This window comes from Gavia stellata, chromosome 13, assembly GCF_030936135.1.
Source record: "Gavia stellata isolate bGavSte3 chromosome 13, bGavSte3.hap2, whole genome shotgun sequence".
Lineage (NCBI taxonomy): Eukaryota > Metazoa > Chordata > Aves > Gaviiformes > Gaviidae > Gavia > Gavia stellata.
Window position 1 is genome coordinate 1,347,602 of NC_082606.1, and position 70,596 is coordinate 1,418,197.

At 55.6% G+C, this 70,596-nt stretch overlaps 1 protein-coding gene across 1 annotated transcript; it reads right to left on the reverse strand.

The window, feature by feature from the left end:
* Positions 1 to 2,738: 2,738 nt before the first annotated feature.
* Positions 2,739 to 60,689, reverse strand: ZNF609 (zinc finger protein 609). Its single transcript, XM_059823789.1, has 9 exons — positions 59,931 to 60,689; positions 19,253 to 19,478; positions 8,324 to 8,411; positions 5,579 to 7,931; positions 4,886 to 5,252; positions 4,533 to 4,708; positions 3,720 to 3,936; positions 3,442 to 3,520; positions 2,739 to 3,250 (listed from the first exon to the last, which is right to left on the reverse strand). Exons 1-8 carry the CDS (start codon positions 60,675 to 60,677, stop codon positions 3,447 to 3,449), a joined length of 4,248 nt encoding a protein of 1,415 aa, XP_059679772.1. The 5' UTR covers positions 60,678 to 60,689; the 3' UTR covers positions 2,739 to 3,250; positions 3,442 to 3,446.
* Positions 60,690 to 70,596: the final 9,907 nt, after the last annotated feature.

Genomic DNA, 70,596 nt, shown 5'->3' on the forward strand with positions numbered 1-70,596 from the left:
TTACCAGTAAATTTTACCAGTAAGGAGTAAAGTGCAAGGTTCTTGTCATGGGAGCTTGGAGTGAGGATGATCTCCTGAGCTTGTTAATAACCGGCAGTTAGGAGGCTGTGCCACTGCATGTGCTTCTCTTGACAACTACCAAATGCTCTCCGGCGCTGGCTCAAGCAAGTGTGGTCAAATGTAGAGGTCTCAGATCCCTGAGTGTCTTCAGAAATACCCTCTCGAAAATCTAAAAGGTGCTTCTGATTTCCCTGGGTGCTGCCTCCTGCGCAGGTCACCTCTACTGTAAAGCTGGAGAAGCCAAGCTCTGCCCCGTGGCACACCAGTCCCCCAACTGCCTTCCCCCAATGGGGGCTCCCTGGGGCGATGGAGTTGGGTTTGCCTGGTGTGGGGCAGGACCCTGGCAGGCCGTGGGGCAGCGTTGGTGGTGCGCAGGGGTTCAAGCCTGGGGGGTTCTGACCAAAATTGTCACAGCTGAGCTTGGCTGCAGCATCCCTGGGTGGAGCTGTGTGTGCTGGTGGCAGAGCGGAGGGGTTGGACCCAGGGGCGCAGGGCCCGCGAGCAAGCAGAGGGGTGCTGGGGGGCAGGACCTGCTGCCCCGCAGGGCCACCCCACCACAGCCTCAGTGGCTGCGGACCGATGAGCTTGGCAGCCGGAGCAGCACATCTGCTTAAGCCCTCTTGGATGCCCCCAGAGATGGGGACCCCCCCTCTCCCCCCTAAAAATCACTGGCCACAGCTTTTGGGGACAAAGGACCAGAATTTGGGGGAGCAGGAAGAAAAAGCCACCCTCACAGGTTTGTGATTGTCTCTTAAAAAGATTTATTCTCTCTCCTTGCCCAAATGTACAAAGGCAAGAAGAGTACAGTTTGTATATATATATATTTATATATATATATATAAAAAAAACAAGGAACTTGGTAATAATGTACACTTTACAGAAGGGCAGAATCAGGAAGACTGAAATGAAACCCAACACAGCAACGCCAATGGAAACAAGAGCTATAAACACCAACAGTTTGACGCCCTGGCCAGCCGTCCACGGGGCCCGGTGGGCATGGAATGGGGCTGGAGGGGGACCCGGTGGGCAGGGGCCCCCACGAGCAGGGAAGCGGCACCGCTGCGGGGGGCCGGGGTGCCAGCCCCACGGGCAAGAACTGACCAGGAAAACCCAGAAAAACGTCAAACCTCAAACCTATTCTGCATAAACCGTTGTTTCATTTAACACCTAAAGGGAGACTCAACTGGGACCCAACTGGGAAGGTGGGGAGCAGCCCCCCCCGGCCCCCTTCAAATGCCAGCAAAGCCTGTGGCACCCCCCCCATCACCTCCCTGCCCAGCCCAGACACCCTCCTCTGCACCCCTGGAGCCGCTGGTGGGCCCTGCCGTGCTGGGAGCCAGGCTCTGCTGGACTGGCCGAGGCTGGAGGTAGGAGCAGCCGGTGGGATGCTCCTCCACAGGTGGGATGTGGGGCTCCCCCCATCACCCCAATCCCGCCAGTCCCCAGCCCGGCAGCTGCATGTGGCTCCGTAACGGGTGCAGGGTGGGTTGAGTCGCTGCGCAGCATCGCCTACCCTGTCCCCGAGGAGCATGCCGGGCCACGCGGCCCCGTCTCCTTGTAAAGACAACGAAGAGTGGAAGAAAAAAAAAGGAGTTGAACAAGGAGAGCAGGCTGGGGCCACTGCGCTGCCGGCACCTGAACCAGGGCCGAGCCCAGCGAGCGCCTCCTTTCCAACTGGGTAAAGTGGGATGGAGGGAAACGGTGGGGGGAAGAAAACAAAACCCAAAACAACAGCTTTCAAACAATTGCTTTTTACAGTATGTACAGAGCCCAGCGGGCAGAGCATCCCGGTACAGCGGCCCCTCGGAGCCGGGTGCGACACGGACACACACACACACACAACCGAGACTGACAGCCCCCCCACCCCACCGCTCCCCCAGCCGGGCAGCGGGGAGAGAGCCGGGGTGGCCTGGCTGCTGCGGGGCCGAGGTAGAGCATCGGCCCGGGGCGAGCTGCTCCGGGGCTGGGGGAGCAGAGGACCAGAAAGCCCCTGTCCTCAGGTGCTGGGGAGCAGCCGGGAGCGGGGACCAGCTTCCTCCAGGGCCTGGTGCCCCGAACCCCATCACGGGGCCGGAGGGGGAACCGGCACAGCCCCAAGTGCCTCTGGCAGAGCCCGAGTGTGCTTGTTCCTCGCTGGGCTCTGCCCACGGCCTGGGGAAGCTGATTTAAAAGCAGAAGGCAGATGTGAAGGGGAGCCGCAGCGCTTGCCCCCGCTGCCCGGAGTGAGATGTGTTGCCCCAGGATTTGGGGAGCACTTCCCGGGGTAGGGGGGCAAAGGAAAGGCCGGGGGTTTACAGAGTCACAGCTCAGAAACCAACTCGAAAGCTGTGGGAATGAGCTTCAGGAAGGCCTGGACCGTGCAAGGCACTGGGGAGGAACCCTGGCAGCAGGCTGGGTGATGGGCACAGCCCCAGCTCTGTGCCCAGCTGCCCCCCAGCCACCTGGGGTGCAGGGGGGGAGCAGCCCCTGGCTCCCCCAACCCACCGCTCTGGCAGCTCCCGCCCACACAGGCAGAGAGCAGTGGGTGCCGTAGGGTATGGGAGCAGCCATGGGGGCTGGGAGAGGGGGCACACGCCACCCCCCCACTCCCCACGCAACATGTCCCCGTGTCCCCACAGCTGCCTCTGGTCAGGCTGACACACACCCCCCCCACCCCCTCCTCCCCTGCAGCTCGAACCGGCCTCCCCGACACCCGCATGAGCCAGCCCTTCCTTTCCTGAGACTGACTCCACGGCGGGCTCGGCCCCACACTTCGAGCCCCAGTGAGGAGCAGGCAGGAGGCAGCGCCCCTGCCTGCCCCCAGTCCCGTGGCGCTCAGCCCCATCGGGAAGCAGCAGCTCGCAGAGACACGGCGGGGGTCCCAAATCCATCGAGAAACCTCAGTGCTTCCGTTTCCTCTTCATATGCACCAGGCAGGCGAGTCACCTCCATCCCGACCGCTGGTGCCCAGTAGAATAAATACTCCGCAGGTACCAGCTCGCCCGCTCACCAAAGGGAGGGTGTAGAGGGGGGAGTCAGTGTGTGTCCGATGGGGCGGGGGGGAGAAGACAGAATCTGCCACGGATCACGGCAGTAACGTCAAGCAGAACAATTAACACCATTCAACTGATGTCTAAAGGAGTCTCCAGCGCTTCCCCATGTGAGCCAGTCACATGTCTCGTACAGCCCAGGCGTCCCGGCGCGTCACGTCCTGCCACGACCCAAGGTCAAGTCAGCTCCCGCCACCGGCAGCCCCGTGAGCCCAGGGGCGATGGGCAAACCCCAAACCCTCTGCCCTCAAGGGAACCCCCCCAGCACCTGTCCCGGCCACCTCCGCCCCAGCCCGGTTGCCTGCGGGTGAAGCAGGGTGGCCGTGCCGGCGCTGCGGGAAGAGAGCCTTACCGTTCTCACCTCCGGGGAGGTGGGTATAGGGAGGGAGCGGACCCTTGCTGGCTGGCGACGATGGCTGTGGAGGAGAGACCTGCAGAGGAGAAGTGGTGTCAGGAGCCAGCAGCCCAGGATGGGCACCAAGCCATGCCGGGGGAGCTGGAAAGCACCGGAGTTGGTCAAAGCAAAGCTCGGCACAAGGGCCGCCTAAAGGTGGTTATGGCTCCTTCTCAGCTCCCCCGGATCTGTGCCCGCTGCCCCGGCTGGGTGCCAAGGTGAGGTTCGGCTCTCACCTGTTGCATAGGGCAGGTTGTACTGTGCCGGCAGCAGCGAGTACCCGAGGTGGTGGTGGTGGTGATGCGTTGAGAGCAGGCGCTGAGATGGGGAGGTCCGGGGCCGGTCGGTGCTTCTCTCTCCCCCGCCGGTTCCTCCGACGCTGCTACAGCTCCCGCCGCCTCCCACAACCCCGCAGCCGCTGCGGTCCCGCTCCTGAGATGTCTTCTCACTTATCTGGAGAGGAGAACGCAGACGCACACTGAGGGATGCTACCCGCTACCCCGGGGCGCAGGGCAGCATCGCACCCACACACCTGGCACTCCAGGCTGCCCCATCAGGACAATATCCCCCCTGCCTTTGCCTAAAGGCTGGCTCCCCACGACACTGCTAGGAGATGATGGGGTGGCTGGTGACGGAAGTGGTGGGGAGGATGCAGGTTCCATTTGAGGGCAGCTCTTTCCTCACTGTCAAAGCTCCATCTCCCAGCTCAGCCCAGGAGGAAACCATGACCCTACACTGTCATGGGATGGAGACAGCCCCTACATCCCACCCAGCAGGTCCAGGGCTGAGGACAAGTGTCACCCGGTCACTGCAGGTCCTGGAAGAGCCCCGGTGCTTCTCTGGGCCCAGCCCTGCCCACAGGTTTGGCTCATCCACCCCAAAGGGGTTGTGTTGTGGGATTACTCCACGGCCCCAGGTCTCCTACAGCAGCAGGAACAGCAAAAAAACCCACGGCAGGCAGAGACGCTCCAGGCTGGTTATAGGATCCAGGGACCGTCCCGAAGCTTGTGCACGGAGCTGGGCAAAGCCAGCGCCTTCCTGACCCTCACCGTGGGTGATTTGCTCTTGTAGTGGCTGGCGTGCTGCTGCAGGATGTCCAGGGCCTTGGACTCTGAGCTGGATTTACAACTCACGCTGGGGCTGGCTCGGGACTTGTCGCTGTCGTCACTGCCGGATGCCTTGCTCCCGTACGGGGAGAAGGAATAGCTGGAGGGTAGGTATGATCCTGGCAGGGAGGGGAGAAAAAGCAGTCAGGGCATGAGGAGTCTTCGGGCAGCACAGCAGGAGCACGTGGCTCTGCACGTGTGCCTCCAGGGGTGAGAGGATGTCCCACAGCCATCCACCACTCCGGAGCAGGGATAGCCTGGGAAGGGACGTCCCCGAGAAGACCTCAGCTCCCTACCTGGGTAATTTTGCATCATAACGGTGGGCATGGCCCGGTAGCTGGGGTGGTTGGGGTCGTACGACTGACTGTAGGAGTAGCCGTGCATGTAGGGGATGTAGGACTGATGCTGCGTGAGGGGTGAAGACACGGGGACGTGGACGCTGGGTCTGGGGTCCTTCCCCACCATGCGAGCTTCCTCAGTGGGGGTCAGTTTGCACTCGGAGCTGGTGCTCTCCTTCCCATCCTCCTTGGATGCGGCTTCTTTGCTTCGATTTCTTTCTTCCTTCAACTTTCGGTCCCTCTCCTCTTTCCACCGCTCGTCCTCTGTCTTGATATCCGAGTACTTCGCCGGGTACACGTACGTCCACATCCGGGGCTCGGCTTCCTGCAAGAAACAGCCAACCATCACAGCAGCTGCCTCCCCCCCAGCACTGCCTATCCCAAAACCGAGCTGGATTTGCAGGAGACCAGCGAACCCCACTCCCCTTCCCTGGGCTCTCCTTGGCCCATCCGTGGCCTCCCAGCCCCATCCTTTTGCTAGCCCCAAGGGAACCTCATGGAGTCCCATCACGAGCAGAGGACAACGCATGTTCTCTGAGGTGATGGCCCCAGCAAACCCCTGCAGTGAAGCCACGGCGAGGGACCTCCTCCAGGAGAAAGCCCACCGCTGGACTGGCGGGCAGGACCGAGCGAGCAGCGGGCAGACATTACCTGTCTGTACCAGAGCACAGGGTCCACCTCCGCTTGCCGGCCACACTCGGAGCCAGCCTTCGTCTCGGTGGTCTCCTTCCCGAGGTGGCTGGCCTCGCTCAGTTTCACCTTGAGCCCCTCAGCGACCTGACTGCCGGACAGCTTGGACGAGTCCTCCAGCTTGGGGATGATGACGGATTTGGCCATGTCGGGACCACCCTGCTCCTTGGCCTTGCTCAACCCCGACTTGACAAGGTCTGTGAGGCTCGGGGCCTTGGTGAGCGTCGGGGGCATGGGCGGCTTTTGCTTCCACTCCTCTTTGAGCGCTGCTTCCCTCTCCTTCAAGCCCAGCTCCGCTTTCTTCTCCAGCCCTCGCTGCTGCTGCTGCTCCAGGCTCTGCCGCTGCTTCTGCTGCTCCTCGTACTGCTGGCGGTAGGCAGGGTTGGTGCTCAGCAGGTGAGCGTGGTAGCCCTGCTCGTTGTAGCCGTAGGGGGGCACGTAGGCATACTGGTTGTAGTAGAGGGACTGCATGTACATGTTGGGACGCTGCTGGATGACCGAAGGCTGCTGGCTGGAACCACCGAGCTCTGTCTTCTTTTCTTCGCAGCCTTCACTCTTCACCTTCACCTCCAGGTTCTCCTGCTCCTCGTCCTTCTTCAGCTTCAAGGCTTGCGTCTCAGCCACAGCCTGGCCGCTGGGGTTCAAGGGCCCCGGGCTTGCCTGGGGGTAGCCAGGAGAATAGTAGGTTTCAAAGCCTTGGTAATAGGGAGACTCTTTGTTCTGCGGTTGCGGGGGGAAAAGAGCTTTTTTGGCGCCTTCCTTGACCAGCTGCTCCGGATCTTTCGCCTTCACACTCTCCAGCTTGCCCTCCCCATCCTCCCCAGCATCAGAGATGTCCGAGTAGGCTGGGCTGTTGGTTTTCACTGAGCTCGCCTCTGCCCCGTTCTGGGTGACGACATGCAGCGGGGTCATGGGTTGGGCTGGATTGGTGTTCTCCAGCCTGCTGGCACCACCAATGGAGGGGCTCGGGGCATTGTCGGTGAAGCTGTAGATTTTATCCGCCTCGGCCTTGATGCTGGCGAGCCGGCTCTGGTGGGGGTCAGACGAGCCATTCAGCAGCCCCTCGCCTTTCGTGCCCAGGTCACTGGATTCCCCCCGGAAAGGGCTCTTCCCCTCCTCCGCTCTGCAGGCTTTGCCGGGAGTCAGAGGGTTTTCTACCTCCTTGGGCTCCTTCTTCTTCTTGTCCTTCTTCTTCTTCTCCTTGGAAGGGGTGAGGGCAGGGTTGACCGTGAAGGGCTCTCCCATCACCGTAGGCTTGGGCTGGATGGGTTTGAGCTGAGGACTGTTGGGCATAGTCTGGACCACAGTGGTGGCGAGGCCCGTGGAGGAACCGGGGCTGGCTGTGGTGAGGGTGGCTGTCTGGAAGGTGTAAATCGGCTGGGGGGGGATGGCTGGCGCAATGGGTCTAGCGGACTTCAAGCTTTTGGAGGGGATCTTCTCCGGCTTAGCACCAGATGCCTTCTTTGACTTGTCCTTATCAACACATCGCTTCTCCAGAGAGTCAAAGCCGTCATTACTTGTCTCATCGGCCACCGAGGGACCATCCTCAGAGCCGTCATTGGACAGGGCACCCGGGTCGGTGTCTCCTTCCCCACCCAGTTTCTTCTTGCAGGGGACCTTGGCGCTGAACTTGCTGGACGGGGAGGGACTGTGGGGCTCCATCAAGCGCACCTTGGGGGTGGCCGAGCGAGCCGGCGAGAGCGAGCCCTTCTGAGAGACAGCGGCACCATTGCAGCTTCCAATGTCTGCGTGCAGGGAGGGCTCCTCGCCATACTCGCTGTCCACATCCGCCTCCAGCTTGCTGTCATCGTCCGTGTGTGCGTGGGCCTGGTGGTACTTCAGCCCGTTGATGTGCTTGTACTTCTTGTTACAGTTTGGGTGGGGACAGTCGATGAGGATGGGAGAAGGGCAGTTTCGGTCGAGGACAGCCGGCTCCACCTTGACCGTGGCAGGTGGCACAGCCGCCGAGCCCATCGAGTTCGTGCGGATGCGTTTGCTGCCCTTAGAGTCCTCCGAGCTGGAGTTCAGCTCCATGTCGGAGAGGGGTTTGCTCTTCCGCTTGGTGACGGAGGAGGGACTGGCCTTCACGTCCTCCGCCGTGCCGCCGGGCGGCGTGCGGTGGTCCGAGGAGTTCTGGCTTCCCCGGCGCCCTTTGCTGTTGGCTCCCGCCCGGGTCTTGCTACTGTTGCTGGTCCCTTTGCTGTCCGAGGCGGCAGCAGTCTCGTTGACAGGCGTGTTGCTGTTGGGGCGCATGCGTTTGCCCCTGCCCCGGCCGTTGCGCATCTCCAGGTCGCTGGTGGGAGAGTCACAGAACCTGCCAGGAGGAGGACAAGGAGGTTTTAGTGGAGAGATGGCTGTGCTGGGCTACGCCGTCCCCACTACACGGTGGGAACCCCCTTCCCCCCCTTGCTATCAATCCTGCAGCCTCCTCTCTCCCGCTGACCAGTAAAGAGGAACCGGAGAGGTCCATTGGCAAATGCTCAACCATCTCCAGTCTCCAGGACAAGGAAGCCTGCGACCGCAGGGGCAAAGAGCCACGGGAGCAATTCGGTTGGGCAAGGAGGAGATGCCAACACCCATGGGCAGCCCCATGGGCACAGGGCAGAGCGTACTGGGTGCCACGGGGGCCGCACGTGGCTGGGTTTGCCCTCTGCCCCTGGGCGAAGGGGGCTGAGACAGCACTGCTGGACCCCACCAGCTGCTTACCGGGGAGGTGCCCAGTCGTGCTGCGTGCAGTCGAGCAGTGTCCCCACGTACGTCTTGTTCCTCCACGTGACGTTGACCACCAGCATACCTGTAAGGCAAGGGGAGAGGGTCAGACAGAGCCAGGCGTGACCCCACAGTGTTGCGCCTTTCCTTGGGCCTCGGGGCAAAGGGGGATCTACCCCTCAAAAGAGACAAGAGGAAGAGCTCAGCTCTAGGGCCAGAGGAAGGCGGACAAGGGGTCTTGGGCTCTCAGGAGAGGTGAGACCCCAGGCTCTGGGCTGGAGGGGCACCAAGGCAGGAGCTGGAGTCCCCCGGCTCATCCCCTGCCTCGGCACGGCTCTGGCCAGCATCAGCTCAACCTCTCCTCCTTGAGCCGCTCAACGCTCTTCCCTATTTTCATGGCGATGCTAAAACCAGTGGCCCCCAAAGGGCTGCAGAATTTGGCGGGGCCTGAAGATCCACGTTGCCTCCATGTGTGCTCAGGTAGGGTAGAGAAGGCGATCTCTGGGGAGCGAGGGCCGGGAACCGCGGGGGAGATGCAGACAGCCCCCAGCAAGGCTGTGGACCCCAGTGCGGACCTGCAGACCCACCAGCAGGGCTATGACCCCCCATGCATGGCCGTGAACCCCACGGCCCTCCGAAAAAGGCTGTTATTGCCACTAGATGGCAAGCTGAGCCCAGCATCCCCGCGCAGGCGACCACCCCTGGCAGGAAAACACAACCTTGGGGGAACAACCCTCGTCACCCCACTTCGCTTTGCTCCCGCACCCCCCAGGACACCCATCAACCGCATATCTCTGCCTGGAGAACCATCCATGGGGCCACATCACCTCCCATCATGGAGCAAAGGCATCAGGCATTCGGAAAACCTGGTGGTTTCAGCTTTTTCACGCCAATTCAAGAAGAGAAGCACCCTGGCTCACACCCGTGCCAAGGACACCGACACTGGGCATCTCTTCTTGGAGGTGGTGGGGTCTTCCACACTATCACTCAGCTTTGTGGATATTTCTTCCCGGCCATGGACCACTCTAATTACTGCAGAACTAATTTGACCAGGAGCGGAGTCCGTTGTGTTGAGCACATTTATCTGAGCAAGGTAAAACTCGGGAGATAGGAAACTCGTTTGCAAGGCTTGATGAGCATGGTGAGATATACAGCCGCGCAGCCCCGGGAGATGGATGGAGCCAAGGGAGCCCAGAGCAGCTGTGCCTGAAGCACATTTATAAATCTCAGCCCATATCCCCCATTGTGCCGTGCCAGCAGCCAGCTGCAGGCCTCGGCAGGGATAATATACAGAGCTGAGGTCCGACACGTGGGTCTCCTTCGGAAAGAGAAATGAAAGGCAGGTCTTCTCTTTCTCCTTCTCCCCCTGGAAAATGTTGGGTGCTCCAGTGGGAGAAGGTCGTGGGAAGACACGGTGCCGGCACATGGCCAAGACCTACAGCCGGCTCATCCCGGTGAGCAGGAGAGACTGGGTCCTCCCTTCGGAGGAAGGTGCTGGGGACCTGCCTTAAGATGGATGTGGCCGGGATGCGATGCCAAAGACAAGGCAGGGTAGAAATGTGGGCGAAACCAACTGCCGGGAGCCTGCAGCCCCATGCAGGGTGAGAGGGGGATGCTGATCCCAGGTATCCCAAGGAGGGTGTGCAGAGAGTGGTCTTCACCCCCCATGCCTCCTTTTTTAGGCAGGCAGGAACCTGTTCCCCCTTTCCTTAAAACCCAGGGAAGCTGCCAGCTGTGCCCCGGGCCCCAGCCCCAACCCACCATCCCCAGGACACATCCGTGGAGCCGCCGCGGAATGCTCCTGGGAGCTGCAGAAGGACCAAGCGGCAGGTGAGGGACCAGCGGCCCCAAACCAGACCCCATTCTGGGGACCAGCTCTTCCCTCACAGCCACAGAGCTTGGAGGAGCAGCTCCCCCTGCCCTCCCCACCACGCAGCCAGTGCGGGTTCAATCCCTCTTTGAAGCCGGCAAAGACCACGTGTGCCACTGGAAGTCAATTGCACGACAAGCCACCAGAGTCTCCTGCGTATCCTGGGGCTGGCGTGCAATATTAGAAAGGACGTGCTGGCATTTTTTTCCCCCCCCCGCTGCCACGATCACAGGAGAGAGATGAAAGACGAAGGGACGAAGCGAGCCAGCACACAGCCGTCCCTCCCTTCCCTCCCTGTTGGAGCATCAACCCTCCAACACACACCAGCCTATATTTAACCCACTGCAACCAATCATACCAAATCCCCTCCTAATCCTCCAACAATAACCCAGGACAATTTAAACCCTGGGGATAGATCCTAAGCAGCTTTTTTCACCCGCCGTGTCCCCCTCCCGCAGCAGGATGATGAGCAGGCACAGGCAGGGCAAGGGCGAGCAGCGAGGAGGCAATGCCTTCATGTCCCCAAGGCTTGAGATGCTCATGCACAAAGAGAGCCGGCAGTGATGCTCTTGCAGAGGAGGAATCCCACTCGGATAACTCCAGCCCCACCTGGTTTCACGGGAAGGTGACACCTTGGATGCTCTTAAGCAATAGATAACACCCAAATCTGCGTGCAAAGCACCCAGCATGCCAGCCGCCAAGTGTTCACGTAACCGCAGAGTCACACCCCTGGCCGGAAAAATTCATGGTGGGTTGACGGTGCCGGGTTGCTGTCTAGGAAGATGGCCTACGAGATTATCCATTTTTACAGGATTAAGAGATGAAGGGAGCTGGGGGATGCAAAAAAGCACCACCTGGTCCTTGTATGGTCCCCGCATAGGTGCTCTGGAGCAGCAGAGCTCAGGCTCGGTGGGTGCAGCCAGCTGGTGGGGACATACGATGGACAAGGACAATGCTGCATGAAGTCCTCCATCCCAACGCAGCCCTTAGAACAGACTAAGCCTTTCTGATGGATAGTCTCTACTGGGGTGCAGCTCTTCCATGTTAAAACGTAGGTGGTGGTGTCTGCTTGCAGATGGGGGCCATGGGCACCAGGAGCCATCGCAGCAGGGGGAAACGTGCCCCAGGTCCCCCCAGGTGCCCTTAAGGTGCTTTGGGGGACCTGGAGCACATTTCCCCCCTTCGCAAAGACGAAGCCCCCAAGCCCAACGAAGAACGTCTCTAAACCCTGCTGAGAAACCGGCGTGCCAGCATCCGCAGCGAACAGGGACACTCTCAGACCCATGCATGGCCAGTTCATCGCATCGCTAAACATCACCCAACCTCGACACTACTGAGCTGTCTCCAGCAAGGCCAGGTCCTCAAGCATCGTGGGGACTGCCAGAGTGCTCGGAGGAGCGTCCCCAGCCTTGGGGGGAGCAAGGAGATGTTGCCTCTGTAGTGGGAAAGCACAGTCGCTGAGAGCTCTGCTTGCTTTCTGCTGATTTTGGGATGCAGGGGACCTCTGCAAGGCAATGGGATGACAGCCAGTGGCATTTCCCACCCAGAGGAGAGGTAGTTTGCCTGTAGGTCTGTGAACCAGCTCAGATCCAGGGTCAATGTAGCCCTACATCCTATCTGCACCCATGAGCAGGGATCCAGCTTGCACTGATCCTGCTCCAGGGCACCACCCAACCTCCAGCACCTGGAGACGTTCAAGGTCCTTTTTCCATGAATTTCTCCTCCAGCTGCATCACCTTTGGGATGCTCTGGCTTTAGGATGCCCCTTCTTCAATTCATTTCCCCTGCAGCTGCATCACTTTTGGGATGCTCCAGCTTTGCCGTAAGCCCTGCTCGCGTGCAAGGAGCCTGGCCTGACCCGTGGTGCCCAGGCTTTGGGACACAGCACCCAAAGCTGTTGCACAGCGGTCATAAACCATCTCCGGCTGCTGCTGCCAGGAGAGCAGAGGACACCACAGGGCAGGGGATGGCCAGCACAAGGACCACCTCAGCCAGCGAGGAGAGAGATCACTCAGCAATTACCATCACAGGCAAAACAGACTTGACTGGGGAATTTAATTTAATTTATTGCCAATTAAATCAGAGTAGGATAATGAGAAAAAAACCCAAATCTTAAAAACACCTTCCCCCAACTCCTCCCTTCTTCTCAGGCTCAACTTCACTCCTGAATTCTCCACCTCCTCCCCACAAGCAGCACAGGGGGACGGGGAATGGGGGTTGCGGTCAGTTCATCACACATTGTTTCTGCCGCTCCTTCCTCCTCCCACTCTTCCCCTGCTCCAGCATGGGATCCGTTCCATGGGAGACATTCTCCATGAATTTCTCCAACGTGGGTCCTTCCCACAGGCTGCAGTTCTTCACGAACTGCTCCAGCGGTTCCTTTCCACTCCTTTCCACGGGGTGCAGTCCTTCAGGAACAGACTGCTCCAGCGCGGGTCCCTCACAGGGTCCCAAGTCCTGCCAGCAAACCTGCTCCAGCGTGGGCTCCTCTCTCCACAGGTCCACATGTCCTGCCAGGAGCCTGCTCCAGCATGGGCTTCCCACAGGATCGCAGCCTCCTTCGGGCATCCACCTGCTCCGGCGTGGGGTCCTCCCTGGGCTGCAGGTGGATATCTGCTCCACCGTGGATCTCCATGGGTTGGAGAGGGACAGTCTGCCTCACCATGGTCTTCACCACGGGCTGCAGTTGGATATCTGCTCCACCGTGGATCTCCATGGGTTGGAGAGGGACAGCCTGCCTCACCATGGTCTTCACCACGGGCTGCAGGGGAATCTCTGCTCCGGCGCCTGGAGCACCTCCTCCTCCTCCTCCTCCTTCTTCTTCATTGACCTTGGTGTCTGCAGAGCTGTTTCTCTCACGTATTCTCACTCCTCTCTTCTCCGGCCGCCGTCGCGCAGTTGTTTTTCCTTTTTCTTAAATGTTACCACAGAGGTGCTACCACGGTCGCTGATGGGCTCAGCTTGGCCAGCGGCGGGTCCGTCTTGGAGCCAGCTCTGTCTGGCACTGGGAAACTTCTGGCATCTTCTCACAGAAGCCACCCCTGCAGCCCCCTCCTACCAAAACCTTGCCAGGCAAACCCAATACAGTCTCCCAGGCAGGGTCAGAGGGAGATAGGATCTTTCCATTGAACCACGCAGGGATGGATGTCGGGATGGTGGATTACTCTCAGCGGCCGTCTAACACCCTGCTTTCCAAGGGACAGCAGGGCTGCAAGAGGGGCATCGGGTGCTGGAGCATAGAAAAAGCAACAGGAAAACCTTCAGCTTGGGTCATACCAAGGGACAAGGAGCCAGCAAGGGTGTGTTTGTGGGTCCCTGGTGACCAAAGTGACTGTGGGAAGTCGTACCACTTGTCACTGATGCCATGGGATGGGCATTTAGTTCACCAGGACCTACTGAACACACAGGACACCCACTGCCACGCTCCTGCCCAAACCCCGCAACGAGTGTCCACCTTTGGTATTAGTGATGATGTGACTACGAGCGAGGTCCTGACATCGTCCTGCAAGAGGACAGCCCGTCCCACTGCGACCCACACTGGCCAGCAACTGCGTGGGACTGGGGGCCGCAGCTCCCTCTCCATGGCCTGAAGCCCATCCAGAAGATGCCTCCAGGATTTTGGGGTCCTTGGTGCCTCTCAAGGCTTGGCAGGGCAGGCAGAGCACGGCCACGGCACCAAGCCCCCAGAGCCACCTGCGAGCAGCCCAGACCTCCATCCCCACGTTCCGGGAGAAGGCAGGCAGAGGAATCAAAACCAATTTAGCTCCCAGGAAAGCGTGGCAGAGCAGCTTGCAGCTCGAGAGCCTCCTCGTAAACAAGCCCTTTAATCCAGTGCTCGGCAGCTAAAGCAGGAGCCCCAGCTGCTATTACCTGGGGCAGCTACAGACGTGCCTTAGGGAGACGGACGTGAGCAATAGTCCTGTCTGGAGCAGAATATCGCTCACCTGTTGATAAAACAGCCTGCGTACAAAGCTGACAGATGCTTCGGGAGCGATAAGCGGTGCATTAGCTCTCCTCCAGCTCCCCGCACTGTCAAGCCAGCAGATATTAGACACGAAGCGGTGGCGCCGGGGGAGCACCAGGGAATGATGCATAATAAAGCTCCACTTCTCTACGCCGACACGCAAGCAGCCACCACGCTCGGGGGGGGTTGCAGCCTCCCCATCCGTTGGTGAAATGGGAGAAGGGTGCAAGGCAGCAGCCCGAAACACCAGCAACCCTCACGGCGCTGGAGTCAAGATGCCCCGTCACCGAGCGGCGCTGGATGATGCTCCCACCCGGAGTGAGCTGCTGGATTACTGATCTGAAGATGAGAGCAGTCACGGCCGCGCTGTCACAGCTGTAGGAGGCTTCGGAGGAGCACGCTGGGCCTGCGCATCGGCTCAGCAACCTTGGGAGGGGATTTACAACCGCTCGTTACTTTGGGAAATGCTGTTAAAGCGAACGAGAAATCCGTATTCCCGCTCCTCACCCTGGCTGCATCAGCCTTAAAAGCTCACCTCCTGTTTCTGGGTTCAAGTACACATGGCTAAGATGACTGGAATGTGTACGTAGGGGATGGTGTAGTCCCCTCTGAAGCCTCAAAGCCCACCCATAAGCGGCGCAATCCTGGCACATCCCCCTTTTAAAACATCCTCAGAGGCAAAGAGCAACTGGAGTCGCAATTGAAGGCTGCGGGTAAATTCAAGGCAGCACGTTCAACCTGCAAAGCCATCAAATTTGGGGTCAGGTTATGGTAAAACCTTCCAGTCTTTGCCCTCACCCTCCAAGCCTTCCCCATCCTTTCCCAACCTACTGCATCGCTCTCCTGCTCCGAGCGAGGATGCATCCACGTTGGCATCTGCAGACCTCAAGGACGCGCACACTCCATCATACCCTCGTGAGATGTTTGCAAAAGCGAAGCTCGGCCACGGGCGACCTGCCGCCGCCGTCCCAGCACGGAGCTGGAGGAAGGGATGCAGATGGAGTTTGCTGCCATTTTCTTGGCAGCTTGTTTTGGCTGCGAATGGCACCAGCGTGGCACCGAGACCCAGTCCGCTCGCTGCAAGTGGAGACGAGGAGGTGACACGCTCTGAGGCTGGTGACACCAGCTCCGCCGAAGGGGAAGGAGGAGGCCCAGCGGCTAATGAGGCAGCAAACGGAGTGATGCTTTCCCATATAATTACATCACTTAATAGTTCCTGCAGATCAAAATCACACCTAACAGAATTAGGGGAACTGCCGAGACAGCTGCTCCCACCAAAGGTGTTTCAGTAAAATACGTTCCTTGCACAAGACGGGCTCGTCACTGGCGCAGCCATGGGAGAGCGTGTACAACCGGTGCCCGCCGCCAGCAAGACCAAATCTCATCCCGACACCAACCTGGAGCGGTGGTGGAACAGACAGACCACGAGCCTGGCATCAGATGTTTGGTGGTGGGAGCTCGCCAGGACGCCTTTGGCAGGTTTTCTAGCTGGGGGAGAGTACGAAGCTGGTGTTCAAGGCAGGAGGGATGTCACGGGGCTCCTCGGAGCTTCACGCTCCCATCTCAGATGGGTGAGCTCCAGCCTCTCCTTCTGAGGTTGCTCCAGCGTTGCCGGGCTTTGGCTTTAGGAGCCTTTCTCCATGATTTCACAGCCCCAAGGACAACCCAAAAGCTGTTCTCTACAAAAAGGGAGCTCTGGTTGAAGAGCCACGTTGCTTTCCTCTACCCAACCCTGTGGGAAGGGAAGTTTTGCAACCGCCCAAGCCCAGATACGCTTTTTCCGGCATGTAGAGAGTAATGTGGATCCCCTCGGCTTGGGGGCACGCACTGTTAATGCGCAGTCGGGAGAAGAGCAGCTTGCAAAGAAGACCACATCAGAGCAATGGCCATGGGAGTCTAGGGGGCACGTCTGACACAAATCCAATTTTCAAGGAGGCGTCGCACCACCGAGAAGAGATGCCCATCTCCTGAGAGGCTCGGTGGGAACCGCTCACAACACTGCCCAATGGCAGGGGGCTCGCCGAGACCCAGAAGTGCCCACAGCATCCTGCTCAGGGAACTGGGACATAAATGGGAACAACCGTAATTCTGCACCTCCCCGTGCCAACTGCTCCAGGGAATTCGGGGACATCAGCCCTGGGGAGAAAGCAGCTGCTGCAGTTGAGCCAGGAAACTCCTCTCCACCATTGGAGAGGATACCCGATACAAGTCAAGCACTGCAAGAAAGAGTTTTCTGAACCAACTGCTTCACCAAATCTCTTTCAATTAAGCCCTTCCGCTCACTCCTCCTGTTCTCATTAACCTCGTGGGAGCAGGCAGCATCTGCACACCGGGGTCCATCAACCCCGCAGGGGTGAGGATCCATCCCGCTGCTCCTGCTGCTCTGGGGTCTTTCTGAGCGGTCCAGCGAGGCTGCAGCATCACGAGAAGCAGGGAGAGAGATGGATCCCTCTTGGTGAAGGTACTGGGATCTGTCTGGAGATCTTGGGGATGGTCTCCAGCCACACAGGCGTGCTCACTCGTGCTGAAAGCACCTCATTTGGATTTGCAGACATGCCCTTGGTGTAGCTTTGTCCCCTGTATCCTTCAGGTGAGGGGAGATGCTCGTTGCATCCCTATACATTTCACAAGCTCCGGCTTTGGACAGCCAGGTCCAGTATCTCCTCCAACATCACCCTTGACCCCCCCCATTAACGACGGGAAGGCAGGAGAGAGATGCCAGGTGGGAAATAGGGACGGTTTCACCCTGATCTTTCACTCGAGGACGAGAGATGCCACTACAACAGGAGTCAATGCACACAGCAGACCAGAAGTGGCCAAAGGCAACAGAGGGATTTGTCTTCTGCAGGGCTGGCCGTAAAAGTCATCGCTCCTGACGGTGGCAATCAAGCAGCAGCCGGCAGAGAAGGATCTTTGCACGAGTTCATCGAATTACTGTAGACTAAAAATAGCCAGGCTGCGGGAAATCGCAGGGTGCCTCCGAGGCACGCTCCAAAACGGTGGCTGCGGAAGCGAGGGGTAATGTGGATGGACAGGCAGACGGGCCACAAGAGCTTCACGGTGGGGTGAGGAGCAGGAGAAAAGGGAGGAGAACCAGAAACTGCTCCCACGTCACTGCCTCTCAACCAGGATTTGGGAGGAGGATGGTTTTTTGCCCTCTGCCTCAGGGATGCTCTGTTTGTTCCTCCTGGCACGGCCACTTGGGCTCCACTGCCCACCATGAGCCTGTTCTCCTGATTTCCAGCCAAGAAATAAAACAAACCAACCCTACACGGTCTTTGCTTTCATCGGCTTCACCGTGGGGGTCTCCAGCAGTCCTGGGATTTTCAGTGAACTTTGCAGCTCCGGGGCTTTTGGCTTAAGGGAAATCCCACCAGAATGGCATGCTGGTGGGGATGGTGAGGCGGTGGGGAGCACCCCCTAAAGTGGGGGGTGATGATGCTCCTCTGCACTGCTGGGTGTCCCAACGCTCAGCCCAGCTGTGCCTCAGTTTCCCTAGCTGAAGGTATTATACCTTGTAAAGCAATCGGGCAGACACCAAGCACGCAGCGCCAGAGCACAGGTAGCTCAGCAGACGACCTTGTGCATGTTTTCTCCGAGAAAATCTCCCATCAGAGCCCCCAGCCCTGGGGCGTGCAGAGCAGGGCCCCTGAACGCTCCTGCTCTGTGTTTCGTTGTCCCCACCAGCAAACTTAGCTCAAAGAATAGGCTCCTTGGGTCCAATTTTACAACGTGTGGCTCCCTCCTGCCTCGGAGCAGCAGAAAAAACACACTTAGAGCTCCTGGCTGCCTCAATCCAGATGAGCTTGTCCATAGTGAATGGGTGGTGAAGTAAAGAGGGCAGAAAAGCATGAGATAACTGGAGGTCCCCATCCCAAGCAATCATGTCCCAGTCTCCCCCAGCACAGTCCACGCACTCCTCTCTTCCCAAACAGCTCATGTCACGACGCTTTTCCCAGCAGGAACAATTTCGGTGCTCACCAGCTCCACATTGGGGGCCATAGCAGCACTTGGTCCTGTGCCAACCGCAGTTTTGAAACCAGTTTCCCAGTAGGGAGAGAGGAAAGGCAAACTGGGCCCACCTCCATCTTCCCAAAGCAAAGGGAACGCCCCTAGTAGCAGCTCATGGGAACGCGGGTTTCAGTTCAGCTTCCATCGGAGATAACGAAGACAGTCGCGGCGAAGAGCGGCCAGGGGATTAAGGCCAACAGCTTCGTTCCCCGCACGCAACAGTGATGGAAGAGCAGGAGCAGACATCGAAGAGGAGCTCTTGGTTACCCAGCCAAGGTGAACCATCAGTTGGCCTCCACCACCGCTGCTCTTTCTCACCTTTGAGCTTCTGGGCTTTGTTTCGGTTTCCAGAACCCAGCTGAAGCCAGATACAAATATGAGGAGCTCACCCCGAGCCTCCCGAAGCAGAAACCTCCAGCATCCCAACAAGGCTGGAGGGAAGGCCAGGTTCCAGCGCTCTCCGTGGTCCACTGAGCCACCTATTCATCCCCGCGTTATTTGGCAGAGCCCCAACAGCAACAAAAACCCATCAAAGGACCTGGGAAAGCAAACCAAGCTGTGCGCAGATGAGACGAGCTCCGGCAGAAAAAAAAGGTTCGATTAGCTTGGCAAGAGAGACGAGAGTCTGATCTCCCGCCGAGTCGATTTTGAAAGCTCCGCTGGGGTTTTTTAATCCAGCAGGAGATTTCTGCCGCCTCCCAGGGTTTGAGCGTTTTTGTGACAGACCTGCGGGTTGCCAAGCAGAAATGAAGTCAACCCCATTTAGTCCCCGTGCTTGCTGGCACGGCTTTTCCTCTGGCACCTCCCAAACAAGTTAGCTCTTGCAGAAAGGCAGAGAAATGGCAGCTTAGATTTTCGCCCGCTGCCTGGGCAAGGGGATACCGCAACGCACTGGGCTGATGCAAGTTTCGGCCTGTTACTCCCTTTGCTGGACAGATTAAGGGCTCCTCTGTGTCCTGACCACCCAGATGGTGGAGGGAAAGCCCAGGACATGCCAACAGCAACACAGCAGGGAAGTGGAAAGGAAGGAATCGTCGTAATAACATTGCAGGAGAGGAAAAAGCTCTCCGGTGACACTTACCGTCCTCTGTCTCCTGCCAGACGATGCCCTCCAGGTTCACGCTGGTCCCGGGCTCGCAGGGCCCCAGGCACTCAGGCTCGGTGGCCAGGGCCACGTCACAGGTGTTCACTCCCACCGAGCGGGTGCGTACCATGATCTGCTCACAAGGCGACGAGATGTCGTTGTTGACGACAGGGACAAGGAGGTGCAAGGGCAACACCGCAGGCGTAGAGACCGGAGACTCCATCTGTGGGGAAGGAGAAACATTCCGGTCACCGTTGGGAATACAGGAAGGAAAGCAAGTATCAACAAGCATCTACATTCCTGGAGAACCTCAAGAACCTTCTCAATGCCTGTGCCAGCAGGCGGTTCAAGTCCCACGCCCCGTCAGAGGACAAGGATCTCGTAGGTCTCTCCCACCCTGGCGTGCCCATACCCATGTAACCCTGAAGGGCCGGGACTTTGTAGTCATGCAGATCACACCCAGAAGTCCCTCCGCAGGAGATATCTGCTCTCCTGCTTGAAAGAGCTTGTGCCAAGTTCCTTCCCCAACGGCTTTTGCCGGTGTAATCATCCTCGGTCAGGATGCCTTTTGGCTATTGCTCAGATGTTAACGTAGTCAATGACTTTGGACCTGATGGCTCATTAGAAGAAAAAGAATTACAGGCTTCTGCTCAACTGGCAGGACAGGACAAACAAGTAGCAGTCTCCCTCCAGCACCCATGAAAACCAACATCCTCCTCCTCCCAAATCTACCTTGTGACCACCTGAAGACGCAGGCGTTCAGATCACAACCCTCTTCTCTGCTCAAGCATCCGCTTCACAGCCTGATCCGGGCGACGGCCGAGCCAACTGAGCACCAGCCATCGCACTCTCCTTACGCACGGAAACCACATCTCACGGCCAGAGCCAGTCTTGGAAAGCCAACAAGCCAACACGCCAAGCGAAACCACAGCCAAGTTACCCTGCCACTGACAAGCCAAGGTCCTCGGCCGCTCTGCCACGCTAGCAGATTAAAGCATGTTAGAAGAAGGATGGCTGACGGGCTGATTTTGCTGCTGGCCAAGGGAAGCGTAGGGTGGAGACCTTCCTGTCCTTCAGGGTTCATCAGCCAAGCCAGCCATAGTCAGTCATCCCCTCGGCTCACGAGGATTTGCAGCAGTTTTGGGGCTAGCTGCTCATCCTCTGCTCAGACCTCCTCCTTTACGGTTTACGATCTTGATAAGAGCAACCTCAAAACAGAAGCAGACTGCGGAAACCGATCAAATCATCGGCGAGCACTGACCTGGGTATTGGTTTCAAGCAGGGGAAGATCCCTCTAAGAGCATCCAGCACTACACCGAGAGGTGTCCTCCTAGGCCTCTGCTGAGGAGAGATGATTATAACCCTGGAAAGGCCAAGCTTGCCGGTCACCAGGAGTGGACACGGACACCAGCCCACTACCACTTCCAACCTCACTGCTGGCTCTCCTTGGCCAATGCTGCTGACAGCCACCAAACGGTCCAACTCCCGGCCTGAGCTGGCGTCCTGGTCTTGACCAGCATTCAAAATTATCTGTTTGCTCTCTTGCTCACGCACTTCCATCCTTTAAGCAAGATAAATAACCCCAGAAGAAGCTTGCATGTCCAACGTCGCCTGCCCCACGCAGCATGGTGCCCACAACCGCAGCGAGTGGCTGGAGCATCCCATCTCCCTGTCAACTCGTGACCCCGGGACGCCTTGCCGCATCCTCAGCGATACAAACACCATTCGCAAGCGGAAAAGGTGCAAGAGGCAAATCTCTAGGCAGAGGAGCAGAGAGGAGCAGATTGCATCCACCCAGCGGCTTCCGTCTGCTCCCACTGGGGTGGCTGCTGGCAGGGGACACAAACATGACCCCCGCAGAGAACTCCGAGATCTTCTGGCTCTTGCCAGGGCAAGTGGATTTGCTCTTCCAGCAGAAGAACACAAAGCACCTTCTGCCCACGTGCCCGCAGCCCTCTCCTCACCTTCCTGCATCCGTTCTCTCTCCGGATGGCTCGTCAAAGCGCATCGCCTCCACTGAGTGTTAAAGATGGCCTGGAGGTGGCTGGTCCAGCAGTGGCTGGACCACAAGGTCCCCTCTGTCAGCAGCACAGCTCGTGCTCCACAGCTCTTTTCCCCATGCACTGCCTCTGACCTCCCACCGGCAGGATCAACTCTCCCCCAGGAGCCCATTCCCAGCTCTCCATCGTCAACCACCTCCGAGGCTGCCCCATGGCCGGTGCCCCAGCTGCATCCCGTGGGATTTGAGAAGGGTGGTTTTGGTATGAAGAACCCCCCGAGCCTGCCGGAGAGGAGGGTTGTGCTCCCACAGGCAAATCACCCCCCAAAAATACAGCGACTCCATCCTGCGCATCTCAGCGGATCCAGAAAGATGCTCAAAAGAAGCGCGAGGCTCCTTTGAAGGGGCTCAAGAAAGCAAACCACTCACGAACGCCACGTTTTGCAAACCCAAAGCAAGTCCCCAACAATGAAATAGCCGGAGAGGAACCAGGCAGGGCTGCCTGACCTGGGTGAGCAGCAGCAAAAGCCCAGGCGATGATGGGGAGCACTCACCCCCATCGGCCCGGGAGCAGTGGCCGTGTGTGCATGCCGAGGACCTGCGGGCTTTGAAACCGTTCAGCTTCCTTCCACTTTGCGACAGAAACCACAGCGCAGCACAGGAGTGTTTAATTACAGTTCCAGCTCTGCTAATTATCGCCCGGTCACATTCGTAATCTGCATTACGCCATGGTGCATAATAAGCAGCTCGCTGAGATCTCTCTAATAAGCGAGGCGGCTTGATGGGATTTCATATTTCAACCCTGCACTGGAACAAACAGAGCCTCGTTTAGCAACTGTGGGGAAATGAGGTGGCTCTCCCGCTCCCTCGCCCAAAGCTCAAGAGGGAAATAAAAAGGCCCAGGGTGGCTCTCCAAGGGCGAGGGCAGGAACGGAGCCGCCTCGCTGGGACACGTCTGAAAAAAGCCGAAAGCCATGCCGGAGGAAGCGGCAGATGGATCAATCCCTGAATTCAGCTCCCCCCCCTACCCCGGCATGTGTCTTATCTCCCGGTGCCACAGCTTTTCATCCCCCTGCTTTATCGAGCAAGGTCAGGAGATTCACCCGCTGGTGGCTGCAGGATGGCTGGAGGGAGCCAGGGCAGCCCCGGGTACCGCGGGGCGGCTCTGCCGGCCGCTCTCGCTGTCGGCAGGCACCCAGCTCCCCTCCGCTGGGCCAGAAGCCAAGGGAGATGCTGGCGTTGGGGCCGCTGGGCAGCACTCATACCCTCGAGCAACGGCTTTCACATTTCCAGCTAGCAAGGCTTAGCTAGCGGAGATCTCCGGCTCCCCAAAGTAAGCCCTGCACCCTCCTGGCTTCCAGCTCCAACGCATGCCACCCCCTGAGCAAATCACTTAACACTTCTGGGCCCTAAATCCCCTTTGCAGAGGAAAATTTATTTCTTTTTCCTTGCTGGGTAGGCTCTACGATTAAATGCCGGCGAGCGCAAACGCAGCCGCTATGTGCTCGCTGCTGGAGGGAGCTTGTATGCCTCCCCCTCTGCAAGAGTTACGTGGGGTGAAGCTTCCCTGTACCGGCGCTGGCCGTCCGTGTCTGCCCGCCGCTGCCTCCCCTAATGAAAGCCCTTTGTGTTTCTCGCAGAGGCTTTCCCATCACGAGGAACGTGCTTTCACCACCGCCAAGGACAGAAGTGGAACGGAGCCAAGCCCAGGCGGCGGCCAGCGCAAGCGCTGCTCGATAGGGAAAAAGCAAATCCATCGAGAGCGATGCTGACGACGCCACACGATGCTGGTCCTGGGGAAAGGGCTCCGGCTGGGTAATTAAAACCTACCCCTCGTCATAGCCCTCGCTCGAAGGTGGGACGGGGCCCCACGTGAAGGGAAGCGCGGCAGTGGATGCCGACATGGGGAGATGCACACAAAGCAGCTCCTGCCATCTTAGAGTTGTGCCAGTGCGGCTTCGTTAACATCAGTCACCATTAAGAGGACTTCACAGCAGCAATTAGCTAACAGGAGAAAGAGAAGAGGGCACAACAAAAATAAAAACACCGTACTAATTTTGATGCCAACCCTAAACCACCCAGACCACCCACTCATATTTATGAGTATTTTGGTTTGCTCCCAATAATCGAAGTCAACCAGGCAAGAAAAGTGCATTTTTGAGCAAGAAAAGCCAACAGGGATGCCAAAAACCCAGAAGAGCAACCAGCAGAGATATTTGTGGTGCATCTACAAGGACAGAGAGGGTGCAAACAACCACGTGGTGTAGGGCACCCACAGAGCTGCACCCTTTTTGTCAGCAAGGACTTTGCAGTGGTCAGCGCAAGACCACTGATGCATCTGAGACAGTGCTAGGCTTCCAGCGTATCCCCCCCGTTAACAAGCTACGCAGCACGGTGGCCCATTTTTCTCATCCAGAAGGGTCCTTCAACTCCTGCAAACACAGATGGACAACAAAAGCCAAGGGGGAGCCTCATTACTGGTCACAAACTCTTAGCTGCCGTGTGCCAGGAGACACAACATGGACCAAAACTGCTCCATCACAGGAGCATTGCTCGAGGCTGCAGCCAACGCTTCCCACGTCACTGCATGGCTCAGCCCAACGTTTGGGAGCTTTAATGTTGCCACTCTTGTCCTGCTCGGTCACCACATTCCCAACAGCTTTGCTTTTTCAGAGTAAGACCTGGGAACATGAGCTTCCAGCTCCTTGAAGAGAGAGAACCAGGGAGCAGATCCATCCAGTTGATGAGCATCTTTGGTGGGTGTCTCCAAACCTCAAAACCACTGCACTCGAGGTGCCTCTCCCCCCACCGCCGGTGACCTCAGCAAGAGCAACCGAAGTCTTCTCCAATCTGACCCCCAAAGCTGCGTATGCAGAGCCTGAAGACAAATCCTTTGTTGGCACCAGTGCCCACCACGCCTACAATTCAATCTTGAATCTACTTGCAAGCATTGCTCAATAAACTCCAAACAGACTCGCCCAGAGCTCCCGGTCATGTCCCCCAGTGACAACATCCCAGCACACTGGAGGCAGACAACCCCAGGCAGCTTGGAGGAGGCTCCAGAAAACCCCCTCCCCGAATAGCACAGGCAACAATGAACCCTGACTGTTCGCTGGCTGGATTTGTCTGGACCCCGACAAGACAGCAGCCAACAACAGCTGCCAACGAAACCCCGCGTGCAGGGAAATAACGGTGGCGCAAGCGCCAGGTCCAAGGATGGAGCCAGAAGCGCGGTCCAGAGCATCGATCCCAACGCTGCTGCCCGTTGCTCTTCCCCCTTGCTGCTAGCTGGAGGTTGAGGTTGCTGAAATCAAGATGCAAAAAAAAAATAAAATTCTGTTTCAGAAGAACGTTTCCCTTCCCTGGAAAAACACCAGCTTAAATAAATGAAGCCAGTTATTTCTACGGTCCGCGGGAACGTGCTCAGGAAGGACACTGGGTTTCTTAGTCAGCAAATCCAAGCTCGCAGAGGGTCAGGGCAGTTGGTCCCAGAAAAAAGGAGGATCAACATTTCTGACAGCCCCCTCTAGCAAGAAGCACTAAATGACACAACGAGGAAGGATTAATGGTTCCACATGCCGCAGAGCGGAGCGGGTTCAGTCAGCATCACACTCCCTGAATTCACTCAGCAGAGAGGACAAGAGAGCGTGGGACCTCGTGGCCAGTGCCACCACCAGAAGAGCCAGGCAATTTGGACGAGAACTAAGGATTTTTAAGGAGCAGCAGTCCCAATTTCCCTCCTTAGCTGATGCAGCTTGTCCTTGGGAGCCGGCAGGTAAAGCCAGCCCCAGGCTGCACGGCAGGCTAGGAGGGAGACAGCGACCACACACCCAGATGGTCTGGACTGGCTCTGCCACCCAGGACTCTCACTGTCCTCCCGAAACCAAACTGGGAGAGGTCAATTCCCCCCCACTCTGCTTGGCGGCTTGTCCCCAGTGCTCCTCACCGTCTGCTCTCACCCCCCCAGACACCTGCTTGAGATTCACGGCATCTCCCAGCCACGAGGCCGTTGACGGCACGGTGTGATGGGAAGGCTCTGCCTGCAAAAGGCTGCCTGCACATCCTCTCCCGGCCATGCCAAGCACCCACATCCCAGCTCTGAGGTCCAGCTCTCCCCTGCACAGAGGGGCTTTGCCTCCATCCATGCAAACCCCGTCCCTGGTCAGCAAGTTCCTGCAGAGCAGCAGGAGGAGATGGTGGCCAAACGGCCAACGCAATGCGGCACGCCGGCTGGGCTCGGCAGGTGCTTTTCAAGCCCTGACTCATCTTTATCTGGGCATTTTGGAGAGGACCCAGCTGGGGAAGTCTGCCTCAGCCACATGTAAGCATGCCACAAAAACCAAAGCCTGGATGAGGACTTCTGCACTAATCATGGCCTCGCCACCAACACCGCTGAAAACAGACTCAGTTGCGGTAATGGGTATACCAGGGCGCAACAGCCCATCCGGTAACGCTGGAGGTACAACCTCCCACCAAACCAGCGATGAAGGACTGATCCAAATGCTGCTCCTGGGTGATCCAGACAGTTGTATGCATATCAACCCCAGCCACGCTGCTGAAGAAATTCAAATATTACCCAGCACGACCTCCAACGAGCCACTTTCTCTCCCCAGGTCGCCGCTCTCTGGTGGAGAGGGAAAAAAAAATCTCTGCTTGAACACAACGAGTCTTATCTCAGCGCTTGCAGCATTTCGAGATCAAGAGGAGGCAGACGCCGCAGAGGCACAGTCTTGCATATTACTGCGTCTTCAATAAAGGCAGGAATAGTATCCAAGACAGACGTGCTGGCACCAAGTCACCTGCTCCAACCACTGACAAGACTATCAGATCTGCTCTAGGTAGTGGGGGAAAAAAAAGTTGTCTCCAGTAGGAGAGACATAGCAAAGAGCAGCGATGAAAGGGGACAGTTGACGTGAGCGCTAGACATAGGAAAGGAGAAATCCAAGCTGGGACCTCCATGCATTGGTCCCACCAGCTGACTGAGGACGTGTTGTTGGGGTCTTGGTTCACCTACCACCAACAACCGATATCCCGCAGAGCGGCTACACCAGGCTCACCTCCTTTGTTAAATTAAAATGCAAAGTGGCTCGGTTGGTGGTGAAAAGGGGAAAGATCCCATACGGGAAAGCACTAGAGATGCATCTAGATCAAAGGAAGGCAGAAATCACTGGGAACATGGAGCCTGACCACCAACGGCTTCAAGTATCCTTTGCGTTGACCAACCCAGTCTTTGGCCCCTTCTTCAGCACTGCTGCTGCTGTGCAGAGGCTGCTCCTAGTCACCAGAGTCATCCTCACCTCCGGCAGCACTGTCTGAGCAGGAAAGGTCTGACAACAGCAAGTGGCTTCCCACTGGGAACCCAGGTCTCACATTAAGCACCCCTGTCCCGTGCCCACCTTCCTATCAATATGGCCAACATCGCTCATGTGTGGTTTACTTCTTACATTGCTGCTCTGCCTCCAGCATCCCCTGCACTGCCGACACCAGCCATGTGTCCTTCGAGCCAGGATGCAAAGTGGAAGAACCACCATGGGGAAAAAATCTTGCTTTTATTAATTTTCTTTCCCCCAAACCCAACAAAATAAGCAGACAACTCTACCCAAGCAGAAAAAGGATCCTTCCCCCGCCATGGGAGACACAGCAGGCCGCTTTCCTGGGGACCTTCTCAACCACCGGTGCAGCCCAGCTATTCAGTGCCTCCCTTCAGAGACATACACGTCATCACCTTTTTGCTTTCTGGGCTGGAGGCCATCATCTGTTCCATGGGAACTGGCTTCCCAGCAAGGTCCCAGCCCTGTACTCAACCTTCTTGTGGAAGACAGGTCTTCAAGTCCCTGAAACTCCCCCAGCTCACGACGTCCATCTACACCAGGCTCCGCCAGCTGCCGTTCCCCAGACGCTCTCAACCAACCACACCCACGTTCATTATCTGCTGTGTTCCCACTAAAAAATGTTCACCTAGGAAGACTAGAAGCAAGAGGACCAAAGCCACGATGACAGTGAGGCAGACACATTTTCTTCCTTGGACCACGTGAAATTCATGCCCAAATCCAAGCAGCGCTCAAATGGCCACCATTAATACTAGCACTCTTTGACCAGCACATTAGAGCAGGCAAAGGAGCAACATAAAGGTTTCACGAGCGCCTTGGTGCATCAGTCTCTTGGAAGGAGGATATAAATCCGGGAGGGCCTTTCACAAACCACTTGCCGCAGCGTGATGCAGCTCCAGCCGCTGTTAAAAGCCCGCTGATAACCACTGGCTACATAAAACCCGGCCAAAGGATACAGAGGTTGCAAACAGCCAAGCTAGAGACAACCCTAAAACCCAAATCTGCAAAGCAAGCAAGGGAAATCACATGAAAAAGCAGCATCTTCATGGTAAGATGCTTTAACCCTGCCAACTCCTTGGCAGGCAACGAGACCTATGGGATCTGGCTCGTGCTACAGAGCACCCTGGCCGGGATCCTGAGCACCAGGGCCACAGGTTCATCCAGGAATGACCCACCACCCAAGCAGCTCTAGGGACAAAGAGCTTGGCATCGCCATTTAGGCAGACCAAGAAGTCAGCCAGTAAGTGTGGGTAATCCTATAACTCCCAGGAGGCTATAAAGAAAGCAGTTAATCTCATGTTTTTAAGGAGAAGGATATTATGCTTCACCTGAAGTTCCTACTGCAAGCATCGCCATGCCAGGTACACACCAGCACAAGCCCTAGACAGCAGGCTCCCACCACGGTTAGAGGTCCCCACGCAAACACCCCGGGCCAGGTCCTTCTCAGAGGATACCGGACTCCTCCAGCACCTTCGAAGAGGTCAGAAAAAACACGCTACTCCCGATTCGCTGTGCACTATAAAAGAGACTGAAAACAGGCCCTCTGCAGATGATGAGAACCCAAATGTTACCAATAAACCTTGACCAGGATTAGCAACCAAGGACCACAAGCCAAGGCAGACACTTGGTAGGTCAGGGCTGAGCTGGCACAGCAGCTCAGCTGTCGGTTAGGAAACGGCACAGCTCCACCTGCCTCATTCGCCCTTTTCTTCATTTTTTTTCCCCCAGTTTTTCTCCGCTTCGGTCTTGCAAGTCTAAACCTTCAACACCCGGATGCTGTGACTACTGGGCCCCCAGCAATTTGCGTCAGGGCACGGCCACGCAAGCACGCACACCGGTGTGCAAAGTTGGAGCATTAATAAATAAATCATCTAATTAATGATGCCCATCCAGGCACAATGTCTTGCGCAAAGTTCTTATCTTTGGAGAACTGCAGTATTCACAAGTCAACAAGAGGAGCCACAGCTCAGGATTTACTAACAATTTCAGTAAAAACTGAACTCTAGTAAATTTAGAGGAGAGGAGATGGATCCAAGACTTGCAGCAAAAATGAGCCAGGCTCTGACCTGCCTCATCTAGAATGAGTTTCTCCGCTTGCTGGGTACATGGTCTAGTGACCACTTTTCCCCCCATAAATCCCGGTATCCAGAGCAACTGCATTGCTAGCACCCAGTCGCAGGTGAGAAGGGATGAAACCCAGCCCACAAGCCACTGCAACCACTCTGCTGTTACTGCCAAGCCAAAGGACCCACGACGGACAACGCAACCACGTGCACAGATGCATTTTTATTACACCGCTAAGAAACCAACTTTTACGTCTGGTGAAGCACAAGAGATGATGTGAAAAAAGACCCCCGTGTTTTCAGAGAAGAGCCTAGAAAGAATAGATGGGGTGTGGGGTGAAAGATGGGCTTGACTTGCAGGTGTTTTCATCAACCAAGCTGTAAGTGTGCCATGGGACGGCTGAACCTTCCACCACAGCCGGAATTACAGCATTGTCTTGCATGTCCCAACATCCAAGGGATGCAAATGGGTCCAAAAGCAAGCGTCAGCCACACTTGGAGTCACCATGCAAGAGAAGCAGCGCGGGTACGTAGTTACAGACATTCATAAGTCAGTCAAGCATTACCCCAAGGTGGTCATTCTGATGATCTAGAAGGGGATCATCTCCAAGAGGCCATTTTAGCATCATTGAATGATTTGGGTTGGAAGGGACCTTCAAAGATCATCTAGTCCAACCCACCTGTCAAAGGCAGGGACATCTTTCACTAGACCAGGTTGCTCAAAGCCCCATCCAACCCGACCTTGAACACTTCCAATGATGGGGCATCCACAGCTTCTCTGGGCAACCTCTTCCAGTGTCTCACCACCCTCATCATAAAAAATTTGTTACATCCAATCTAAATCTACCCTCTTGGTCCTCATCCATGCAACATGGCCTAGGGGTTTCTCTAAGCACAGAGGTGGCACAGAGGCGCAAAGCGGTGTCACCAGGCTGGCTCGGCTATGTTTGTCCTATCTTCCGTAACCACCAGGAAACTAATGCGGCGAGGCCAGCTTGCAAGAAGAGACCTGGAGGCAGAGCCAGGAGCAGCAAACAGTACTTCGCTCAGCCACGTCTACGCCAAACCATCCTTGCCTCTCTTAAACCCAATTCAGTAGGGACACAGTATCGGAGAAGAGGGAATTTAATAGTTTTGCCCTGATGGCTCTTCTCAGGAGAGCAGCAATTGCGCTCAGCTCTGGCCATCACATGACTGAGAAGGACATAGACAAATTGGAGGAAGTTCAGAGAAGAGGAACAAAAATAACGAGGAGGCTGAAGGGATTGGTTTGGAAGAAGAGATTAAGAGAGCTAAATATGGATAACTTGGTTCAGCTACAGCTACGTGGGGACACAGTCGTAATCTACAAGCACACGGGGGATGAAAACACCAAAAGGAGAGAGAAGAATTACACAGGGTGATGCAGAGGGTGACAGCAAGGAGGAATGGGATGAATCAAGGATGGGAACATTTAAGAAAGGCGTTGGCCACAGCTTCCTGGCAGTGAAATTTTTCCTAAGCATACCAGTCTTTTCCAAGCGGGAAAATCCTTCATCCTTCCCCTGTTCTCTTCCCTCCCCTCTCCCCACGTCCCTCCATCAGTACTACAGGACACTCCACGGCACCCCGTCAGCACCCAAGTGCTGCTGACGCTCCAGATCCTCCCCATGCCGGGCTCTGAATCGCCAACAGCCACATTCATGGTGCTCCTGAGACACAGCAGTGGTCCTCGTCCTTTCATAAAGAGCCAACATCCAGCAGTTTCGGACTTGCCCAAGTTCAGACGAGGCACCAGCAAATCTCAGGCTGGCCAAATTTTGGCAGGGTTATCTTCTCCTAAGGCTATTCCACACTGCAACCACAACACCAAGCATTGGTGTGATGAGAGCACCAAAGTCCACCTCTATGGCCAGACCAGAAGGTCGATGGCCAAGCAGGCAAGAAAAAAAAATCCTTCTCTCAACCTATCAATCTACCTACAAATGGCAGTCAGCGAGCCGGACTATTTTCTAAGCACTTCTCCTGTGCAAGAAACCCAATAGCCTGCGGCAACAAACAACATTTGGTCTTGAAGGTCTCGTGGACTCTTGTCTCCAAGGCATGAAAAGCCAAGCTGTGCGCTCAGTGCTCTTACCTAGAAAATTTGCTTGGGGAAGGAGACGACACGAGGTCTCTGCAAGGTGGGGTGCATCTCCTGAGCCACCTGCACAGCTCCTGGAGGAGATCTAGCACTGGGGAAGCATCACTTTGAGGGCACCAGGGGACCACAGCCTTGGTGGCATGCTGAGAAGCATCACGTCTCATTCCCCTGTCCAGACCGCGGGGTGCACCCAGGTATGGATCTGGGGGAAAAGAAGCAAACCCATTCACTGGGTGCTGCATCCAGTGACTTGCCAGCACGCTGCACACACGCTGCAAAAGCAGGAGCATTTTACGTGCACGTTGTAGCCGGTTAATTCGCAGATACTGGAGAGGTTCAATTCCAGGGCGAGACACACGTATTTCAGATGTGATAAGCAGCAAAGTCTAGTTTCAGATCTATTTATCCCTCAGGCAAGAGGAGACATCTTCCTTCCATCTATTTAATATTAAAGACCTATTTTGGTATGATTTTCACGTCCCAGCCCTTGCAGGCTGCACGTTTAGGAAGCTGCCCGCTTGGCTCTCATCTCCTCTTCTTTGTAGGTTTTGCTCAAGCTGCCAGGAGAGATCCTGGTGGTTTCCAGACACAAAGCCAGCTCTGTGCGACGGCCTGATGGGGAGATTACAGGAGGGGAGCGAGCAAGAAATAAGCCAAATCACATGATATACGAGGATGTGGGCGAGAACAAGGAGGGTGTCATCGTGCGTGTCCCATACAAGGTGGCCGCAGAGTAGGGACGAGCGTGGTGCTACCCTTTGGGAACTCCCATTTGGAAGAGCAGCTCCCAGCATCACTTGTCTAGGGCATGCCTCTGTCTCCCCAGCTCACAAGACTGAAACCTCACACTAAGATAGCAGATGACAAACGTCTTCACTTTTTGTGCTGGGTCGCATGACTGCATCTCCCCCCATTCCCCAAATCCCAGCTTTCCAGCAAATTTTTTCAAACATGCTATTTTTAAAGCAGCGCAAGCCAATACTCCTATTCTGGCTGATACAAGCTGCGCTCTCCCCAATCCCTCGAGCAATGGCTTGCACCCGTGTCCATCAGCTCCCGCCGGGAACGCACGGGCATCGGTGCCTGCAGGATGCAGCAATATTGATAGAAAGTTTTTCAAGCCAATTCCCAAGGTTTTTGTAATTATTGAAATCAAGCCGCTGTCTCTCTAACCCCCAAGCATAACGGCGCCCAGTCGCACCCACCGACCCCAAAACAGCACAGCACGTGCTCTGTTGCCATGAAATCTCTACTGGTGAGTCGCAAGAGGAGGAGGTACGAGCTTTGCACGTGAACCCACGGGCTCCCATCACCTACCATCACTCTAGATTTTAATTCCAGCCTCGGAGATGAAAAGCAGCTCTCCCTTCTTTGGCTCAAACGCCTCTTGGTGCCTCTGGTCTGATCAAAAGCATTTGCCAGGAGGAGGGAGAGCCAAGCAAGGTGTGGGCTTCACCGTGCCGGGGGGAACATCCCAACCTGAGCTGGGCTTTGCCAATGAGCCCTCCTGCAGTGCAAGTCTGGTCTGCACCCACCGGGATCAATAACCGCAGCTTTGCTCAGAGTTGCGGCATTCACACACACCCCAAGCACGACTTTGTCGAGCGAGGCACCTCTGCTCCCACCGACCTGCCCGCGGAGCACAAGTCAAGCCCCGGGCACTCATCCTGGGTTCGGTTTCTCCTGCGCTGCTCTTGCCAAAAAAAAAAAACCCAAAAACACACCCTTGCGTCAACTGCAGTGCCTTGCAAATCCCACATAGCCGTCGCTGCCGCGAGCCGGTGCCCCGGATGCCAGACACAGCTGGGCTGTGATGCCTGAAGGTCTCACTCAGAGGGTTTTGTGCTGACAACCGACAGCCGCCGGCAGTCGAGCAGCACGACTGCAGAGGATCGATCGCTCACGGGGAAGCTGAGCAGCCGGGGAGAAGAGGAGACGAGCTAGAGCCGAGCCAGACCATAACTCAGCACCTGCAGGCTACCTACCAGCCAGGGAGCAGTGGAGCCAGGCTGGGGGCTTTCAGCACATCTAAGAGAGCGGAGCTTCGTGATTCGCATCACAGGACTACACCGCCCTCAGCCATGATCCTCCTTGAGAGCACTCAATGTAAAAATAGAAAAATAGCTTCAAGTGGCTGCTTCATCGGCTCCTCCGGACCGTAGCAAGAGGAAGAGCTACAGTATCTGAAATCCAAATAAGCCCCCACCAAAGGGTGATGCCGACATCAACCACGGCTGAAGCTTTCTTCCAGCCCAATTAAGCTCCAGGAAGGTTTTTAGCCTCTAACCTCACGTTTCTCAGGCTGCACACAGGGATACCCATGGGTCACCGAATTCCAGCTAACAAGAAATCGCTCCCCTTCTCCACAAAACAAAGCCCAACGTTTGTTTTGAAAAGAGACGGAAAACAGTCGCCACCAAAAAAACACCATCCGACGCCAGCAGTCGCTGTGCCTCTTTCCACCCAGCAGCACCTTTTGCACATACATGTGCAAAAACGAGATGCCGGAGCTGGAAGGCTCACGGGTCAGGGCAGCAGCAGGGCTGAAAGACAGCCAAGGTTATATTCAACCAACATGCTGGATTTTTAGCTAGCATCCCTAAAATAAAGCAAAGATGCTGCTGCTAGAGACAGAGCCACCATAAGCAAGCCCCGATCTTCACCAATTTTATTCCCCACCCCACTGAAATTTAATCGATTCTTCAAATTAACAGCCAGCGAAGGCAGAGCAATCCTAATGTCATGAAAAAGAGCAGAATAATAAATACAGGCATTTTAGCACCAAGGATGACATGCTCGAGGCGCCCTGACGCTTATTGGACTTTGCTGACCACCATGGCCCCAAGCTTGGACACCCATCATTAAAAAAAATCAACTGAAGCCAAGAGGTATCACGGTGCTGTCAGCCCAAACAGGCAGCCCGCGGAGAACATCACAAGTCCTGTTTGGAAAGGTGCAATGGAGTCGTTAAGCCAGAGCCTGCAGGGTTTTTTATACCTAGCAAGGGGGGCATAAATAGAGGGAGCCCTTGGCAGGTATGGGGAGTGCCGATGCTGCACCCCAAGCACCCCAGTTGGCCCGGGAAAGCAGCCATGGACTCAGTGAGAGAAGCCCACCACAGCAGCTGACCACCCCAGCGCCTGCACCTGGAGGCTCCCAGCTGTGGAGAGCTCTTCCGAGGCAAAAAAAGTCAACAAGGATCAAGCGTTGGGGGCAATTACCTGCTGGCTGCATGTTTCTACCTCCTACATCCTCCCCTCCTGCCTTGATGAGAGGTAGGGAGGGATCAGGGAGCCCTTATCTGCTCCCCAGGGCTTTCCACGTCCAGCGACTGACTTCAAGGGAACATTAAAATGTCATCTTGCCCAAGAAATGCTGAGGGTTCAGAGCTGGACTCCACCGAGGGTTCAGAACTGGCCTGGAGGCCACGGGTGGGCATCACGTGCTGTTCAAGTCATCCTTCTGGTCACGTCCATAAAAAGGATGCCCTTGTCATATAGGGACCCTACTATCCTACAGCACCACATTCCCAGGCTCCTTGGGAAGCCGGTCCCACAGTGTTTCTTGGCCTTCGATTCCTAATTAGGGATTTTTTTTTCAAGTCCAGGTTCTTGGGGAGGAAACAAAACCAAAAATACAAAACCAAGGCAAGTGGGACAAGGCAGGATACCAGAGTCCCTGTCAAGAACGTCACTATCACATGCCTGTCCCGGATTGGTGTCGTGACCCAATGGCACCCCACAAGAGAGGATTCCCCATTACCAATGGGATAGTCTTAGAGAGCCTACAGTGGAAGCTACAGGACTACCGCAATGGTTGGCCAACAGCTTTAGATATCTCTACTTCAGCCTGAAGAAGCAGAAATGCATTTCTGTCTGGAATAAACCCATCTGACCTTTAATCACAATATCTCTCTTGAAAACACGGAGGTGGCATGTCTGTACACATTCACCTACTCTTGCTTTGTACCTGATGGAAGAGAGTAACACCTTTTTATTGACTATAATCATAAGAGACATCATTTGGACTGAGGGAGAAGGTCCCCAACGTGCCACCTAGCAGCTCCAGGATGCCAGGGCATGCTAATGGGCTGCTTGCCTGCAGACGGCAGGGCTGCCCCAGGTCAGGGCTATGAAGCAGGGCACTGGCCAGGGAGCAGCAGGGCTTTGCACAACTGTAGGACACCCCGGGAGTGGGCAGGAAGGTACACACAAAGGCAAGAGGTGGATGGATGGACGGTTGTTTGGGACAACTCCCATACTTAAGAGTGGCGTGGGTAGCAAAAGCCCTCCTTGCCCTCACCACCCATCGCTTTGGGTCTCTGCCAACACCTGCACCTGATGGTGGCTTTCGTCAAGCAGAGGCAGAAGGTGACGCCCCGGCACCTGTCTGAACATCGCCAAGCTCCTCTCTACGGTAGATGCCGCGGCCACAACCCCTAAACAATATCGTATAGCTCACACAGGGACAACCAAGATGCTCCCGGAGGGCATTCCGACACAATGCAGCCCAGTGGCACAACCCAAGGACACAGTCCTTGGCCAACCCAACCCACTCCCAGCATGAAAGCAGAAGTACAGGGGCAGAAAGAGAGTTAGGAAGCAAAGCACAGTGTTTCAGAGAGGCTGTGCTGCCCCAGACCCGAAGCCAGGGAGGCTTCTGCTCAAGGGATCAAACGTGCATAGCAGCAGAGGCTGCCAGGAAAGGAGAGGGGCACAGCCAATATGTCAGATCCAAGAGATGCTTCTTGGCCATGGAGACTAAAGACAAAACGCTGGTGTTTGAATGGCACTGCCTCGGAGAAGAAAGTTGACGGCTGCAGGGATGAAAGCCTTAGCAAAGCTGCACGGGGACTAGAAAAGGACCAGGGGCTGGGATGGATTCAACAGGATTAAAGAGTTAAAACTTGGTAAAAAACCAAGAAATTACTCCCTTCGCGTGGAGGACCACCACCACGGACGTGATGGAGAAGGGGATCTGAAGAACATCCCTGAATAAGGTAACAGTAACCAGAGGAACACAAATGAGGATGTAAAAAGCCAAAGCCAATGGGGCAGCACTGGAAGAGCTGCACCGACTTCCAGGAGGAGCAAGTGAAAAGACCAAAAGACACACAAGGTTTCAGAGACAGAGAGGAGGGTGCCCAGTTGGAGTGACACCAGGGGACACTGCCTTAGGCAGAGCTACGCAAGCAGAGAGAGAGGCGGGATGCAGACTAGTAGAGGAGAAAAGACTTTCTCCATTATATTAGCAACCTCCCTTCCCACCCAGAGCGGAGCAAATGTCTTCTGTGCCCTCTCTGGCCTCCATGCCAGCAGCGTCTGCAGCTACCGTCCTCGGAGACTACTGAGCCGGGGTCCTGTTCCTTTAGCTGAGCATCTCCCACGGTCCATGGCTGTCACTCTTCTCCCCCTGAAAGCCAAGAGACCGTGACTCATCAGTCATCCAGCTTTAGCTGCTGCACAAACGATCCCCAGTCCCGCAAGATGTCCTACCCATCAGTCATCACAACCTCAGCCTGGCAGCTGCGAGATGCCCCAGAGCAGAGGCAAGAGGAAGAGTGCGGCCAGCCCTAGCTCTGCCAGCAAGGCGCTGACCCACGCAAACCTCATGCACGCGTTAACCGAAGGCTGCTCTGGAGCTGGAAACACAAGATTTAGAGGAGCCCCTACTTCTGCTGCCTTGGGAGTGTTTCTACCAGCCATCACAGCACAAACAGCTTCATCCCATCCTTCTACTAAACCTCACTCTGCCCGACCAGTCGCCCACCCTCCTCCACAAGCTCTGCCTTGGCCCATCCAACGCTGCTTGCTTTCCAGTCCGGATACAGCCATGATGGGACAGCCAGTGCCACAGTCCTCCCAAGGGCCAAGCCCAGCTCAGGGTTTCAGCTCCAGCATTTCATGACTGTACCAAGTCTGCAGGAGCACGTGCTCAGGAGTTGGAGAGCAGGAGGATGCTCTGGAGCATGGAGACCATCCAAAACCAACAAAGGGGTGGGCTCCCCACCTTCTGCTTCCCCAACATAGGTCTTCCCCAACCTTGGAGGCTTTGCCCAGCACTTCTTCAAGCTGATGCATACAATATCGCACTTGCAAATCAAACCCTGGTCCCCAAGCAAAGGAAAATACGCATTTTCCATCAGACATCAGCTGCAAGAAGCCAGCCAGCCTCTGCTCCAGCTTGTTCGCGTCCTCAGGAGCAGCGAGAGTCAAACAACCACCTTCTTGGGCCAGGAGAGACATCCCTGCTCCAGCCCCGGCTCTGCCGCTTCCCCTGCTCCAGGAAAACCATGCGGCCGCTGCCCAACGCTGCGGGCAGGAGCCAGCCAACGCAGGGACCCGAGCTGCTTTCCCAAGCCAGCAGCTCCCACCTCCTCGCACACAGGCAGAGGAAGACCCCAGAGGAAGGAGGCGAGCCCAGAGACTGCAGACACATCTTGTTTTAATTGCATCAGCAATCACTAAGCAATTAATGGCAGGGAGGAGGAGGAACAGGGCACCAGGAGAGGGAAAGGGATGCAGCAAGCAAGGGCAAACAATTTACTCTTTCCCTAAGGAGAGGGGCACTATTTACAGCCGCAGCTGCGGTGGCCTCAGCCGCTGCATCCCGCTCGCAGAGTGCCTCTTGAGCCGTAGCCAGAACACTAACATGGCTTTCTTTGTGCTTTAAGCCCCACAGTCCTTTTCCTGAAGTCACCTCTTAGCCCCAAACGGAGATCTCCGACCCTGCCACATGCGCAAACCCTCCCGTACGCTGCCCAAGAGCCACAAGCCATCGCAAAACCCCAGGTCAGGCAAACGCCACCACCAAGGGCGAGCAGGGACTGGAGATGGAGCCTCCCACCACCGCGCTGGGGCTCCGGGCTGCAAGCTCCCACCCGAAGCGCAGCCCAGTCCCCATCGTCACCCCCTTCCCGTCCCACTGACCGCAGCAAGCAGGAGAGCGAAGTTCGTCCCTGGGAGACACCGTCTTTCAAAACCTCAATGGCTTGATCCCAGAGATCACGGCTCCCCAAACACAGCCTGGAAAGCGGAGGAGCGAGCATGCCAGAAAAGCATCATCGCCAAAAAGCAGCAGACCAAGTGCCAGGATCCGTGACCGGCTTCGCTGCATCTTTAGCCACGAGAAGCAGATGCTTAAGGAAAAGCCTGAATACAGCAGCAGCGACAGCTGGAGCAAAAACCTTCAAGAAAGGGGAAATCAAGCAGGAGCTGCTGGTCTGATCCCCAGCTGGAAAAGCCGGCCCTGAAAGCAAGGCAGACAAATGAGGAAAGCATCCGTGGGAATTGTTCACCAACCGGTTTGCAGCCTTCTCACCTAACCCTCCTCTTCATCATGTCTGGCAGCCCAGCCCAGTGATGTTGCCTGCTCCAGGATGGCAAAGTCAGGCAGCGGCCGTCTCCCGTGCTCAGCCAAGTGCAGGCAGGCTGGTAGCTCTGCTCACCTCTGCTTCTGCTGCTGGAATAAAGCACCACGGCAATTTTTTGCTCTGTTTAGCGAGTGCCGGGGACTGCCAGCGCTCGCAAAGCTCAGGGCCTGACCGTGCCGCGCTGAGCGATTCCCGCTGCAGTTCATCCAGCGACAGAAAACAGCTTTTGGCTCATTAACAAGCCTGTGCCGAGATCAGGGGATTCATTCCCCCCTACTCCCTACAATAGACAGGACAACCTGAGACACCCCAAAACTCAGCTCCGGTAACCCATCAAGCATGGAACCAAGCGGAGTCCTTGGCCAGACACCAAGTTCTCCTCCTGCTTGTTAGCAAACCTGCTGGTGGCTTCAAAAAGCCAACGAGCTGGGCTCCGAATTCAGGTACGCTTGGAGAAAAGGCACAAGGCGCTCTATGCCGGAAAGCCGCCGGCTCGAGCAGGGAGCTGGCAGGAAAGGCTTCTCTCCGGGGATGCTGGTGGGAACAGCCTGCCTGGCACCCCCAAAGGAGATGCCACAACACTTCGCTGCATTGATTTCACTGTTTCTAGAAAAAGGATCAGAGGCACAGACCCCAATTCCAGCACACTGTTGCTCCCGGGACAGTTCGTGACTGATCGCGGCAGATCAGTGGGGAGTTGGTGCAGTTTAACCCTGACGACCTGGAAACCTGATGCACCCCAAGGCTGAGCAGCAGGTAACTGCTCAAAACCCAAGCTTTGCTACAGCAAAACCAACATAAAACCATCCTTCACCCACCGATCCTCGACTTTTAAAGATTTAGGCTGTCGGTTGGGGTTGGGTGGCAGTCCCGGTGTCTGTAAGGAGACGTCCTCCACATCGCAAGGAGTGCAGGCAGAGGGGCGAGCCAAGCCGCCAGCCTGCAGTTTATCAGTTACTTTCTCTGCTCATCCCTTGAGAAACCACGTTAAAAGAGGATGGAGGACCTAAAGGGAAGCCTGCCTTGCCTCCTCGCCCCAGGCAGACTCCAATTGCAAGTAGCACGCTCGCCCAGCGGCGAGGAGCGATCAGGTAGCTTCGCGGCGGAGATTGAATTTGCCAAAAAGCAAGAGAGAGGCACGAAGCACCGGCAGCAGCAAGCAGTGATTTATAAAGCTGACGTGCCATTCCAGGTCACATATCAATAGGAGCCTCGCCTCCTCCGCAGGCGGGGAGCCAGGCCGATTATCTGTCATATGCTGCAAGACACGGTGCCAACAGCCAAGCCGAGATCACCCAGCTTGTTTGGAAAAAAAAAAAATAATAATAAATAAATAAAAATAAAACCACGCAGATGCAGGCAACCGGCTTTTGTTCAAGCCTGTGCTTGCCGGTGGTAGGTGAGCAAGCACATCAGCCTGCGTGAAAGCATGTAACGCCTGGAGGCTGATCCTCCCTTGAGCTCCTGGAAAGAGTGATGGCAACCAACAGACAGGAGCATTGCTCATGGGAGCAGCTCTGCAGCTGCCCGACACCTGCCCGTGGGTGTTCTCCCACCTCGACTCACCCCAAATTCAGCCCCGGGGTTTTCACGGCAGTTACAGGCTTCAGAGGCAGAGCTGGCTGCTCCGTGAATCCCGCCGCTGGTGCGACGCTGCCTGAACACGGAGTTAAGCGGTCCCTTCTGCGCTGCCAGGCGAGGAGCAAGCGGCAAAACAGTCTGTGCAAAAAGAGGGTGTTCACAGGTCCGCTCTCACAAGCCACGGGGCTTTCACAATTTGTCTGTGCTAACAAGCACACTGATTTTTTTTTTTTTTTTTTTTTTTTTTTAAGAAATCAATTTTTCAGAAATTCAAATTTAATACAGTGTTTCCGCCAAATCCCGTTTCCTCTGCCAGACCGGAGGGATAAGCTGAGAACCACCTGCACCCGCGTCAGCCGAGACTCGCTGAGCTGAACCATCGCAGCTTGAAGGACGCAAGCTTCTGGAGCTGCCGGCTGCCAACACCGTATTAACCTTTTTTTTCCTTCCTTCTGTTTTACCGAGTAATCCCCAGATACAGCCACTCTGCAGCGAGATGCCATTCGATATTCCTCAGGGAGCCTCGGAGCCTTTCCTCCCCTTGGGATCAAGAGTGGGAAAAGGTTTGTGGTGCTTGTTTGACAGCCCTAGAGAGCAAGTGCAATGCAAATCCCATCACTTCCGAAGCGTATTTCATCCAGAATTTTAAGAGAGAAACCAAATTACATGGGAGAGAAATTCAAGACACACAGGTTGAGACTTTGAGAAGCGCTCGCTGATTTTTTTGCTCCCTTGGGTTCTGCCAAACGCCTTAGAGAATGCCGATTTTCCGAGAAGGGAATATTCAGAGATCCTCCAAAACAAGACGCGCAATAACTGAAGCATCTAACCTAATCACTGATGAAAATACAACCCAAAACAACGATACGACCTCATGTTTTGAAGGAGTAAATAAGCCTGGAAGAGCCAAACTGTCAACGTACCATCATCACGGCTCAGAGTGAAACAGCTACGCAAAGATTTGTGGGTTCGGGAGCAGAGAGGCAAGCACGCATACGGAAAAAGCTTTATTCTAGATTTCTAGCCCATTTTGGCCCCACCAGCTGCACGATCAGCTCACGTAGACCAGAAGCAAGGCCAACACATGCTGCCCCACGGGACAGGAGGCTCCTCGGAGAGGCGAGACCTCATCCGCGTCGAATCTAAGCAATAAATCTTCACCCGCGACTTCAAACAACATGACACGTCGGGAACCTGTCATTAGGTAATTAAGAACCTGAATATTTTTTACACCTAGGATGTATCACTGCAGGCCACGCACAAGCAAGCCACCCATTGCTCCACAGCGACGGTGGGGGGAGTCTCCAGTGCCGGCCAAAAATGGGACCAGGAGCTGATGATCTGGGAACAAAAATAAAACCTTGGGGTTGTGAGCCAGGCTCTGTCCCAGCCGAGCTTGCGTGCTAGAAGTTTAAGAAGGGGGTTGTTTGCTGACAGCTTAAAGGATTTAAGGGAAGGATTAACCATGGCTTTGCTGATGAGGGAACCGGTGGCAAACTCGGAGCAATCCCATGAGGATGGGGAGAAGCTGGAAGAGGACAGGGAAACAGGGGACAAGCCTACGACGGCAAATACAACAGGGACGGTTTGCTTCGCGTAGGGAACTCAACCAGGAGCTGCTCTTCCACGCATTAACAACCTTCACTTGCCGTCCACTATATCAAGTGGACAGCTCTGGAGTCCCGCCTTCATGGGAGAGCACTGGGTCATTTAGGGAACCAAAGGTGCCCACATGCTGTATAAGTGAGAAAATCGCAGCCCTCAGTCACGAGTAAAGATGCCCAAAAAGAAGAGAGTGCAGAAGGCCGGGAGGAGAAGGACGTGGTGGTGGGAGTCCTGGTCTGGAGGTGGGGCAGGAGGGAAATCCTGCTACAGAGCAGCAGGCAGCAAGGAACCGCAGCTCGACGGCACCAGCTGATCCAGGAAAGCTTCATGTTTGTTGTCTAAGAGCTCCGTGAAGTGTTTACAGCCAAATCAGGCTTATATCCAGGTGGATGTAATAGATAAAAAGCAGGAGGAGGCAGATCTGCTCCAGATCGGCAGAGGAACACGCAACTGGAGGGGTTCGTTCCAGCAAGCAGGGGATGCTGGTCACTGGGAACATACGTAGACAGATCGATGGACTTGTCTGGCAAGCTGGAGCCCAGCAACAAGGGCATGCTCCAGCTGGGAGCAGCTAATCTACCCGTTCAACCCCCTCCAGCTGCTCAGCAAATGAGCATGGTCCCCTTAAGAGAAAGCACAATCAGCACAGATTTAGCTGGAAGAGGGTGGGGATATCGCTGAGCTCCAAGCCATGGTCTGAACCTTATCTGCTGCTTTAATACCTATCAGTGTTGATACAGATTAAAGGATTAGTCAGGATTACTGAAGGCAACCCCCCTCGCCCCAGGCAGCGAGGATGGGCACGGGTGCGGTGCAGCTCCAGCATTCCCCTCTTGCGCCCACAGCCCTTCGCGCTGCGCCCTTGGGAGAGGAGCCTACCAAAAGCGTGGCGAGGAGGCTCTCCGTGAGCAACAGCAGCCTTGAAACGTCAACCCATACGCAGGGGAGCGAGACTGGGCTCTCCAGGAAGAAAACGAAGCCTCGCCAGCCGGAATCCCAGCAGGAGTCAGGTTTGTTGTCCCTACGGTTGCCTACCAACACAGGCCACGTTCAGCAAGTCTTCATGGGCCAGCACCACCAGAAGAAACCATCCCACCACACTCCACCCATGGCTGCCCATTCCTACCCTGGCCCAAAGCCCTCTTTTACCAACACAAGCATTTGTGCAGCGTTGGGAAACCGCCTGGTTAAAGCCTGCTTTTGATGTTGCTCAGCATAGCTTTTAATTGGATCATTTCCCTGACCCAGTTCTGCACATGGTTGCACAAACCCTGGAGCACCAGTGTGGGAAGAGGTGGCCCGGAGTAGGCAGGACACCTCTTGGCGCAGCAGCAAAGCCCCGATGATCACGCAAGTGGGCAGGAAAGTTCCTGTGCCCAAACTCAGGCTGAACATGAACTTTGTGAGATTTCCCATCTTCCAAAGAGATCATAACCAAATGTCCGCTGTGTCCAGAGAGCCGTCTCCTGAAACCTGGCTGGGCTGAAAGTAGTTCAGGACACCAGGGAAGACTGGAGATCCCCAAGCAGAGCAACACCCCACCGCTGCCTCCCATCCCCACATACCCTGCCCTTCCTTCTCCAGGCAGGAGCCATCAAGTAGGAAGACCACGGCTGTGGTCTTCCCCTGGGCAGCAGGGAGGATGGCAGGACCTCACATCTCAGCCGGTCAACATCCAGGACAACCTGACTCTTAAGTATAAGGGTGCAAAGAGTAGTGGCAAGCCCCCAAGCAACAGGCAAGCTGTGTGTAGGCACTCAGAGGAAGCCAGCAAGGAGAGCAGGCTACAGCATGGCAGAGGAGGTAGAGCAGTCCACTTCGGATGTTCAGACAGATTTATGGAGGAGCTAAGAAAATGCAGACATTTTGGGACAATTTAGCTGGGCAGCACAGCATGTTTACCAAACACCACAAAACGAAGCTTCGCTTGTCCAGGGCACTGGTCGCTATTCTTCACACCCGGCTTAGGGGAGAGCCATCTCTTGAGATGCAGACGGGCTTCAGCGTGCACCCGCATCCTGACATTGCCGCTTTCATGTGTGAGTTGGCTTTGGTGGGAGACCCTTCCAGCAAGGAACCACTGGCATGCGAAAGAATCACAGAATGGTTGAGGTTGGAAGGGACCTCTGGAGATCATCTGGTCCAACCCCCAGCTCAACCAGGACCACCCAGAGCAGGCTGCTCCGCTCTAGGGAGTGTTTTACGTGGCTGGCCTGCCTCCTTTACTAGTGAATCCCAATCCAGCACCTCCACACAAAATCTGCATGCTGAGCAGCATCTCAAGCATGGGACGCTCTCAAAGCGCCACCCATCCGAAGGGCTTTGCAAGTCAGATACTGCTGAGACTGAGGGTGGAACCAAACCTGGCTCCTCCAGTTCCCGTGCTTTCCCCACAAGGACAACGGGAGGGAATGGCAGAGACACCGAAGCAGTCAGAGACAAGATGACAGGCTTAGACGTTGGGGCAAAAGACCTGCAGAGTAAGACACCACCGTTCTGAAATGATCACCTTCCAGAGCCAAGCTCAACTTCCCCAGGCAGTGCACTCACATCCACGTGCCAGCATCCCACATACCACAGTGATTCAAGGATGATCCTTTAGATCAAGCTGCAAGCCCAAGGCAGTCCCCCTCCAGCAGCCGGCTTCTTCCCAGCAAAATACCACCAGGCTCAAACTGCCCAGTAGCTATGGTGGAAGGCACGTGACGCCCAGGCCACGTACTGCTAATGTGCTCATGAAAAATATACACAGATAAAAAGATTCCTTCCCCCCACGCAGAGAAGGTCTGAGTAAGAGGAAGGACCAAAATCTTCACCAAATTGGTCACGCTTCACTCAAAAATACACACTGTACGATCGCCTCTCCATAAGAAACAAGATAAAGGGTCAAGACGTGCAGGACTGGACTTTCAAAAAAGCTTAATGAGCAACCCTACACTGAGATTTTCTTTTCGGTCCAGAAAAAAACAAACAGCCTTTGCCCCACCGGGAAGGCAGGAGCTGCAGAAGCTGCACCGGGTGCTCGGGCAACCGCCTGCCAATAACAATAAATCTGACATTGGAACAGCGTTACAGCCCAGCGCCAGGACAGGTCAATTAAGCCTCTACAAATTCTTGGCCCAGATGGAACAGCGGCTGCTTTCAGCCCCGTTGGGTTACAAGCCAGCTGGAGTCCTCCAGAGAGTCTCTGGAGCTGGGCTCCACGTCCTACCCCACTCTCCCGGCACGGCTCCTGGCCAGCGTGGATGTGTTCAGCCGTCCCAGAGCTCTGAGGAACTCTGCGGGCAGAGCCACCAAGCCTGATGGTGCTTTCCAGAGTTCATGTTTCTAGAACCAAGAGAAGCCCCTGAGAAGGAACACGCTGTCCCACCAATACGACCTCCTCCAAGTTAGTATCAAAACTTTATGGAGTCAAGGCTATTGGTCATGACTTTAATCCTCCGCTCACCGGCGGTGGTGTCATCCCCTGGTTGCACTCACCCTTCGCTCCTGCCCCCTCCAAAGCCGCTGGTTGTTTTAAATGAACTCGAGCAGCAGCACGCTTAAGGCCTGGCTTTGCATATTACTCAACGGGACATGACAGCCGCCTATGTTCTCACCAGGGGAGTCCAACCTACAAAACATGAACCCTAAGGCTCGACGGGATATGCAAGCCACCAGCCAAGAGGTTCAGAAGAAAGTCCTCCTATAAGCACGCTTTTTTTAATAGTACCTTAAGAGCTGTCTGTATTCAGTTAGTTGTGAATTAACCGAGCTGACCCAATACAACCAATCCTGGGTCCTTCGGAAGAGGCACGGTACAGCACAAAGCCAGGGTTGGATCGCATGCAAGCCAGGGGAGCACGTTAAGCTTCCTCCAGTGGATCTAACTCTGTCCCCTACAAAGCAGATGGCATCAAAAACATATTTTGCTTCGTGGCCACGCAACTTTGGAGAACACATGCCACGTATACCTACATGTCTCATCAAGGAAGAAGTGTAGCTCCTTTTCACTGCACAAGTTGTCAAACAAAGTCACAGCATACGGACGTGTGATTTTTAGTGAAAACACTGCCAGAAGGAGCATGACGAAGGGGGCAGAGTTAAGGCTGCTGCACTCGGCTTAGCTCTACGCTTCCCAGGTGCCATGAGCCAGACACTCAACTCCAGTGCTGCACCAACCTACTTTTCAGATGGCTCATCATACAATACCCTAAAGACCATCCGTATCACGTTGTCACCGTTGCATCCTCAACGCCTAAAGCTATGCTAGGTATTGGGCTTGTTACATCAGCTTGTCACAGGATCAGATGTCATCCCGAAGGAGCGAAAGCAATTCATCGCGGGCGCGAGGAAGATGGATGTGTGCATCAGCAGGTTCCAGACTGCTCCGATCAACTTGACCACATGCATGCAGATCCCTCCTCTCAGGAATTCAGTCACCTCAACCATGACTTTCTGCAACTTCCCTGACCGCTATTAGATCATCTCACGCAGCACGTGACAAACTCAAACACTCTTGTGGAGAATTTATAGTCCTATAACCCCCAGCAGGAACGACCAGCTGGAGCATTTGGGGGCTTCCTAGGGTTGTTCATTGTGCTCACCCACAAATTGTTTTACAAGAAAAAGTCCCGAGAGCGGTACTTAGTGTCAAGCAAAGATTATTTTTGGCAGCTTTATCAGAACAGTTCTCACTCCCTTAACCTCTTCTTGGATGAAAGCACATTTAGAAAAACAGTCCAGATGTTGGAATATCAATAAAACAAAAAGCAATGGTACAACGCAGTCTTGAAGAGCCCTTTACAAATAAACACAACTTTGGGGGGGGGGTTCTGCTCAGCAGCGCCAGGCCCACACTCATAAACCAAAACTACATGCCCACCTCGCCTGGAATCGGAAAACAAAAGCTGGTTTGGGTTACCCATCTCGAGGACGTGCACGCAAGAACTGCTCCTGCAGCTCTCCTTCCCCTAAATAGTCAAGCAACTCGTACCGCTCGATGGATTTTTAATCAAATTTTCCAAAATAACAGCTTACAGAAGGAGTTACAACTAAGCCAAACCCCAAAATGAGAAACTTGACATGAGAAGATGTTCTGGGAAACTCGCCATCAGCTCTAAGCAAGGGTTGGGAGAGCTAAGATTAACCTCCCATCACAGCAACAGGTTTGTCCAGCAACTGAGCACGCCTGTTTGAACCTGGACATCACCCATGAGGGCTTTGAACCTCACAGCAGCATTTCCCAGTCCCAACAGCATTTACCATTACCATCAATAACTGAGCACCATAGAATCATAGAATGGTTTGGGTTGGAAGGGACCTTCAAACACCATCTCGTCCAACCCCCTGCCATGGGCAGGGACACCTTCCACTAGACCAGGTTGCTCAAAGGCCCACCCAACCTGACCTTAAACACTTCAAGGATGGGGCATCCACAACTGCTCTGGGAAACCTCTTCCAGTGTCTCACCATTCTCATCATGGAAACACCTCTTCCCTAGGTCCAATCTAAATATACCTCCCTTCAGTTTAAAACCATTGCCCCTTGTTCTGTCACTGCAGATCTTGGTAAAAAGTCTCCATCTTTCTTATAAGCCTCCTTTATATATCGAAAACCCACAATAAGGTCTCCCCACAGCCTCTCCAACTGAACAACCCCAACTCGCTCAGCCTTTCTCCATAGCAGACGTGTTCCAGCCCCCTGACCATTTCCATGGCCTCCTCTGGACCCGCTCTCACAGGTCCGTGTCTTTCTTGTGCTGGGGACCCCAGAGCTGGATGCAGTACTTCAGGTGGGGTCTCACGAGAGCAGAGTAGAGGGGGTGCAACACCTCCCTCCACCTGCCAGATACACTTCTTCAGATGCGGCCCAGGATGCGGTTGGCTTTCTGGGCTGCAAGCGCACCTTGCCGGCTGATATCCAATCTGTCACCCACCAGTAGCCCCAAGTCCTCCTCCACAGGGCTGCTCTCAACCCACTCACCCCCCAGTCTGCACTGATAGCGGGGATTGCCCTGGCCCAGGCGCAGGACCTTGCACTTGGCCTTGTTGAACTTCACGAGGTTTACATGGGCCAACTCCTCAAGCCTGTCACGGTCAACTTCTTGAAGAAATCCAACCGTATCACACTACCGTCCCAATCTGCAAGGCCGCTATTACTATAAATTAAGCAATCTTCTCTTCCTGAGACACACTGGCCATCTCCAGCAGGTCTGGGATGACTTTCATCAACTGCTCCCAGAAGACTCTGCTGACAGCAAGTCTCCAGCATGCTGAAGGCGGCTTATTTTCTCCCTCCTCTCACCCAGCCCGGGGGGAGGACAGGAACGCTAATGCAATCCCATTAAATGGGCCAGAAGAAACCCAACCCACCCGAGCCATGGCCCCATCTTTGCCCTTTCCATTCACTGGCAATCTCAGCGTGAAGAGAGGCTGTCAGAAGATTTCTTGGGTTTCCTTAAGTTCTTCTGCCAAGTTCTGATTAAAATCCTCCTAAGTGGTTTTCTCTTTATTCGATTTCCTAGAACTGAGAAGTAAAGTGGACCTGAGAGCAGCACTGAGTGCTGGATCTAATAGCCACCGACACAGCTGGGCCATCCGAGTCTCCCACGCCGAATCGTTAGGATCAATGGGAAATTGAAAGCGATTCTCTTCCCATCTCCCATATCACATCATCAGCTCCCAGAAGAGACTGGGTTTTAACGGCCCTGCTTGCTGGCGGGAGGCTGGAACCACTTGGTCGACGTGGGCTGCCGAGGCACCTCTCGCCAGGCACTGCTTTAAAGCCGTGTCTGAAACGGGTTGACTGGTGAGGATGGTTCCCAAAGGCTTTTGGGCAATGCACAATGGTGGAGCAGTGGGTAAGGAGCAAAGCAGGGCACATAACACAGGTCTCCATACTGAGGAATGTTCAATTTAACAAAACCCTAGTCCCCCATCCCAACTCCACGTGCTCCGCTTCATGATGATGGCTTCAAAAGAGGAGCCAACCTCTCATCACAGGCTCCTTGTGCTTGAGATCTGTGCCAAACTGGATCCCCCTCCTTGCCCAGAAAATCTGACTGCTCCTGTGGCCTGGAGGATGAAGCCATTGGTTTCTTGCCCAGAAACAACAGGCACCTGCAAGTCTGGTCGCTCTTGTTCCTGCGACCAAAGGCTGGAGGCCATCAGGATGCCATAAAGATGTGGTGCATCTCACCCGTCCTCTTCTCCCAGCCAAGAGCAGCCAAGGAGAGCCCCTTCCCTGCAGGAAGGCAGATGCATTTGACCCCAGGGCTCAAACACACTGGGAGCGTCGGGTACGGAGGCGGTGCAACGGGAACCCCAAAACAGCCTCCGTTCACACAACAAGAAAAACCAGAACCAGATCTGCTGCTGCCCTCTCCACCGCGCCTTCCACCTTTGAAGGGCCCCACTGAGGGAGGTGCTCCTGCCAGGAGCCAAGGCACTACTGTTGAGTACACAGCCTGGAAATCCCAAAATTTCCATTTTTTAATGCCACGCACCTCCTCACACCCTTGGGGGAACAGGTAAACACTGAACCCACTTACAGAGACCATGTGGACAGCACACAAGCTGGTCCAAGCTACCATTGAGTTATCCATCGTGGGGAACACCGACAGCTCCTGTTTTCTTGGTCTGTAGGATGGAGCAGAGAGGAGCACAGGCTGTGAGCCCCTCAAAAGCCAGGCCTTTTGCTGGGACGTGGCTCCTCCACAAATGAACCAGGCAGCGATCCGGCAAAGCCACGGCACATTCAGTCACTCTTACGCTGGAGGGTGGTTTCACGTGCAGCCTTCGCTTTTTTGATGCAAGAGCACGGCCTGAGAGCTGAACCAGCTGCTCTCCCCACTAGCAAGGGGCTTTAACTCTTCCCCCAGGTCAGGGCAGCTAAGAAATGCTCTGCTCGTGGCCGTAGGGTTTCTACCAAAAGGCTGGTTTCCTTGAAAGGGACATTCAAAGCTCAGCCCCTCCAGCTCCCTTCACCCCGTACACAAAGCGGAGTATTAATAGCCGGTCTGGAAGACCATAAAACACTAAATACCTAAAGAGTTCCTGTACCTTGAAATGTTAATGCTAAGCAAAAAAAGAAACCTTCCTGTTAGCAAACTGCTTGGCTCTGTGATATATATACATGATTGCCTTCCTCCCCTCCAAGCCACAGAACAGCAAACAGCACTTGAAACCCTAAAACGCTGCTCTACTGACAAGGCATCCTATAGATCTGCTCGTCTCCCCAGCGCCCGGACGGGAGAGGCTTCGCCAGCACATGCCAGCTCTTCTTGATGACTTAGTTACCACCTCAAAGAGCTGGCTGGCGTCCAGCCATCCTCCCCTTAACAGGATCCTTTTCAGCCTTCCAAAGCGATCTCCCCCCGGCCCCGAGCACGCACCGCCCAGCCCCAGTTCTTTCCTCTTCTTCCAAGCCTCCCTTCCCTGCTCAACTGCTGGAGCTCAGCTCCGGCACTGATGTCCCTCCTCTCTCCCATGGCTTTGCTCCCTTCTCCTTGCAAAGGGTCTCTCTCGTCTATGCCGTGGAGGGCGAAGGGGGCACAGGAGCACTGGCAGAGGGACCGGAGCGAAGACCTGGGGTTGTGCGTCCCCCCGGGGAGGGTGGGTCAGGATCCCAAGCTGGCAGGGCAGCGCCAGCTGGAAATACTCGCTTGGAGTTGGTATAGTCACGTTAGCTGTGGCTCTCAGCAGGCACCGTGCTCGGCGTGGGACCACGAGGACAGCGCAGCCCCTTTGCCGCACACGCCAGCGATGCAGCACCCCAGCACCGACATCAGCTTTAGCAGTATCAATTATTTTTGGGATGAACGTCCCCAGGGAACAAGTACCTTTCAGACAACACACCCCATGCTGCCACTCGCCCCCATCCATGGGCGAGCTGCCGGGCGGATGCAGCTCTCCCTCCTCCATCCTGACCGGCAACGGGCTCGAAGCCAGGACCGAGCCCCTGGCTCCAGGTCCTCTTCTGAGGGCTGAGCCCGAGGACGGTGGCTGCCAGCCGTGCGGCACGCGGTTCGCTCCAGAACAAGCCACATCCATCTGTTAAACAGATGAGTGGGGCCGTTCCCAGCGCAGGAGGCTGCGTACCTGCATCTCAAGGACTGGAGGGAGGGATGAGGGGGTGAGCCGGGGGAGTCTGGGAATGGTGTTTGTTTGCATAGCACCTGGGGGGGAAAAAAAAAAAAAAAAAAAAATCACAATATTGCATTTACATAGCTAATTGGGGGAGCGAGCTTCCCAGAATGAAATTACTTTCTGGCTTGGGAAAAGAAAAAAAAACCACCAAGCCAACCACAGGATTTGTAGCTGGAATGGTGCGTTCTCCACCCAGAGCACCTTGGGTGCTCTCCCCGACAAAAGTCCGTGCTCGTGCCTAACAGGGGAGCATCCGATCCGTACAGGGGAAACTGAGGCACGGAGGCGCCAGTGTTTGCATCAAGGCAGGGCAGCCAAAGGCCCCGACAGCTCCTCTTGCTCCCTCGGCGCCAGAGGAAAAGCACTTTTGAGTTGTATCACATCCCACCCCCTAGACAGGATGTAAAACGTGATGACCTCCATGTCGTGACCAGAATTAAAGCTTAAGCCTGCAAAGCAGGCTTGCTCTCCGCATTATTCATTGCGGCACACTTCAAGAGACCCCAGGCGAACAAGGGCCAGACAACATTTTAAAATAAATCTAGACACTTACCAAGTTTTAAACCAATTTTCAGTGTCAAGCACAGGGGAAACATCAGCAGATATGAGCACGCGCCATTACCACACCATATAAAAGCTTTGTGGTTAATGTCTTCCTGCAAAGGGATTTATCCTGTCCGCAGCGCGCTGGGATGGAACCGGCACCATTCAGCCAGCCAGGGGCAAGGACGGGGGTACGGGAGGAGGAGAGAGGGACAGCATAGGCATCACGTGCCCTCCTGGGTTGAGCGGTGCTGGCTGAAGTCACCGCGAGCCCTGCGAGAGGCCAGTGGCCGGGCAGAGCCCCCAACCCCTTACACCACAGCATCACCCAGCAAAGCATCCCCGTCTCCAGCCCCAGGCAGCATCACCACTGCCTGCGATCCCGTCTGTCCCAGCAGCATGGCATGCCCACCCGTGCCAGCCCACAACCTGAGCTCACCCTAGAAAACCCCGAGCACGTTTATTTACATCAGATCAGTTCCCTGAGCTGTTCCGTGGGCTGGAATGAGTAACAGGGACAGGAATATCTCGAGCAGATGTTGTCACCAAATACAACGTATCGTCAGGCTGCTGGTAGCTTTAAATCATTTCAGAGCCCAGCGATTCCCTTCCAGCCCTGGGCTGCTCTCCCCAGCTCTCCGACTCCAGCCGCTGGCTCAACATCTACGAGACCTGGCGTGTCTTTCCCCTTGCAGCTCCAGGTGTTGATGGCTACGAGGTGGGACCATCACAAGAAGGCACCCCAGAAGTCCACTGCAATCACCAGCTGCCTTTTATCCTGCCCAGGGGTGCTGCCTGCCATCAGCTCCGAATATTTTGGGTGCCTCCTCGCCCAGCACATCTCCGAGGTCACCTGCACACAAGGACTCACAGGTGAGACGGATTTCAACAGCTCCAGCCCGAAGCATCCTCAAGAGCACTGGCAAGAGGAACACAGTGCTGTGTTTCCAGGGCAAACATCGGGAAAACAGCGGCACAGAAGATGCCATGCCTGCAGGAAACAGGGAAAAGGCGGCAAATCCCCAACAAGCCATCTTTGAAAAGCAGAGGAAGGGAAAAGCAGGCTGCACTTTGCTCCGCAGCCCTTTCCAGCGGCCTTTCCGGCTGCCGGGTGGAGGAGCAGCTTTGCTCATTAGCGGGTTATTCCTGGCACACTCCCCCTGCATCAGCTCCCCGGCAGAGCCGCGGGAGCAGCTCGCCGGGTTTTGAAGCCTTCGGGGTCACGCGGCGCTCGAGACGCACGAATCTTCCTTTAAAGAAATCTCACTCAGGCAGATAAATGGTGCTGGGTAACGGGGGTCATTAGGCTAATAAGCAGCCACCATCAGCCTGGAAGCAAAGCAACAAACACGAGAGAGTCTCCCCGAGCCGGTTAGCTTCAAAATCTGTCCCATCTCAAGCAGTTACCGTCTCTGTGAGTCAGCAGGATCAACCACCCACCAGCCTTTTCATCAAAACCTCTTAATCAAGGCATCGGGGGAGCAGATTTGCAGCTCACCCGCGCTGAGGAAGCAGTGCACGGACCCCGTCAAGAAGGAGCCATCCCCCCTGCATCAGCCTCTTCGTTAGCTCTCACGCTTTGGGAGCGGGGTGACGTCTCCTCCGCTTTCCCAGCACAGCTCTGTTTCCTACCGCCATGTCCTTGACGGAGAGCCACAGATCCTGCTTCCCACTCCGGCAGAGACAGGGATGCATTTCAGTGTGATGATCTATTAAATGGGATATGGCAACGCCAACGGGTCAGTAACTCACCCCTTAACTGGTCCTTCCCGACGCTGCCAGCCAGGAAAGCAAACAGGGGGAGATGCAATTTTTCCTATATAAAACCTTCGGAGGTGGGATCGGCCGAAACTCCCAGCCTGCTACATCTAGCAGTTATTTAAAAAAAAAAAAAAAAAGCCCACATATAAATAACCTCTCAGCAGGAGCCAAAACTCAAAGACTAACCCCATGGTTTTAAGTGAACGAGGCCAATTTCCTCCTTTGTAGCTCTTGACACATGTTGGCTGCGTGCCCCCTTCTTGCCTTGTTCCTGCAGCAGAAGGCTCCAGGCAGCGGGTCCGGGGACGATAAGGAAACGAGCGGCGTAATTCCCAAGGCCTCCCAACGCAGCCCTGTCAGCAGCTCCGGAGGTGGCAAATTCCAGCGTGGCTGGAGAAAAGAAACCACGGCGAGAGGAGCAGGCAAGAGCCGGCAGCTGCCTGCACTCCCCCTGGCACTTCCTTGAGCTGCCAACGCCGCTCCGGCTGCCGTTCCCCGGAAAGAGCCAAGCCCTGCGGAGCGAGGGGTGGGAAACGGCGCTGGGAAGGCAGGAAAACGACTTCTGCCTGGGGTTTTGGGTACGAGCAGGTCCCTACCCCAAGCGCTGGGCTTCCCATGTGCCCTAAAATTCCCTGGGGAAAACGAAGTACAGGGTTAACGCAGCTGCGAAGGGATGAATGGAGCGAGCTTTGGAGGGGCTGTAAAACAAAAATTGTTTTCATCGAAACGCCTCCATTGGGAGTTTCTCCGCCTAAACTCTGGCCCCAAGACAAAGAAACCCACGCTGGGTGCTACCCATCACATCTGGGTCAAAATCACATGCCCGTCTTCGAAGCACGAGGCTGGGACCAGCCCGCAACGCCCTGTCCCGGCTTTGTCCCATACCAAGCGTTCCCAAACCCACGGTCTCAAACACAGAGACCTCTTCATCCTCGCCTCAATGGGGATCTCAGGTCAGAGCAGCCCGGGTTTTGCCGATGCCTTGCATCAAACGTCTTGACATTTGGGGTGGGAAAAGCTGTTTTAACGTGTTGGGGTTTTCTGCAAGCACAGAAGGCTCTCAACACGCAGAAGGCTCCAGCCCTCGGCACAGCGGCTCCCCGCTCCCACGGCGTTCCTGGGGGACCTCGGTGGTCAAACCACAGTTGAACTGTTTTGTACAGGAGCAAGACACAAAGAGCCGCTGGCAAAGGGTGACATCAAATCCTAAAAGGACACATAGAGAACAGAGCTGGAAGCTCTGAGCAACGTGAATCAGCTGCGCTGCTGTACTGGTGCCACTGTCAGCTAGCGAAGGAGAAGAGGACAAGCACTAAGGGACAGCTAGAAGCTGGCGATGGCTGCGATACTGCGACAGTAGAGGCCACGGCAGAGCTGGAGACGTTTATACCCACCAGCAGGATGATGCAAAGCAGCAGCGCAGGATTAACGGCCACATCTCCACAGCCACGTGCAAGGAGCTGCCTCCACGATCAGGTTGGGACCAAGCCCGCAGCAGTCCCTGGGCTCTACACAGAACACCTCTCTCTCTCTTTGAGATACAAAGCTGGAAGCAAATGCAATATCCATCATACAGAAACATCCCTAAGAGAGTCTACGGCCATCTCCCGTTGGGCTTGGACCTAGCAGAGGTACCGTCTCCTGGGCAGATCTCACCTCTTCAAGCTGGAGTCACCTCTTCGCTCCAACCCTCGCCGCTCCATCCACCACCGAACCTCATCCCTCCCACCAAAAATGGCTTTAAAAAGGCACCTGTGCTTTGATTCCAGGTAAAGAATTAATGGGTGGGGGACACCCAGCACCAGGGGAGTCATTCCACGTCCCGGTCACGCTGGGATGGTCACAGCTGTAGGAACAGCGCTGAAGACACCGTGCAGGTCTGCCTCTGGGTTTAGGGGAAGAAGGTCTGCGCAGATGACACCGAAGCCACACTGCAAACTGCCAGACAAGACAGCGGCAACAGGGAGAGCCCAGGGATGTATTTTTGGGGAGTATTTCTTTTTTTGCAGCTGCCACCGGTGTGGCATAGCCACCCCACTTCCTCCACCGCCGTCTGACCTCCCAGCCGCTGTTTGAGCTCCCCCTCCAACGCCACGCCGTCCTCCCACAGAACCAGAAACGTATTTTCACACCAGCTTTGGGGCCCGTCCACTGTCATGTCCCCCACCTTACAACGTCCCCTCGCCATCGGGCCACCCATAGCAGGGGATCTCTGCTTGGGGCATGCGCAGGGCATAGTCACACTGTGTTTGAGGGGGAAATTCAGGGCAAAAAATGCACTGGTGGCTTCTATCCCCTCTCCCGCAGAGGGACATGACCAAATCCACCCTCCTCGCTGCCCGAAACCGCAGCACACGTGACCCGGAGAAGCTTTTCAGAAAAGCCGAGTCTCCAGCGGCTTCTGTTTGCCTTTCCCTTGTTTGCAGCAGCGTCGCATCTGGACGCTCGTCAGGAGGAAGAAAAAAAAAAAAAAAAAATAACCGCCCTCCTCCTGCTGAACAACCTCTCAATCAAAACAAAGCCGGAGCGGCAGCCAAGAGCTGGGAGGCTCTTTTGTTTAATGCTTAACATCCCCTGGCCAGGCCGGCCCGCCCCAGCGTGCCGAGGAGCGGGGTGCCAGGGGCAATGGCGCAGGCAGCGAGCCGGGGTGGAGAGCCAGCAAGCAAGCGCCCACCGCCCCGGCGAATGGACCCCGGGGCCAGCTCAGCCACACGAAAGCGGCCGGTGGGGCAGGCGGTAAAAACAGGCTTCCCAAGCCTGGCCGGCACTGCTGCTCCGTGCACGGCCATTTTGCTGAGCATGGCTGCTCACCGAGAGTAGCCGTTCCCTCCTGAACACCAGTGCCCCCCCCCGCCCCAAACCAAACCCCCACGCAGCTCCGGCCATCCCCAGTGACCCATGGCTTGCCGTCTGCCGAGTCAGGGACTGACCCAGTTGCTGGTTCACGCACTCCGGACATGGGTGCATTAGCACAGGCTCATTTCGCTGCTGCAAGAAGTATTAAGCTCCCACTCCTGCCCTCCCAAATACCTTTTGGGGCTCCAGCCACCCGGGCTGGTGCAAGGAGCTGCCCAGGCACCGAACCACAGCCCGAGGCAAACCTGCGCTGGGTGCTCAGCCCACCCCAGAGACCCTGGAAAGCCCTTCCAGGGTTATTGCCAACTGGTTTCATCATGATCAGCCCCATCCTTGGTGAAGTTATCACTTGTGTCCCGACACACCGATGTCATCAGGTTCGAGGAGGGTACGTAACAAGCCAGGGCATGCTGCAACAGGAGGCTGGATATGGCCAAGATACGCACCTAGAAAAAGGGCGTTCGGGATATTCCGTTCCCGGGGCTTTATCCTGGGAAGCAGCAACCAGAGGAGCCATGGGGTCACACCGGCAAAACATGTCCCATCGAGCCCACGGGCCACATCCACAGGCTCCGTCGCTGCAATGTCAGACACAGGAGCAAGGGCGATCTCGCCCGTGGACACCGCGCCAGCTCAAGCACCTGCTGACATGAAAGGGTGTCTGAAAAAACCCAAAGCAAAGCTCTTTCCTACACCCAGCAAGGAGTGGAGAGCTGCAAAACCCTACAGCGAGATATTTAAAGAGCACAAAAGCAGAAGGAGGGGCAAACGGCGAGCTGACTGTGGCACCAAAGCACCTCATCAAGGAAAAATACTCGCTACTGAAGTGCTCTTTAATCCAACCAAGGAGGTACAACAAACCCTCCTGGCTGGAGGCTGACTGCTCAGCACGCACGTATGCACGGGGAGGTCATCCACTGCAGGCTGAAGCTAGTGGAGGGAGAGACAGTTTCTCTTTCTTCATCCCCAGATGGAGACCAGCCTCCCTGCCCGAAATGGAAGAGGGAGCAGCACAGGGTTAAGCAGAGGACAAGCTGCCGGAGACCAAAGGTTGGGCTGAGTCACATTGCGGCTGTTCCTGTTTCGGTCTGAGCAAGCTTCTCGCTTCCCAGGCAGGGTTTGTCCCCAGGCCTGCAGGAACCCGTCGCCCTCGTCCCCCCGATGCACTCCCCGGAGGAGCTGCCCTCCCACAGCCTGCACGTACCTCCGCTCTTTGCTTCTTCAGACTCCACAAGCCATTTTTGAGGCATCTCTGCAGCTTTCAGGAGACAGGAAGAGCCCAATGCCACTGCTCACCTCCATCTCATCCACTCCGTCCTCCACCCTGCCCCAGCCATCAGCCCATCCTCAGGCTCTTCCTTGAGAAATAAAACTGCTTTCCCACCCCTCGCCACCTGGACACCTTTCTTCTCCTCGCCCACGGCTTTCCCGACCTGAAGGAAGCCAGCTAGCTGCCCCCAGGAGGCTGACGAAACACAGCCGACGTTTCCTCCTCGGCGCAAACGCGACACGTTTTCCTACAGATCCAGACCTTAAATCACTTCTCAAAACAGGGCTCAACCCTCCAGGCTGAGCCTTCATCGGTGTGGTTGTACCTGAATCTGGACAAGTAAAATGGCAGAACCGTCCTCATGGCGTATCTGTACGGAGATGATGGAATGGTTTGAGTTGGAAGGGACCTTCAGAGGTCCTTCAGAGGGACCTTCATCTAGTCCAACCCCCTGTCATGGGCAGGGACATCTTTCATTAGACCAGGTTGCTCAAAGCCCCGTCCAACCTGACCTTGAACACTACCAACCATAGGGCATCCACAACATCTCTGAACTACTTTTTCCAGTGTCTCACTACCCTCATCATAAAAAATTTCTTCCTATGTCCAAAACAAACCTGCCCTCTTTCACTTGAAAACGGCTGTCCCTTGCCCTGCCATTGCAGGCCCTGCCAAAATGTCTCTCTCCATCATTCTTATAAACCCTCTATGACACAGATGGGGTCTCATCAGAGTGGAGCAGAGGGAGAGAATTGCCCCTCTCGACCTGCTGGCCATGCTGCTTGTGATGCAGCTCAGGATGCGGTTGGCTTTCCGGGTTGCAAGAGCACCTTGCTGGCTCATAGCCCATTTGCCACCCACCAGTACCCCAAAGTCCTCCTCCACAGGGCTGCTCTCAACCCATTCACCCCCCAGTCTGCACTGATAGCGGGGATTGCCCCGACGCGGGCGCGGGACCTTGTACTTGGCCTTGTTGAACTTCACGAGGTTCACATGGGCCCACTCCTCCAGCCTGTCAAGGTCCATGATATATCATCCCTGTCTTCATAATCCCCACCTCGCTGTGGCATTTGTACCTGCAGAGGGTTTCTGCAGCTGCATCAGTGAAAGAAAGAAATCTGTAATAATAACAACACAGGAAAAGCCATGCAGGGTATGACCAAAGGTCCAGCCAGCTTCTGTGCTGGCTTTGACAGCAGCAGATGGCTATGAAGGAACAGAACAGCCAAGCATGTTGAGATATTTCCTAAACCACTTCCCAAGCTCCAGCCCTCCTCGGGCTTTTCCCAAGCCAAAAGACATCGCCCCATACACCCCTCCGATGGGTTCCTCCTCCGCAAGCCCACTCAGGTGCCCCAGAGCATCGGTGAACTTTTAGCATCCAGAGCTTTTTGCAGCAGCATCCAAGTCCATCAGGCAAAAGAGCATCTGCTCCTCTTCCCGGTTTCATTCACTCTGGTTCTGCTGCCAGAAAGGACAAGGAAACAACACGTCGTCTCCACACCACTCCTTAATTTTACAGGCTTCAGTCACCTGCCCCAGGAGTCTTCCTCTTGAGCGGAGGAAGCACTGACCTACTTAGCAGCTCTTCTCCCAGAGCCATCCCATGGCCAACCATCCCCAACACCCTTTCCTCCATAGAGGCTCTATCTTTTTGCGGATGGGGAAAAAAAAAACCTCCCCAACATCTCACTGGTATCAGCAACTCTCCCAAATCCACTCAGCATTCCTCACCCATCCCTTCCTGGCATTCTGCACCATGATCCCCATGGCAAAGCAGAAATCCTCCCAGGGAGCCACCAGCTGCAAACACGGCAACGCACACCCCGATAACCCCCTCAGCCACTCTCCCCACACCCCAGCACGTTGACAGCAATAGGGCTGAGCCACCCCAAACGCACACGCTCGTGATGCTCACCCCGTGCACGGCAAACGCGTGTCTTCACGGGCACAGACCAGCGACACCATGTGTGCAGCTAGCACAGAAGAGCTTCTGCTCCAAGCACTAAGAACTCCACACGCTCAAAGTCTTCCCCCATCCACCCGCAGAAATCACAACAGCCATTGTGATTACTAAGAAACAAGATAACCGAGCTGCCGCTCCAGCAGCCGCGTCCAGAAACGGCTGCGCAACCACCCAGAGCCAAACGCCGCTTGGACGGACAGATGGCCGTTCACCCTGTCGGCCACACGCCTCTGGCGGGGCTTTTCACGCCCCCGGTGATCTGGAAGAGCAGCTTCGCCGGCTCAGCATCGCTGCTGCTTGTTAGCGGAGGAGCGACACGTAAAAAAAAAAAAATCACCCACAGCAACCTGTCGGCCCGAGGCTGATCGTCACCACAAGTGGGACAAAACCCACGTACCAACGGCAGACCAAGAAACGAGGCGGTAACTCCTGTCAACCCTGCACCTTGTGCTTGCCTGCACACCCACGCAGATCCCACATTTACTAATACGTTAAGGTCTCCTTCTCTACAAATGATGCAACCAGAGAGAAATCAATTCCTCCGGGAGCTGCAGGGAGCTTTGACAGGCAAGGTGAAGCCACCGGGAAGCAGAACACGGCAGTCAACAGACACTGCCCTGTCCCATCGGGAGCTGGAGCGGGCACAGGACCAGGACATCAGCTTCACCGCCAGCCCAGGCTCCTGCAGAGCAACAGGAGCCGGAGAGGCTTGGACCCGCTTGGCACAGCCGCAGCACCGAAGAAAACAAAGCCCCAAGGGTACGGCAGGATGGTACCCTGACGCACAGTGACTGCAGGTGATTTGCTGGTGTGTGGTTCCCAGAAGCCAGGCACAGCTTGACTGGTGCCCTCCCATTGCCACGTCCAGACTCCGGCACATCACGCGGGCAAACCGCCTTCACGTCAGAACCAGGAGGCAGCAGCCATACATCAGTGCTGGCCCCCAACGGTACAAGTCACACGGTCCCGCTGTAAGCTCCCGCTCCCTCATCACCCGCAGCGGCACGCCCCAACGCAGCAGCGACTGCCAGAGCCGAGCGGCAGCGCCACCTCCACCCGCACCCCGACACCCTTCTTACCTTCTCCGACTTCACCTTTTTCAGCTGGCGGCACTCACTTTCCCCATCCTCCAGCTCCGACTTAACTCCCAAGGGATTGAGCGCAGCTCCCGTGTCAATAGCTATACTCCCAAGCTGCTCGGCAGCAGCAGGCTCTGTCCCCTGGCCCGCATCATACTGTCCCACCCTCACTGCCAGGGCCAGGGGCTGCAGCACGCTGGGCTCCTTCTCCGCCGCAGCCCCCGCACCCTCACTCCTTTCCTTCTTGCTTTTGGATGAGCCACCCTCCTTCTCCTTCTTGGAGCCGGCCACGCTGCGAGACGCCTTGGCCGATTTCTCCGAGCCCTTTGGGGTGACGGCGGGCACCAAGCCACCCGAGTTCGCGCCATCCCCAGAGCGTCCTTGAGCCTCCTTCTTGCCACCAGCTCCCTCGCTGGGAGTGAACAAGGAGGTCCCCGGGGTTGGCTTGCCACTGTCCTTGCCACTCTTGCTCCTTTTCGACTTGGATTTGCCCTCCTTGCCCTGCGGGCCCGGCACCGGGCTCACAAACTTGATGTTATCCGGTAGGGTTGCCACCGCGTTGGGTGCCGGGAGCCCCACCTCTTTGGAGCCCGACATTTCCAATTTCTGCTGATCCTTCTCCAAATCAGCGTCCAGGTCAATGATGAGATTCCCTACGCCAATGTCCCACTCATCCCCGCTGTCGTACGTCTCAACCGGGTTCGCATCGATTCCTTTCCCTCCGGAAGCTCCGCTGCTCAAGGACATCTTAGAGTTAACGGCCCCTCACGGTTCAAGGCTCTTCCCTGCCTCCACGCCCTGGGGGTCACCTACGTCCTCGGGGGGCTTCCAGCGGTGGGGGTCTGCCCAGGTGACGGCATCGCTGCTGGAAGGGAGAGCAAAGAGAACAGGGTTACACATGAAGAGCCCCGGGCAGGCAGATCTGCCTTCATTGGCAGCCACACGTGCAGGCAGGAGAGGTCCTGGGCAGGATGAAAGCCCCCAACCTCCCAAATCCCCCATCACGTGGGCGCGAGGTAGCATCCTCCTGCCGCCCCCCCCAAGGCTGGGGGCTGCTCCTCAGCCGTCCCCGCAGCAGCAGCCATCTGGCATCGGTCCCCTCGATCAATGCTAGCCCTGGCAGGTCACGGCTCTCGACTCCAACAAGACATTACTCACACATTTCCCCGCTCGCCATTTCCCTCTGAATTATCGAGCGCTGCCCCTGGGAGGGAGGATTGATTCCTCTCCTGCCGATGCCACCCGGGGGGAGGGCTCCTCTCCGCGTCAGCCTCGCTGCGAGGGACGAGAGCCACTCGCCAGCAAAGTCGAGTGCCTCGGTGGGAAATAAATCCCGAGCTTCAGGGCGCCTGTGACACTTGGGACGCGTCAGAACAGTCGCCGAAGGCCAAATGGCAGCGGGAAGCGCCGGGTTTCCATTCCGCACGTCCAGGCAGCACAACACGTCACCCAGCTTTAGGATGTTAAACCGCCATCACCTCCAGCACGATGAGCCACGTAGCAGGCTCCAAAGGATGGGAAACCGAGGCACAGTTGCATGGATACCTGGTCTTAACCGGGAAGAGAGGGACTGGCCGTACCTGCCCATGCCATGGCCAACCCCAGCTAGCCCAAAATTTCTCCTCCCAGCTTCCCAGCCCCTCGCCCTCCCTGCTCCCAGATGCGTTGTGTGCTGTCCCGTCCCCGCAGGCAGCGACGGGGGGGGAAGAAAACAAAAAAAAAGACACCCACGCGCAACCTGGAAAAGCGCTGGAGTCACTCGCTGAGATTAGCTCGTGGCAATTACACCAACGAGACATAATTAACACATGAAACGGCTTCTTCCCAGCAGCCAGCCGGCCAGCTACTCGGCCCCAGCGGCCCGCTCTCCAGATCTCTTAAGAAATCCTTGACCACCCATTTGGACGAAGCTCCTCTCCAGCAGCACTGTCCTCCCCTTCCCCGCCGAGCTCTGGGCCTGCCGGCTCCTGGTATTATTTACGAGCAACACTTCAAAAACAGGTGACTTAAAGAGAAATGAGAGGGGGGGGGGGGGGGGGGGGGGGGAAACACCAAACCCCACACACGCACAAATTTCTTCAAACCCCAGCAGGCAGGAGCCTGGAAAGCAGCTTCATGGTGCGTTTCCAGAGATGCAAACACTGTAAAAATGCCAGGGATTCTTTCATCAGACAGGCTGCCGCAGCCAGACCATTTTCCATCTGCTCCCCACAGCATCCTCGGCTCTGTACAGCTAATAATCCGCTCTCTGACAGGTCATTACGGAGATTTTTAACCCCAGGAGCCGGGGGCTAGCATGCAAGCTGGAAATGAAAAGCACTGACCTCTCATTTCAGTGGCAGAGAAAGTGCCGAATCAGGAGATCACTTTGTGCACTGGAGTCACTAACAGCTTCCCAAAGCCGCCCTGCGTGTTTCTATCGCTGCCTCCTCCTCCTCCTCTTCCTCCTCCTGCCCCAGCACCAGCTCTCCAGCCCCGAGCCGGGGCGTCCAGCCTGACCCCAGGGACCTGCCTCTCTGGAGCCCCTCTCCGAACCACCGATGGGGCCAGCAATCGGCAGCAACCATCTCATCTCCGCACAACGCAGACCTCCCCGGCCGGCGTGCATTGCCGCAGCCGGCTCCCTTTGTGCCGCGGATCCGCAGCGATTCCTTTGTCCAGATGGGCAAACCAGTAAGGAGGTGGATGAAGCAGATGTTTAACTGGTAACAGCCCCTTCCCGGCCCAAAGCTGGGGCACAGCATCCAGCCATAACCCCGCCGGACAGGGCTTGGGGACGCGGTGCTGCTGCACAGGACCAACAGACATGAGCTACCGGGAGGGGAGTTGGAGGCTGAGCCTCATCCAAGAGCTGCGGACCCAAGGTTGGAGCATACATAGGGCCACGGCCAGCTCACATCAGAGGGACAGATGGACCAGGATCTGGCCTCGCAGTCGCAGGAAGGCGACGGACAATCCGCAGGGTTGTACTGCAACAGGCGCAGCATCGCCCGCTCCATGCAACGCCTCCACGACGCCGACTTGGCCGGCTCTCAGCTCGCACCAGGGAGCTCGCCTTGCCGTTTTAAGTATGCATATATACATACGCGTACACATAAGTATTATTTATATATATGAAATAAGGAGAGCAGATGAGCAGGACTTCGGTCTGAAACTATGCAAACAGCAGCAGTGTTTGCCAATTCCTACCACAACAAAAGGAAGAAGGAGCCCAGAAGTCCGCTGGGTCTCCAGCGACTAGAAAGCCAGGAACAATCAAAGGGTTAGAAAACAAGAGGAGAAAAAACATTCACCCTACGGAGGAGGCGTCAAGGGAGCCCAAGCTCTGCTAATGCAGAGGGAAGGGAACCGCAAACAGGACGGACGAGAACAGGCTGGATTTGCAAGAGCGGAAGAAAGGCCCGTCGTGCTGAGAGCGGGGCAGGGAGCTTGAGACGTGCCACTGCCGGAAGAGGGACCGGGGCTGGGATCGGCTCTTTCCAGCCCCGGGCTGAAGGCTAGGACCCCGGTACGCGATCTGGGGGGGATCCCCTGAACGTCATCCATTGCACGTGGCTCTAAAGCATTTCCCACAGCTCAAACACTCCCTCCCCAATACTCCCATCCCGATTCCCCATTTCTCTTCTCCAAAGAGCCACCCTTGCGGGCTCAACCTCTGCAGCCAGAGGAACGTTTCAGGTCCCTCTCCCAAGCGAGACCCCCAGGGACCCCCGACCTGCCATGCCGTCACTATTTCGGTTGGATGGGACCCCCCGGCTACCACAGCCTGTGGTCCGGAGAAGGGGTCCTTTTCCCACCGCCTGGTTTGCCCAAGCTGGAGAAGCACTGGGTGCTATCCAGATCCTCCCTGCTCTCCTGCCGGGGGGAGTAACGCCACCACAAATCACGGCATCTCAGAAAACAGACCGAGGAGATTGATTCAGCTATAAACGTGTCCTTCCCCTTACCTCCTGCCATCGCGGGATTGATCCCCGCGCAACATGAAAAGCATGTGCTCACTTGTTGGCCTGGAGACCTGCCAACAAAGCGTTTTAAGAGCAGTCCTGGAGCGCAGATCCTACAAGGAGACAGCTTTCTGCTTGGGAATGCTGCACACACACAGCACCAGACATGAATAATTCAGCTCCATTAGGTGCTGAGACCTCTACAATCCGCATCTACGGGCTGGGACAGAGCCAACCGTCTTAAGAGACAAACCTGAAAGTTCACTTTCGGAGCTGCAAACACACCTAGAGAAAGCTATTCAAACAAAATAGCTTGCCTTCAAAAAGGGAGCGAGGAAACCGCACGAGCTCCCGGCTCTTTGTGCTAAAACACACGCAGGATGCTCAGCAGCAAACCCGCTGAGCCCGCGCCGCTCTGGCTTTCTCTACCGGTTACCGGAGGCCAAGAAACCAAAGCGGGGAAGGATTGAACGCCCAAGGGCAACGAGATGCAGGAGAAAGCTCTTCTCCTGGCAACAACCAGCCCACACGTAGGGAGACTGTCTCATACCCATGTGCTCCAGCCTGCAGCGCTCCAGGATCAGCCTCTGGTGGCTTCCAGACATGACCGACTGCAATTTTCACCCTGATTAACTTTCAGGAATGCCCGCAAGAAGGAGCGGCAAAGACGATGGCGGGGAGTGGGGGGGGGGAGCGGGAAATCTGCAGGACGCGGCGTTTCCTCCGGCGGGGCACAAGGCAGGGAGCAGAGGGTTTCAAGCGAGATGCTTGCCCCAGCCGGGAGTGACCCTGGCGAGCAAACAGCCCTCTCCGCTCCCTCTCAGGAAGAGGCAAAGGCAGCACCAGCAGCCGGGGGAGAGCATCCATGGAAGAGATGCTGGCCCCCGCCGCTTGCCAAGACCCCAAAGGGCTCCCCACGAACCCCTGGCCCCGCTCCGCCGAAGCAGCGGCACGAGAGGCCGCGGTACCGAGGCCCTTCCTCCTGCCGCTGGCAGCCAGCCGGCAGCTCTCCCCATACGCTGCCTCCGCACAAGATCCCTTTTTGTTTCCTTTTACGACTAAAGAAACTCGGGGCTGGGGGTTGGGGGGGGATCGCGCCTGCCTTTCCCGAGCTGCCGCGCTCGCTCCCCACTCGGCTCCTACCACCACGTTTGTAATCCCCCAGCTGGGCTTGTTTGGGTTGGATTTTTGTTAAGTAACTCCCATGTCTTTTCTGCAGATTTCTTTTTAAGATGTTCCCCTCTCTCCCCGCCCCCTCTCTCTAGAGATGGGGGAGGAAAAAAAAAAAGAGAGAAAAAAAAAAGAAACGTTGAACGCGAGCCAGCTGGCACGCACAAGAGGAGACGGAGAAATCTGCACAAAGGAGCTTCCTCACTCACTTGCTGCTTTCAGCTCAAGAAATCACGCAGGGGAGGAGGGTTTGCTCTCCCCCGTACATCAGTCAAGCCGTAGCAGACAAAGGAGATTTACCATGACACCCTCCAGAACTGCCACCCAACGGGGGCAGGATCCCTCAATCGCCTTCACCCGGCGGGAGTCCGAGCTGTTGCAAAACACGCCGAAGCGCAGGGCTTCAAAACAAGCTGTTCAATGTGGAATTAAGCAAGATTTTGAATGGAGGAGCTGCGCTCCCGCCTCCTCGCTCGCACAAGGCGCCGGGAGAACTTCGGTGGCTCTCAGGGCTGAGCGGGACGGCGCCGGAGAGCTGCCAGGAGGGAGAAGGCTGAACCCAATTTGAATAAAATGGAGCCACCCTTCTTTTTTTAATATGGAGGTGCACCCCGCCAAGACTACATCTTCCAGCATGCACTGCAGCCGGAGCGCCCGGAGAGACGTCGAGAAACTTATGCCGGGACTCCAAGTTTCCGTAGGCTGAGCCTTGACACTACAGATGAACCTGACACAGGGCAGCGCTCGAGTCATGAGTCATTTGTTGGCATTCTTGAGAAAAGCCTGAATACTTCAGTCCAGGCATTACAAAAGCAGGATGGACGAGGTCACTGGAAGAGGCTGGCGATGGAGGAGGATGGGAGAGGTAAGCAAAGACCTCTTTGGTGTAAGGGTGGCCAGGCAACCACCCTACCCGGAGCAAAGCTCAGGAGATTTATCGGTCACAACACCCACCTGCTACCAAATACACACCCAAGCATCCACTTCACATTCATCATCAGTCAAAAGACGCAGCTCAGATCAAAATTCAACCTCACGTCCACCCCCATCCGCTCATGACCTTAAAACACGACCTTCACAGCAACCTTCAGCAAGACTATAGCACACAAAGAAGTCCAGCAAAACTGTAGATACAAGATAAGGGCACGCAGTGCCAGATCTCAACCTGATTGTGTTTGAACAAAACACTTCACCAGATTAGCTAAAACTCAGCGTTTGCTTCTTATTGACACTTCTTTAACCTCAACGCCAAACAGGCATTGAGGAGAAACTCGATCTAGGGCTGAAAAACCCAATGTTCTTGAACACACCTCAATAGCAAAGCTGCCCTTGGCAGACCTCAACTTGCTTCCTTCAACTCCCAACAAGCCAAACACAACTGGCAGCAAAGTCACCAATATGTGAGGTACACAAAAAGGGGGAAAACGAGAAAGAGGAAACATTTCAGGCCTTCCTTTATATCACAAAATGGGGAAAACTGGAACGGGTTCCTCTTTACTCCTCCCATCACTTTTGGAAGTGTCTTCACCAAAGTCCCAATTTTTCATTTGTTCATGCCTCAAGAGCCCGTAGTTCTTCAGATTTACAATTATTCGATTTTGATGTCTCTCAACCCTGGCATTTTGTTCAAGCTACCTACCTCTGTAGTGAATAAAACACGACTCAGATTTCCCCCACCAACACACAGGGAAGTCCAGAGCTTCGTATTTCAAGAAAACTACCAGTGAGAGAAACATCATGCAAGGTCCTCAGCTCGAGCGGAAGGCACATCAATACCTACAGACCCACACGAAGGCACCAAACATCACTTCATTTCATTCCCGTGAAGGACAGCAGGCAAACGTCACCTTGTCTGTACTCCCTCTCACTCTCCGCTGAATCGCACCGCTGGAGTCATTTCTCCGGTGGGAAGCTGAGTGAGCACCATCATTACACGCAAGCGTGAACGTACATGTCAACGTGACTCAAGTCATAGAACTGTAAGCAGACCAGGTTGGAAGGAACCTTGAAAGGGCACCTGGTCCAACCTTCCGTGGGAAAGGGAGCCCAGATGAGATGATCTACCACTGTCCATTCGCATCTTGAAAACCTCCAGCGATGGGAACTCTACCATGTCCCCAAAGAGGTTGTTTCAGTGAATGATTGTTCACCTGTAAAAAATTTATTTCTTATGTTGAGATGAAACCTCTCCTGGCGCAACTCATATCCGTTGCCCCTTGACTTCTCCACGTGGCTCCTTGTGAAGAGAGCCTCCATCCTCTTTGTCTCTCCCTTTAAGTCCAGCGACTTGCCTGCATGCACAGCCCTCCCACGGAGAGCTGACGACGGACCTCCTGCCGGGCAGCAGCCAGGTTTGCAGGAAGGGTCACAGCGGTGGGATAAAGCAGCAGCACGGACTAGAGGAGCATCGAGCACAGCTAGGGCAGAGGAGAGCCATGTCAGCGCTTCGTTACAACTCTCACGTCACCATCCCGTGCGAGGCACATCACCTTCCCAAGCCTCTGCCGCGGAAACGAGCAGGTAGCAGCAAGGCTCAGGCTTGGCTGTTTCTCCGGACACTGGCTGGACCGTAGTCTGCTCGTCCAAAAATGCCGGGCTAGACTTCTTCCAGCAAGCATGACCTTGCAGACTTCAAAATCTCTGACAGCTGAAAATGGCCAGGAGCTTTCTCAGCAACCCCAGCGCTCAAATCCACATCTATAAACATAAACTGGCGCCCAGCACTCTTAACATTTGGCTGTACTGGGAAAGAGGAATTGAAAAACCCACACGTGTGGGAGAAAAAGCATTCGGTGGGTAAAACAACAGAGCCAGCTTCCTTCCTGCAAGCTCAGCCCTCTGATCTCTCCTGAATTAGGGACGGCGAACAGGGATTTACGCCTCACCGTTGTGTCTGCACGCTGGAGGACACCACTGTGTAATTGCCGTGCTCAGACCTGCAAGTGATGGTTTAGCAGTAACTAGAATTACAGCCCAATCTTCTCCCAAAAGCTGCATCCCTCGCTCGCCCTGCGATCCCCACGTGCCACCCTGTGCGACTGCAGGTGTCACGGCATCACCGGCACGCAGCGGGTGCCTGGCAGGCACGGGCAGTGCCGTGGGAGCAGAGAGGCATCACCGCAGGGTTTGGCTGTTGAAGGCTGACACACGGACTGTTGGCAGCTACCAGGTGGCAAAAGCAAAAAGTAACCCTGTGAGCAATAACTGGGCCAGGATTAACTCCGAAGCGCTTCAGATGAGTCTAAGCTAGACAAGCCGGCGCGCTACAGCTCATCAGAGGCGCTGCCGGCAGCACCAGCCACGGCCCGGGTGCTCTCCTACCACCATAAAGACCGTTCTTGTTGAACCCAGCCAGCCATGCCGCTGCTGGCTGTTGCCAAAAATAACATTAAACACTCAAAACAGGACATCTGAGCAAATCTGTTTGGCACTGAGCTCTGCATTGCGATGCTTCCCATAGGGACATACAGGATGAACCTGGGGGTTGCGTCTCCTTCGAGCAGAGCCGGTCTCCACCGGGAAAGTGAAGCAGCCATGCAGATTTAAAACCGGTCTGGTTACACCCCTGCTAACCCCAATGCAGAAGTGAACTGATTTACGAGAGGCTTAAAAAGATCTGAATCACAGGCCTGTCCTCACGCGCAACCTAGAAGAGGGTAGAGAGCACGTAAAAATAACCAAAAAGGCTTACAAATTTCAGATAAAGCTTTGCACAGGCTGGAAGACTGCCAGCAGCCTGAGAAAGTCGGCAGCGAGAGGAAGCAGCAAGATGGATGTGACCAGGAAAGATCCCCGAAGCATCAGTCATGGAGATGGGAAGAAAGAAGAGCTGGCGAAGACCAAAGACAACCAACGGGCATAAATAACTGCTGGAGTAAGTGCCGGAAAAAAGGAGCTTGCCCTTTTCCCCCTTCTCACCCAACGCCATCAGCAGGGTTGCAGAAAGGCACCCGCAGTTTTGGCAGCAGCCCGAGCTCCTCGGCGTTGGTGGGAGCAGAGCGGGTGCCTCTGAACCAGCCATTTGTACCCTTCCCTTATGGGCTTTGGAGGTGGCGAGGCTCCTCGGCTCACTCCTGGCCACCCTGGTACCCCTGCTGTCCCGCAAACCCATGGCAGTGGTCCCAGTCCCAAGCTGGGGCTCCCACGGTTGCAGCCACACAGGTTTCCAACGAGGATCACCCTCCACAGAGGTACATCAGGAAAGGGAAACCACCGGCTGTGTTGGCAGATGCAGAGAGGGCTCCATGCCGAAGTCAACATCTCATTTCTGTTTTCTCCATCCAAAGGAAGACTGCCGGAGCGATCCCAGCTGAGGGACGCCCAGTTGAGCGGCGGCTCCCAGCCGCAGCCCTACCTCGAAAGGATGGGTACGCAGCAGCGCAATTTGGGGAGGACGGACAGATGCTCGCTTGCTCGCTCCCAGCTTATGCCAAGGGAAGGGAGACCTGCTGGACTTTATTTTTAATTTTAGGAGAAGAGCGCACAGGCAGCCCTGGCCATTTCCCAGGCTTCAGAAGAGGACGAACATCTCTCCGCCGCTCCTAACCACTTCACCTATTAATGCCTTTAATTCCCTTCATTCAATAACCAATTAGGGCACCTTGGCTACCCAAGCTAAGGCTTCATTTGCAGCCGAGGACCGCGCTTGCGGCTGTAATCTCTCTTGCTGTCAAGCCATCAGCCTGGGAACACTTTGGGAAAAAAAACAACCAGGCTGTGAAGTAAAGGAGGCGGGAAGGCATACGCAGACAGGGACAAACGCAAGCACAGCGAGTACCATGCCACGAAATCCCTTCCCCCCTCCCCGGGAGGGATAATAAATAGGTGTATTTCACAGATTAATAAAGCACATTTGCAAAGCTATGATATAGATCAGAAAGTTGCTAATTCACGCTAATGACCCATTGCAAATTGCCGAATTTTGTGAATCAGCCAGCATATAAAGGACTACAATAAAAAACAGCAAAAACCATGCATCAAAGTGTACTTGGCTTATTTTGGTAGTCGTAGTTCACTTTTAATTACTTGTGGCGATAGGTACAGAGGGAAGGTACAGATTAGACATGAAACCCCCCAAAAAATAAACAGGAGATCTTCAGGGCAAGAAACTTCACCATTGGCATCAGCTACTAAATCTTTGGGGAAGGAGCAGTAATTCTCCTGGAGATTAGCAAGACTCTACCTCTTCAATTGAACTCATGGCTAAGTCGTTACACACCTCATTTTCACTCCTTTAAAAGCTGCAAAGCAGACGCCTCCAGAGCCACCCTCTCTCCCGTTGGAGAAGCACCGGGATAACTCCGAGCCAAATCTTTGGACTCGCTCAAGCCAGAAACGCTCTATTTAATCAAAACCACAAACGGGCTTGGCAAATTTATTAAAATCATTCTCAAACTGCCTTGTTTTGTTATCAATAAATCGGCGTAGCCACGCAAAGAGACGAGATGTCGCACGTGATGTACCACTGGACAAAGATATCATCCTTCCAGCCTTCAGAAGAGCAGCCGAGCGGGCCCAGAACAGCTCGGAGGGAAAATCCGATGCGGCAAAAC

Bases quoted from the DNA above. Each gene is read 5' to 3' on its own strand.
- ZNF609 (XM_059823789.1), bottom strand. From the start codon at position 60,677: ATGTCCTTGAGCAGCGGAGCTTCCGGAGGGAAAGGAATCGATGCGAAC. The intron at 19,479-59,930 runs GTAAGAAGGGTG...CCTTCCCCACAG, and splicing joins AAAAGGTGAAGTCGGAGAAG to ATGGAGTCTCCGGTCTCTAC. The intron at 5,253-5,578 runs GTAATGTCTGCC...TGTTTCTTGCAG, and splicing joins CTGTGCTCTGGTACAGACAG to GAAGCCGAGCCCCGGATGTG.